We start from the raw sequence: 65,888 nt of genomic DNA, 5'->3' as shown, positions 1-65,888 counted from the left end.
AGCGCCCGCGGCGGGGGCGCGCTCGCCGGGCCGCATATTTGCGAGCGGGCGAGCGAGCGGGGGCAGCGTTTTCCCCTCTCCCGTGCCGTGCCGGAGCGGCGGCTCCTGCCGCGGGGCGGTGGGCGCCCTGCCCGCGAGCCCCTGGCTGTGGCCGGGGGCATCTCTGGTCTCAGAGGTGACAGCGCTGCGGCAGCGCGCGCTTTGCGTGAGCGCTTGCTTAACAAATACATAAATAAATAAGATTACTAAGCGTAAGGCGTGCAACTTCCTCACTCCTACCGACTGCCCTGCTCAGGCTGAAACTACCCATTTGTTACACGAAATGAGACCAAGCATTTCCATTTACTCCGTGTGTGTGTGTGTGTGAATCTACCTTCCTGTAGAGGTTCTGAATGGAGTTAAATCCCAATGGATACATGGGAAGTCTGAAACAGTAAAGCAAAGATTTGCTGAGAAGAGGCTAGTAATTAAAGCATTCAACTGGCAGCAGAACAAGATTCTTATCCGTGCTTCAAAGACTACTTACTGAATGTTAACTACAGCCTTACTAAAGAGGGAGGTTGCTGAAAACTGCTGGGTTTTAATGGGGTTTCAGGATCCCAATTTTGAATGTAAATAGCACTTTCAGTCTCTGCCTCCCACAGTCTGAGCAATTAGAAGTTGTGAAGTTCAGCACAAAATCAACTCCATTAGCATTCGAGCACTTCTGAAAACCCCGCTGCAATATGCCTGAATACCAGTTAATTCCCCGGGGAAAAAACAGTTCATTCTACCAGCCAAACTCACATTATACAAGCAAATTTGGGGGCAAGGATGTTCTACTCCAGTGCAAGCTTGTGAGTTGGTTCTTTCTAGATGACCTAAGAAAATCATAATGCTTGACTTAATGCTTCTGCTTAGTCTGGCAAGTCTAATACTGATACACCCTAACATCATTCCCAATGTTTTATAAATGCATCCAGGAGCTTCCAAACCAAGTTTCAAACCAAGGTCAAGATTTAAACATTAAGCCCATTATCCATTTATCCTTCCAGAATCCTAAAGCACGGTTCACATTCAGGCCTGTTTATTAACATCCTTTTTGAACATTGCCTTTCTGCCTTGTAATCTAACAGCTCACACACTGGCCCCATTTCACCTCTTATCTCCACCCCAACCCCACTCCCTTTCAGAGTTGTAGGAGTGGCAACGAAGGCTGACCTAGAAAAAAAAACTCTTAAATACAGTAGTTTAAAATATTAGAAAGATTCAGGTCTGGTAAACAAGAATGAACCTGATCCCTTTTTAAGCTTGTAAATGATATTTTAAAGTATACAAATGCTCAATGAATTAACAGTTTATACTAGAATGAATTTCCTATATATCCTTAGATACTGTGATTGATTAGCACCTTGAAGATAGCTTGGAGAGCTCTATCAAGAAAATCCTAGGTCCTTCTATAAAGGACATCCTTTGTCTTCCAGTGGATTCTTGTGATTTGCCCATTTAACTGAGCTAGTAGTAGAGATGCAGATTTTTTTTTCTCTTTTGGTCTTCAAAACAGATGCCAGACTTTCAAATAAAGCAAAAGTCTCCTCACTAAAGGAGGCCTTCAGCATGTTTAAACTGGTGTAATAAAAGCATTTTCCCTCTGAGCATAACACAGCATAACTATCTGCTGTACTGAATCTTGACCAGAATTACACTTACCTGCATTTTGACCACAAGATGAGATTTCTTTTTTTAAGATGTGGGAGAAGGAGGCAGAAAGTGAAAATAAGCTTCAAGCTCTGCCTCAGTTACGTTTTCATATTTATGTTTGCCTTTATTGACTGTCCAGAAAATTTATGGTATATACAAAATCATTTTAAACCATGTCATCTTTTGTTTTTCCCCTTTTCTCAGTGTGTCCACCTAAGCCACACAAATAGCAGCATCAGGCAAAACTTTATGCTGTTCTGCTCTTTGTTAGAAATAAAGCAGTATAATTTTTCATCATATTCTAATAGAACTTTCAACTGTAGTCTATCTACAGCTTATAGTTCTTCAACAGACCACAGAATGGCAGCTCTCCATTATGATGCCAATGCAAAATAAATAATTAAAAACCAATATTTCAAGGAGGAAATTACATTCTACTAATTTTGATGCAACTCAGCTGTGATGTAAGCAACAACACTTTTCTAGCGCTTGTCAATATTTTTGGACTGCTTTGAGTTTTGAAAATCTGCTGACAGGATTGAAAATTGGAAAGATTTTATTATCTGATGATTTCATTTTCCCTTGAGTTTCTATGTTGCTGTCATGAAAAAAATACTTGGTAATGTTTTCCAAGTGGATGAAGATTAAACTGAAGCTTAGAAATTAAGTCTAAGCAGAAGTTGCAAGACTTCTGCTATGTCTCTGAAATATATCAGGGTCAATTACAAGAAGGCCATCAACTTGGAATATACTAAGTTTTGCCTTCCAGATCAGATATATGATCACAAAAAACTTTCAAAATAACACTTTTCCCCCCCAATAGCTGTCATTGGCATGATTACTTTTAATATTTTCAATTCATAAGAGTAAACAGGTAAGTCTGTGTTTAATTGAAGATGGAATATTATTATCTAGACTGTAGAGGAACTGATCCTTCAAATAATTAGCTGTGAATCTACCTCAGACTTCCACACTCCTCCTGTGTGGTTCTAGCTTAAAAATGAGGTACATATTTCACCCAGTCAGCATAAGACAAGGAGGGCTGAAAAACCTCAGACAAAAGATAGGGCTATAGTGAAGAATGAATACAGGGTTTGAGAAAACTAGGTACAATGTTTGCATTTGCTATTATCTGTTTATGTGACCTTGGGATTCACTTCAGCCAGTTATTCTGTGCTTCCTAACTCATGTTTTTTGTTTGTTTTTATGTCTCACTCAACACCTATGTACCTTTTTACAGAGACCTATAAGCCACTTCAACATGTACCACTTTTTTGATATAGCTGTATAACAGCCAATCTGATTTTCAAGAAGAATGATAAAATAGTTTCCTCTATAATATGATGAGTTTGGGTATTTAGTTTATGACTTTATAAACTACTTAATGTTCTCCTTCACAGTTATGACAACATGACCATTGTGGATTTTGCCATTTTATTTCTTTTAATAGCTGTATAGCTGACTCTGTTGTATTAAAACAACCAACAGACCGATTATGTAGTCCCTTTAAGCTGTTTTGATATCGATATAATTCCTTTGAACCATTGGCTCAAAGTTGGTGTAACATGGTGATACGCTGTCTACTGCTTACTTTTGCAAAATACATTGTTTTTTCCTTCCTTTAGGAATATAGGTGATCGAAGAAAGTTTAGGGAGAGTGAATTTTCTGGCCTATATATTGCATTTGCACTCAGCTGTACTTTCAAAATCCTCTGAAGTCTAGAAGTTATTCAAATGTACTAGAATACTATTTTTTTTCTGGGGATAATAGCACAGATATACATCAATAGTAACATTTGTTCTCAAATCAATGCTAATACAGTGGTGATAGATGAGTCATAAATATTGAACTTGACCTCACATGTGCTCAAAGATGGCAATTCAAAATATATTCCTGTGCTAATGTGTGGTTTCTGGAAGTTAAGGAAATTCTATCAATTGTCTTTCACCAAAGACTGTACAGTACTTACCAGGACTAATCCCCTCTTTATCCTGACTCGGAACCAGCATTCAAACCAGTTAATCTCTCACTTTCAAAATATCTATGTATATTTCAGTTTGCAGAAAATCTGAAAAAAAAAATCTGATTATAAAATATCATTGTTTTATTTGCATTTATTGCTTGTGGGAAAGTAAAACTATCCTATGCACAAGACTCATCTGAGTTCACAAGCCTAAAAATGAAAACAGTCAATTTATTCTAGAGGGGAAAGAGGTTGAGTTCACTTCAGAAGAAAGGCATTCAACCACAAAAAATGCAAATTTAAAAAATAACTGTCATCAACCTCTTGCTGGTCTAGCTATTGCTGTGGGTTTCACTAGAAAACATCTTTCACTAGGAGAGACGGGGCCAGCTTCAATACTTCATTCTCAGTGCCTGCTTTCAGTGTGGGAGCTCATCCCTGCACTTTTGTTTCTCATTTATATATAAAAGCTTTCTAATTGCTACTGAATACACATGCAGCCACACAATACATACGCAGCAAAGCATATAGAGCAATTCCTTTTCCTTCTTCGCTATTGCCGTTATTTAGGGGACCCTCTTACTGTGGCATAAACCCCTGTTACCTTTCAGAAATCTAATGGAGTATTCTTAAACTTTTTAAAAATAAATCCCTCTGAGGAACTTTTCTGCACACCAAAGTGCTAACTTTTTCCTGTATTAAACTTCTACACATTTGATTGAATTGTACTGAACCCCACATAATTAAGGGTTTATCTACATAACACTGTCTTGCTTATATTTTACAGAAACCACATAAGATACATTAAAAGACAGTTTTAAAGGTCATTATCTAAAACACTTCCCACTTTCAACTTACTTGTTGCTTGAGCAAATTTGGCATGAAAAGTAAGAAAACACAATAGATCCCACAACGTGTAATTTTTAGAGAAAAATTTTGCAAATTACAGCCACAGCTAAAAATGTATAAACTTCAATATAATTACTCATTTTTCCTAGTGTCTAGTGACAGATAATTTCTGTTTTCTCTTTTCTTTCCTGCTTTCTCCTACTTCCTCCCCAAACTTACTTCATGATAATTGAATTACATCCCGGTTTCTGATTCTATTAAAGGTTGGAGACTTACCTATATAAATAACACTTGAACAGATAACTCATAATGAAGATACTCTATGAGACCATGAATTCTTGTGAAGGTACTAGATTAGATTAGAAGGTTGAAAAGTATCTGATCTTTGAACATCCTTTTTGCCATACGGTTTCTTTAGCTTTTCAGGTTACTTTTTGAAATACCATATTGAAAAAGAGCCTCAAATGTAAAATGTTCAAAGAAAAGTTTAAAGTCATCAAGCCACGAGGGAAGTAATACTCACGGCAAGCTGCAAGGGTTGAGCTGGCAGCAGACAGTGGACAGTGATGACTTTTTTGCTCCTTTTGCTTGATCGTTTTACTGTGAAGTGTGTTAAATAAAACAGTAAACCTCAGTTACTTTAGGTAAACACAGACAGCATCACTCTTCTGCCTACAGTTTTGAATTACTTTACAATTTAAGAAATACCAATCATCTAAAAGTCTCAGCAGGTAAAAATCTTACTATGATCAAATACTCAGCTTACAAACTTGGGTGAAATTGGTGGCAGCACACCTTTCTACCTCCAGACAGTTCTCAGTATTTTTTTACCTGCTTACACTCAGAAAATTTAAGTCATCCTTCAAGGATTGCTTTTTTCTAAGCGTATCTCTTAGGGGCAATAAAATTTCATTATTAAACTACATTATTGAGGACAGCAGCATAGCTGAGTCTAGAATACCATCATTAGGAAAAGAATTGCCAGTTAAGTGAAAACAAAATCCTTAAATGTTGTTTTTCTACAGCCTCTCCCATTCCAAAACTTAATTAAGATTGCAATAAAGTAAGTGTCACTTCAGTATTGGATAGAAAAGGCTACAGCTTTTCTTAAAGATTTAAACACTGTTAAATTAAAACATCAGGCATGTTTAATAACTTCAAAATACTACTGCTTATCACATCAAAAGGCATTTTTCTTTCAAGAATTAGTTTTTCCTAAAGACTGTAATTAGGTTATTACATAATCTTGTAAAATCAAACAAAGCAGCTGATAGGCTACAGAAATTTATGATCTTCTACAGGTAATCAGTTAATTTAAATTCTGACCACAGATTACTGTGTAATCTTGTCCTTTCCTTTCATGATAATTGGAAAGCCAATGTCACGCACAGGCTTCATTCAAGATAATTCAGGACTGTACACTGAAAGATAAAATGTATCTAAAACCAAAAACTTGACTACTTAATGCATACCAGTATGGAATTTGAATTACATACTCAGTACAACTACTGCAGTACAAAACTTACACCTAGCTTATGAATGGTCATGTCCTGGAGGTCTTGGCAGTTCTTGAATAAAGAACAAAATTAAAAGGAAACCAATTTTAAAATAAAGATAGTTCCACTTTAAATTAATGCATTAAAGCCTTTCATTGCCATTCTGCAGTGTGTTAAATTCTAAATGATCATGAAAAGATATGATGAGAACTGATTAGTGCATTTCAGTGTACAGCTAGGGAAAGACCACTTTTTCTTCACATCTGTCATCAAAACTCACTTATCTTGTGCCTGAAAGGAATTGTTAATTGCAATAGAAGCATCAGTAAAAGGTGGTTTGTATTTCTTTCACAAAAGGAAGATATATGCAATGCATATAACGCTTCTAGCTGTGTTATGACTATCCCCTGTAAAAGAATGTGAATATTGTGTATTGTGTATGAGTTTGGGAGTTATATATTGTTATTTTTAACTCCTTCTGTACTCTTGTTAGAAAGGTGGGGTCCACAGTGAAGTTTAGCCCAGGCTCAAGCTTTCTTCCTTTCTCTAGTTCATGCACACTGCTCCATAGGTAAAATAGCTTAACATCACGTTCTGTGAGAAATACCCTTTCTAACCATACCATTATTCATTCCAATGGGATTATGGCTTTCTTCAAAACATCTAGCAGTAGTCACTATAATATGTAACACCCACACGAACAAATATCAAAACTCTTATAGCACTTTTCTTTGTTGGCCTTCTTGTGTTATTATTACATTTTCTCACCTGGGCCTTACAATAAAAGAGATAAGGGGGAAAAAAGCATATTTTCAAATATACACTGATCAATAAACTCAGCAAAATGCTTTTATTATCAGAAACTGAACTTTGTATTATACACAGAGTACAAAGAGAGAATTTATTGTGTCTGCATCATATAGCTTAATCTCTCTTCTTAGCAGAGCAAAGTCCACTTCCTGTGTTATTGACTATGCCAGGGTGTTAAGGTATTCTGAAAAGAACATGCACATTTTCCACATGCTAATAAGTGCACTTAACTGTATACTTTGATCCTTATTTTTATAGTGGCTCCAAGGCCACTATGCACAATGGACATCAAAACTTTCCTTTCTAAGGACTTGTAAATAGTCAGAGAATGTAGTTAAAACTGAAAATAATGCATTAAATGAACTGTTTAAATACAAAAGTAAACATGGAGTCTGCATTCTGGCTTATTTTATCACTTTCATGCTAATCTAGTTTTACTCCAGAGCAGGATCACTCTTCAAAATGGCAAAACATAATGGAGATCTAAGCTCTGAGAATGAGTGCACTGCCCTTCTGTCATTAGTTTTTATACAAAAAAAATGATAACCCAGGAATGGGAAATATATCCTTTAAAAAGGTAGTTCTAAATGTCACAATTGTTCCTGCACTTTTATATTTCACACATAAATGCTTCATAATTATTTTAATTTTTTTCACAAAGAAAATTCAAAGCAACTGGTTTGCAAGATGCCCACACATCTCCTTCCTTGTGAATCTGTTATTGTAACACTAAATAGCTGGTGTCTACATATAACGGTAAACATGATAATTGTCTCTTCACCTTACCCTTAAGAGTAGAGACTGACTCTCTTTCCAGTAAAGGCTACATTATATGCAGGGATTTTGAGTCTGTGGATGTACAGTGGCCAATTCTATGAGGTTCTTCCGATATAAAAATATTCCCCAAATATCCAAAAACAGGTTTTCTTTGTGTTTTGCAGTAAAAAATGCAAGATCAAACAATAATTTCACCATAAAAGTTGACTTTATGAAAAGAGTAATGCTACCTACTTTTAAGTCTGCTTATTGTGGCCTTCTCCACATCCTCTTCCTGGATTGTGTGCCATATGTAAAATCAACTCAGATCACTGGTCTGTGATGAATTTAACTTTTAAAAACTAATGGTTTAATGTAATCGGCTTAAGGTGATTGTGAAACTATTTTAACAGCATTAATATATGCTATATGCATATATAGCATTAACTATACGCAAATATAGCATTAACTATATGCATTAATAATGTGTATAGCTATTAAATTGCATGTTAATACCCTTGGTCCTAGATTTGCAGTGAAAACATCTTTTTTTTTTGTATATGTGAAAATGTATGTCACACTCTCTTATTTTCTCCATAATACTTGGTAATACATATTAGTAAAGGTACTCTTATATTTGCAGGGAATATACACTGACATTTCTGTAATATTTCCAAGTGAGACATATTTACAATTTTCTTTATCCTACATGTTTTCTGACTATGTTTTACTCATTTCAGCAACATTTTATTTTACTATCCATAGATATTTCCAGCATGGTTTAGCTAATCCTTTACATGTACCTACCCTGAGGCTGGTCAGGACCATAAAGGCCTTTGGGTGCACACTGGCCCCTCACCTCTACTACCAAGTTGGATGTCTTCAGTAAGAGCTTGGGTTGAGTAGTAAATGTCTGCTTGTTCCCAAAGACTTTATAGCTGCCTTGTCTAATACCTGCCAGTATAATGGTAAAATGCATAAAGTTATGCACTAAACATCATGAAAAATCTTTAATTTCTTTCATGCTTTTTATCTCTTCAAGTAAGGAGAAATTAAAGAGCTAGTAACAGTAAAATATCACAAAGATCAAGCAAAAATATTGTGACTAAAATTAGCATTATGGAGGAAGCCTGTTTTTGTTTATCTGAAAACATGTTTGTAATACACAAATAGCTGAATTTAAAGGCAGTCAAATATCATCAATTTAACAATATAATCTTTTTACTATTGCTGAATAGTAAAAAAAAACCTGAGTCAACTTTGAATGATCACTGCTTCATTTTCTTCCACTAGATCTAATGCATAATAATCATGTGTTTAAAATTCAAATACCTCTCCCAATAGCAGTTCTTTAATTTCCTTGCATAGTTAACCGTTTCAGTAAAAACCTAGCTTACCTGTTCCTGTAAAATTCCTTTACAGACAACAGTATTATTACAGACTACTTGGTACTACATAATTTCACAAAAATCATTATTCCATATGTCCTTCAAGTTTGCAGAAAAGACCAATACAAATTTTCATCTTGAAAGCTGGCTATTGTTTCTGCAACCACATATAAAAAATCAGAATGTTTCTTTTTTCTCAATTAAATGCATTTAGATAAATGTATTTTCTAAATAACAAATCTCTTTCTGGAGATGGTCATACTGGAGTATGTACAGATCATTTACACAGATATGTATTAATGCAAGAAGTTAGATATATAATTATTTGGTTCATCAAAAAGGTTTGCCTATGACAAAGAACATCAGTATGAATCAATATCTATCATACATTTAAAAATGCACATGAAAGTATTGCATTAATAACTTCTAATAAGCTCCACTGCACTCAATGAATCGCATATCTTATCTTATATCGCATATCTTATAACAAGTCCATGTATATTTCACACACAATGTTGTTTTTTGAAAATCAGATATTCTTTTGCCTTTATGCAAACTAAAGTCTTTTTTCATAAGTCAACTTTGCAAATAAATTTGCAATTGATTTAGATAATCTGGACAGGAATGGTCTAAGCAAATCATTAAACTGAACAAGATGCAGAGCTGATGAATCTGTCCACAGCATGATTAGTGAGTATAGTGTTACACAAACTTCTCAGTTTACACCAACTGAAAAGGTGCTGTACATACATGATTACATAGAGTAACTTTTTACTCTATGTAACTCCATACTAAATACATAATAATGCATTTTTTGCCTCCTTTTTTTTGTATTTTCTTTGCACATCACCCAAAATTTGGGTGGGAAGATAAGCTTTTTCACCACTTCTACACAAAACTGTATGTTAACCTTCAGAGTTCCTTTTTTATTAGGAGTAATTCAGAAATATTATACAGGTCTCTAGTGCTGGATAATCAGAGATTGTAAATATGTTAAAGATTCACAAGTTTTTTGTTAGCTGTGCAGTACACTTTCAGTATGATAAGCAAATTAGGAGAAGTCAAAAAGAACTTTCCTTTGAACAATTAGAGCTGGTGTCAGCTCATACATTTGATTAAATACACTTTATAGCCTTCATTGCTATTTTTAACATTTATATAGTGCTTTGCATTTTCAAAGAACTCTGCTGACATGGCCTTATTAGCCCTCATAATGCTTATGGGAGATTTCAGCGGCCCCATTCTAACTGCTATTTAGAGATGCATTAATTATATTTATAATGAGTGATAAAAAGGAATGTTTATTAGGAAAGCCACTGTACAGATTTCTGTGTCGTACATTGCTTAAAGCACAAAGTGTTTTTGGTATATGTTATACTTCAGATAGAGCTCAGGCCTGAACTCTGCTAATGAGGATTTTGAGCTTGTCCTTTCCCAGCGCAGCTAAATGCCAAGCAGTAGCTGCAGAGAACTTAAGTGTTGCTCCACCACCGTTTTATTTTGCCATCCTGGTGGCGTCATCCCTATGAACAATAGGCAGGAAATTCTTGGTGCTGCAGTGTAAATTAAGTGAAATTAAAAATTAAATTAGCACCTTTGCTGTTCTTTATTTCCTTATTATTTAAACACGCCTAAGAAAGCACTGCAAGTACATTTGTTACTAGTAAAATGTGACTATTTTCACAAAATAAACCTTGAGATTTGTCAATTCTCGTATCACTGAGGTCTATATGAATTCAAACATGCCATGTGGTGTGTGGGCAGCTTGCACCTGGCCTGCCTGCTTAAGCTTTCTAAATAGCAAAGGAAATAAAGTTGTTAGAATATCATGTAAGGGACCCTACAGTACTTAATGTTATCTTGTAAAGAAAAACAACAATTGGCTTGCTTCTTCCTCGTTAGTTATTATGTCATTATGAATTCATTATTGGACTTGATTTCAGAGACCCTGATCATTTGCAGGCGCTTGTGTAGTAATGAATTGCTCAGAACTTCTGAGAGTTAAGTCACTGTTACATATGTAAGTTACATAAGCTTCCTATTTAAGTTCCTAAATATGCAGTGTACATGGGCATTTCTTGGCAATCCTTTTCTTTAGTTACAGGACAGCCACTCCTTTTTGTCACCTAGTAACTTTTTAATAGTCAACATCAACTCAGAGTTTCTGAGCTAGAGCTTGATTTTTCACTGTGTATGGAATACAATACTTTTGTATTCCTTATTTAAGCCACAGACAATAAACAGTGCAGCCTGAAACAAATAAAACATCTTGTGGAAGTGTTTTGAGTAGAAGGAAAAATTTTATAGTATATTTTTAAAACAAAATGGAAGTAATTGGATGTAATTTCATTCCTGCTGAAGGCAAATCAGGTCAGCTCATGGAAAAGATCTGGAATACAAATTTACTCGTGAGAGACATGCTTCTGAAAAGCGATCTGGATAATGAGGGTATCCTGGAGTGTGTGCTTAAACTGATCTCACTAACAAAAGAGCTGAGCAGATCTCTCAGCCAGCAGTTGGAGAATATTGTAGAAGGTCTTCAAGACATTTGCCACTTACTGAGAGCTCTTCAAGACAAACACAGGAAATTGACTTCAAGGCAAGGTAAGTATGGAGGGACTTAGTTATAAAGAAAATGTGGTGGATGTATCAGATGCTAAATTCTACCTTTTAATGATGCTATGAAACTTTACTTTTCTTTTGTAGTATTTCAATATTTGGTAGTTCTTTAGAATATATTTCAACAATTGTATCACTGTGGAACTATGATTTTGATTCTACCTTTTAATTGATATAATATATATATATACACACATAGTAGTCTTCTAACATAATGAATTAAACTGCTTTTAAAGTTTTGTTATGCATATTGCAGTCCATAGGCATCTAAAGTAGCTTAGATAGTTAAAACCAGAAGCCATTCAGACAGTTTAAATAATAACAAAAGTAGGAAGAAGCCAGCTGCCTCTGGTTTCACTTTGAGCTGCCAAGGGACCTTGCCCACCTCACTCAGCCCCACTCAACCATCCAAATATATATACATGTCCAAAATACAATTACTGTAGAATTTACCTTAGCATACAGGCAAATATATGAAATTTAATTATCATTTTTCTTCCAAAAATCTTCCTTCCAAAAACCTTCCTCTCTCTCTTCCCTAATCTAGTCATTAGCAAAGTAGCTTAAAGACACTTACATATGGACTGCACTGTAGTCCTCAGACTGTGCTATCACACATCAGAAAAGCATGGAAGGCAAAGTGTTCAGAAAGGGCTTTTCTGGTGTTGTTTTGTTTCTAAGCACAAGGGGACATTTATTCCAAGGTTAACACTGTGACAGAATGGAAAACGTGTCTTCATGTAACATTTTTAAGTAGTCTAAAGTTACAAGCAGAGACTTTGTTTGACTTCAAGCACTTCAGTATCAGAAATACTCACACTGTAGGCAAATTCCATTTTTCCAAATGAGGCTAGAATATTATCTAGAAATTTGAATTTAGGAACCTTTAAAGAGCTGTAGGAAATGTTTTCTTATTATTAGAGAACTCAAAGTAGGGAACTCAAAGAGTAATTTTGGCATTTTGCACTGATGCACATTCATGTAATTCTAATGAGGCCAGGGAAGATTTGCATTAGTGAGACGGGGAAGTGTTCTCCCAACTTCTTATGCAAGGCAAGCTGCACAGGCTATGTCACTTCCAGTCTTTTTGTTTCATTTCTCAGCCTTGTTAAACCACTTGGAAGTTCTTCTTCACTCTTGTAAAACTGCCTTGGAAACTATTCTTTTCCATGCAAAATCAGTGAAAAAAATATATTAAAAATTGTTTGCTTTTCAAATGTAGTCAAAATAAAATAACAAGTGGTTTGGGAGCTTAAGGAAAAAAGATTGCAAAGTAATATTTTTTGAATGATTTCAACAACAAAACTATTTTATCCTGAAACGTAGTCTATGCAGCTGCAAATAGAGGTGAAAGTGAAAGGTCTATCTAAATCATGTAACACCATATCAAAAACAACAACTAACTTTCATAGGATTTCATCTGTAAAGAAAGTCTTACAGGATTTCATGCAGCACCCAGAAATAAGCAAGAAATTCTCCCAGAGAACTGTAATATATCTAACTAATGAAGACACATTCCCAATTATAAAGAGATTGACAGCATAAAGTGTGGAGACAGGAGAAATTAATACATACTAAATTTCTGGAGATAAAATTTCTGGAAAGATTTCTGAGAGAAGGTGCAAGATAACACATAAAGGGATCATAAAACAAATACTTACTTTAAAGATAAAATAGTATTTGTATGGCAAAGAATCTGGCTTTTTAGGCATGCTTCTTCATTCCTGTTTCATATTGAGCCTATGTATAAAAGCTTCACCAGAGAATCTCATATTAGAAACTTACAGAACTAAGTTTTAGAAAATATAGGTAGTTAAGCTTTAGTTTTCAAGCTGTTCCCAAGTTGACCAGATTATTATTTACCAACTTCCTATTTTAGATTGATTATTATTAAGCTTTTATCTAGTGTCTGATCATTGTAATGGGCTTAGGATTATTAGAATGATTAGGTCTGCCTTAGCAGCCAAGTCGTACTTGTCAGGATGTGGTTACGTAGAAAATTCCTCAGACTGACTGAAAATAAATGCACAAATATTAAATGAAAGCCTGCACATGTATTAGGTTTCAGATGCATTGCATGGCACTAGGGAGTTAGGTGTAATTCTGTTTGCATGCTTACAGAAGGTTTCACATTTTTGTTAACTTTCAAAGCAAAATTCAATTGATTACATACTTTTTTTTTCCCCCTTCAGAGTGCAATGAAATTATAGATTGTTTGCTGAAAGTGAAGGATTATTTGATAAATACAGTCTCATACCTTCAAGAGACAGAGAATAAACTTAATGCTGCTAACTACAAACATGATGATAAATCTCAGATCCAGACAGCTGAGAGTGCTTCAGGAGAAATGCACGTTTGCTATTCTGAAGTAGAAGGAAAAGAGTCTGCGCAAATATCTTCTAGTCTAAGTCAGCCATCCCAAATAGCTCCTTCCCAGAGCTGGAACAGTAATCAAATCCAGACAAGTGAAACCAAAGCTGTGGAAAAAGAAACAGTTGCATCATTAACTGCAAATGTATCTGCTCAAGAAAAGTATATTAGCAGAGAAACTCCAGTGAAAAAGGAAAATGAAAAAACTTATGGAAGTGGCTCTTCTACTAAAATGTTTCCAGAACTGTTTTTTCAAGATGTTCTTAGGGGCAATGGAGAAGACATTCTGTCTGGAACATTAGAAGATACTCATAGCACTGTCATGAATCTTTCTGAGCAGGAAGAGATGGCAATAGACAACAAATCTTTAAAAAATGTGGAGAATGAAGAATGTGGACTGACAGAGGAAATGAGTGACAGTAAAATGGAGAAAAAATATGAGATTTGTAAGAATAATCCAAATAACTTTACATCTTTGGCACAAGTATGTGATCTAACTACTACAAATCCTTCTATGAATGATTCAGAAGACTTTGAAAACTCTAGGCACTGGACGAACAAAGTGTAAGCACATAATCTTCTCTATAGGAATGTATGTAACAGAAATTTCCTATTAGTATACACATAAATAATCATGGGCTCACAAACTCAACATATATGTATCAGGAAGGTTCTGCTTAAGCAAAAAATAGCAGTTCACAATTTAAGCATACACATCCAATATCTTCCATTTGGCCACAAGTAAACTGGAACTTCCTATTTGAGTGCATACATTTTTTATGCCACAAAGAGACTGAGATACAGACAAGAAAGAAAATAATTTCAAAATTGTTGGAAACCAGTAGAAAAGGACCCCTGCTATGCAATTTTCTAATAATTTCCCAGTTGCTCTGAAAAAAGGTCAACAGAAAAGTTTTGATGACATACCTCTTTGTTCATAAATATAGGTTACTATCGCTGATCTATGTTGTAAAGAAATTATATCAAAATAGCAAAGCATTTAATTAAAGTACAAGATAAATCACTGCTACCACCCCAGAATGCCAAGAATAATATTTTATGCTCTTTTTCTCCAGATTTCTTGTGGAAGGGAATGATGAGAATCAACACGAAGTAGTTTGTTATATTAAAGCTCCTGCAATTGTTCTGGAGAATCTGATGTGCAAGATAGTCAATGACACCAGTTCCTTGGTGGTGGATGATTCTGAGGAGCTGGTCAGCAATGTCATCAGTATTGAATGCTTTGACTGTGAAAAAACAATTCCTTTCCCTATCAACATTGCGATACCATTTGCTTCATACTTCAGAGGAAATTATCGGGACATTTTGGTGAAAGTGACTGATGTGAACTTTCAGTCAACTTATTTGACTCCTATTGCTCTGGAGGGATACCAAGGAAACCATAAGGTCAGTCATTTATTAATTCCACTTCACCAATAAAGCCTGTTTAAAGTGATCATTACTAGGTCATTTTACACATTATACGGTGTTAACATGAACTACTTCCTCCTACCACTTCCTTAAGAATTATTTGAGATCTAGTATTTAACAAGGTCTGTTTTTCATTAACAGTGATAAGGGAAATACTTGACTCCACAATACTCATGATAGAGTAGTAGTTTGTGATTTTTGCATATATGTGTAATACGTTGTATGTAATACACAACTGCAAGGTCCTGCACTTCAGGAGGAATAACCTCAGACACCAGTACAGGCTGGGGACTGACCTTATGCAGAGCAGCCCCACAGAGAGGCACCTGGGCATCATGGTGGATGACAAGTTGACCATGAGGCAGCAGTGTGCCCTGCTCATCAGGATCAGTGATCTGATCAGGGATCTCATCAGTGCATGAGAGAGGGGGGGAGGAGGATGGGACCAGCCTCTTTTCAGTGGTAGCCACTGACAGAACTAGAGGAAATGACCACAAACTGAAGCACCAAAAGTTCCTCAGGAAATTAAGGAAAAATGTCTTAACAGTGAGGGTGACAGAGCCCTGGAACAGATTGCCAAGAGAGGTTGTGGAGTCTCCTTCTCCAGAGATCTTCCAAACCTGCTTGGGCGCAATCTTGTGCCACATGCTTTGTGTGACCCTGTGTGTGCAGGGAGGTTTGACTAGATGACATATACAGGTCCCTTCCAACATTAAGGATTCTATGATTCTACGTGTAACATTATTTGGTAAATGCAGGAAAACTGTATGGCAAATTATTTTGCACTTACATTACAGAGAAGTAACATAATTCTGTGTGTATGAGTCCATATTCCATCTGAAAGAAACGCCAGATAGTAATTGTGAGGTTTTATTTTGATATATGCTTATTTGTTTTTTGACTACACAATTAATCAAACTGGGGCAGATTAATCACTCATCATTAAGTCATTTCATTGTACATTAGAATATTAATAACATTACATGGTGACTAGAGTAATATCAGATAACTGGGTATCCAAGTGGCAATAATATTTCTCTTATTTTCATTTCGTAATCTGCATTATAATTAACATTTCACTCTCAAAATGCTAACCCACTACTGAATACAGCTTCCTTTCCCTCCAACGTACACATTTTCTTTTTACAGGGAATCTTTGCAGAAGTGAAAATTTACCAACTAGGTATTTTTTCCGTACTGTCATGCTTAAAGAAAGAAATATTTACCATCCCAAAGGCTGGTCTCTCCCAAAAGCTGAGCATGGATCCTAGAATCTCTTTCTATTACCGTCCTGAAACATTCAGTTCTCCAGCAGTCATGCATCTAAAGGTAGGCCTGAAATACACAATATTTGTTCCACAACTCTGTGTTATCTGATTATTTTCAAAAACAAGATGACGAAGTGTGTTAACGTCTTAAAGGTCAACCTCTTTCACTATTCAGTCACTATGAAGATTATGCAGCTCCACAACTTGTATTCACAACAAACAGTTTCCTGAGAGTTTTGTTAAAACCATAGTGTCCTCAGTAGTCATCATATCTTCAGCTTACCCTTCTTTGATATGTTTCAGAAAATGAAACTGTACCCAACAATGACATAAGCTCCAATGTCAATTGTTTGGCCAACTATTTTAAATCACCGGAACAAATTTTCTCATCTGATCTTCATTCTTAGCTGACAGCGCAATGAAGGATTTTATCACTGTTTAACTTTAAGCTGTAAATAATCTCAAAACATGCACCAGTTATATTGTCTTTCTCCCCTCCTTCATAAAAATGTTGATTCTGAGGTACTGATATGCATTTCAGAAGCTAAAAATAACAGTCAAAAATATAGACTTAAACTTTTATTTAAAAAAAAATCAATTTCTGAGGGAGGGTGAAGAACGTGCAGAACAATTAAAACACTGAAACATTTATTCATGCTGGTATGTTGCTAGGGATGGTCCCAGGGGAAACCTAAATTTTCTGTGATAGTCAATTTCAAAAAATAAATCAATTTGTTTAAAAAAAAAAAAAAGGCATATAGAAGAAGTTTTATTCATTTGTGGACTTACTGTACAATTGTATTCTCTACTTAGGTTCAGCCAATTGAGCCATCAGTAGTTTCCACATTGAAAGCAAAACATGATATATACCATTCAGTAGTGTCCAGTAGTGCACTGGTTTATGTCCAGCATCCTTCAGGCCAAGCATTTAACAAGGCGGTTACTGTTACTCTGCCCTGTCCTCCAAATCCAGAGAAAAAGAGACGAGGAGATGAGGCAGAACATGCAAGAGCCGTTAGTGCTACAGTCAAGAGTGTTACTACAATGTACCATCCTCGGTAAGCACACTCTAAAAATTAATTGTGATCAAAACAGCAAAATAAATTAATTTTAGTGGTTGCTGATTGTGTTTTTTGTATTTTAAAGTGCACACTTTCCTTAATGTAGTCTGCTATGTTAGAAGCATTAGAAATATTGGAGCAAATCCCCACAATCTCAAGCAAGCTATCCCAGGAAAATCTATATAACGTGTTGATTTATAAAAACTGAAGATGCTAACCACAGTATTTCTAACTGGATTCAGGACTATAAACACTTTATATATATATAGAGAGAGAGAGAGGAAAGGAATACCCAGCTGTTTTTACATACTTAAAATTGATCTTTGCCATTTATATTTAAACAGAATAGTATTTTATTCTACAAGTAATCTACAACATTACAAGCTACCATGGCAAAATTAAGGTTCTTAATGCAGAATGGCTATTATGTTTTCGTATGATCTTTCATGGATAAACAATACTTTCTTAAGACAACAAATGTACTGCTTCTTACACAGTTTATAAAATTAGAATTTGTAACGTATTATACAAACACAGAGCACAGATAATAGCTATGCCTCATTGCTGTCTTTACAGCATCCAGTGTGTGGTTTGGCTACCTCACACTTTGAATTTCCTGATATATTTCTCCACTTTGCATTGGCTATGTGAGTGAAAATTTCTGAAACATAATGATTTAGACTACGTCAGTTTTGGTGTACACAATCTGAGGCATTTGGCAGAGGGACAGGTGTTTTCAAATTACATGCTAAAAAAATTCTAAAAATTCGACTTTTCAGTATGTGTCTGAAGCTAAGCACTGAAAAATGGGTACACCTACAAAAACTCTAAAATTCACTTGTTACCTGTCAATTTATTAAAATTGATCAAACACACCCAGAACATGGGTGAAACTTTTCAGTGGTAAAACGGCCAAGGCCATTCAATAAATATCAATACCAATATATTTTGACAGCCAACAAAACAAGTATATTGTTCCCATCCCATACAGGGAAAACAAACAAACAAACAAACAGTCTAAAGGTACCACTTTGCTGCTGGCCTTCCATGGCCTTCTAATTCTGCTACCATGGGCAACTGCAGGTTTAGAAAGATGTTAGTTTTCTTGGTGGGGACTAGTTTGGGACAAGAGTCAGCACTTAAGTACTGCTACTTGAAATCTTTAAAGAATTAGCTTATTCCTATTATAACAAACATTATCTTTTTCAAAATTCCTCTACATGCCAAGATTATAAAAATCTCCAATAAGCAAGGTACAGATGGAGAAGGGAGTCAACGTTCAGGCTTTCCATTTCTGAAAAACTTCTTAGTTCATATTTTAAGGAGCTCAAACACACATTGTTTTTTTAAACTAGACATCTGTCTTCATCACAGATTCACATTTTGGAAGGCTGCCATGTTTCTATGTGGGAGATTAAATCTCTTTTGCTGTACCAGAAGCATTTCACCGTGTGGTAGTACTCTAATGGTATCTATCAGCACCTAATACCAGTCTAAAAGGCATTTTAGGTCTTCTACCAAAGCACATCCATAAAAGACTGTGTCTTGACTGCTTATTTTGATACAAATCCCATACAGAAAAGATGCCAACATTTTTCTACATTTGCAAATAGTGAGAGAGTACACTTGAAAAATCCTTAGGCCTTCATTCCTGTCTCGAGTGTTTTCTTTCCTGGAGTACACATAAGCCATGGCTTTCAGAAGAAATTGTTATTCAGATCTATAGTTTAAACAAGAAGAGGAGAGGATATGTATGTGGGAACACATCTGTGTGCTTCTGAAAGAAAATCTTTCAAGTTTCATTCACTAGAGAAAGCTAGCCAGAGCATGTCATGTCATGGTTTCTTGATTCTGAATATGATATCAATGTAATCATCTGATTTCAAGAGAAGCTGCTGTTATTTCCTCTGTTGAAAGCGGTAATGGGTAACAGCTATGTCTTACCTTCTAATCTATGCTGTTTTGCAATATATGCTTCAGGAAGAAAAGTTTTTTTTCTCCATTTCACATACCTACCTCTATAAAATCTCTAACATTTGATGTCTCAAAAGCAAACCATAATCAGATTAAGATACATTCATTTGGAAAGTTAATTCCAGATTTAGATTTTCTCAAGATGGAGAAAACATCTGGTTATCAGTAGAAAATAGAAGGAAAAACAGACGTACAAATACAAGCACTGCTCTTCCTGCAGGATCACTTTAAATTTTCTATGCAATCTTTTGGCTTTCCAGAGCTCTGACTGCCTCTCTGAGAAAGAATGGGGAGAACCTCAGTGAAACTTTGAAATTATTAGGCCGCAGGAAAAAAGATGAGGAATGGATTGTGTTTGATGATGTAATTATCCAGAATGCACGGAATGGACTTGTATCATTTGAATTAAATGAGCATTTAGAAAGGTAATGTATGAATAATTTAATAAAATTATATTGCTAAAATATTTAACTTCAAATGTACTGATTAAGGGGAATTAGTAGAGTTAAGAAATCATTCACTGAGAATGCTTAACTTACTAGCATCTCTTTCTTCCAGTTTGAAATACTTAGATTTGTTACTAATGATTTAGATAATCATTTTGATTTGTTACTCATAATTACACAAAATATAAATCTCTGTAAATAACATTCCATCTCTAGATCACAGACAACATATCCAACAACTGAGACTAGAAATGCAGAGTTTCATATATAATCTTTACAGGGTGATTTAGATTTCTAATTGCATGACTTTTCTTTCAAGATTTCCTTTAATAAATATTCTCTTAATTTAATTTAAAATTCATATATATTGGAATTCATATATATAGAAAGAGCCAACTCATTCTACGTTATAGAAGCAAGCAAATTATCATATTTCATGTGATGAAAACAAGGTGATGGAACAAAAATGAAAAGAAGATGTTCAAGGCTGTGCCCTCTATTATTTCACTTGATAAATTGTTAGCAGTTGATAAAATGTTTTAACATATAGATATCTGTTTTCTCTTTTTAATACAGCTTTGTTGTCATTCGCATTTCTTTCCATTTGGAAACCACATGTCTTCTCCTCTTTGCTCAGGCTTTGGAAGAAGCCATCTGTAGCACAATGGCTAATGTGGTACTGTATCAGAACAGAGAAAATCCATACAAAATAGTAGTTGTGCTATCTGCAACAAAAGAATTGTCCTGGGAACTTCAAAATCTCCATGAGGAGGGTTACTTTGGTCCCCCAGAACCAACAAAGCCATTTCCACTAAGAGAAGGAGAGCAGATTCATTTTAGATTTAGTGGTAATATATTCGCTTCAGGTAATGTAATTATTTATGCTCTTAAATGAACATTACCATTTACCTGATCTGTTCTCTGAGCTGTTCTGAAACAGGATATGCGACCATCAATACATTGTGATTACTTACACAACATTCAGTTATTTCAATGTTTTAATTCTCGTAGATAATAGACATTTGAATCCCACAGAAAACAGCTCTATTTTAACTGTAAAATAAAACATACTAGATTTAAAAAAAAAAAAAATCTGAAGAAACTGCTCTAGCTGACTAAGCTTTGAGGACAAAGGTTGGACTAGACATTCTTCAGCGGTCCCTGCTACCCTGAACTATTCTGTGATACTGTGAAACTGGATCCCTTGAAACCAAGGGGTGTTTATGTTCTATTTCAAAAGGCCAGGATTCCCTCAGTCACTTTTCAATTTATAGAGCATGTGACAGGGATTAAAGAGATTTCAAACAAAAAGAAACTTTGTGCTATTTTATCAGTGTAAATTCAGTTACAGCAAGTAAGGTTTAACACTGAAATCCATGGCAAAATAGGGCTTTTGTGAGTTCTACTCAGGTGGAGGTGATAAAAGAGAATTCTTACATATCTTTAGCAGTCAGGAAATTCCATTCACTAAGTGTCACCATTCAGTTATTGTTTATCTGAAAAAGAGATAATAAGCCTCAAGTAAATGCCTCCCCAAAATTATTTTGGGGGGCTTTTGAAATCACCTACCAAAATGTATTGGCCCCCAGCTCTCACTTCCCTCTGCCCAAAGATTTTCACATCTCATATAAACTCTTCCAGTGGGAACTCCAGTTAGACTTGAGAGCACTTTAATGTGCAAAAAGAAGTCATTCTAGAAGACAAGAAGACAGTTTTAGAGATAGATATCAGTCCTCACTAACCAGAAATCACATACTCCTAATTTCATTTTCAACACACTTTTCTTTCTTTTCCATCTGTGGTATATATTTATTATCTTCTTCCATGTTTCTTACTTTTGGAACTGCAGCACAGCCTTCACTCTCCTTGCTCCCTATGCTTAACATTAACTTAGGGTTTATGAGAGCTTGCTGTGACATTAGGCTACTGAAGTAGCCTGGCAAGCTCCAAATATTTAAGTACTAACAACAAGGAAGAACAACAACCTATTATGTAACTGGTTCTATTCGATTCATATTAACTAATCATTTTAGAAGCTACAAAATAAAAACACAGTGTAAGAAATGCTTCTTTTTGTATGAACTGCAGAGAATGGAAAAGATTTTGGAAAAACCTACAGGCTTATTTTTCATTCACAAAGAAAGCCCAGGTTGGAGCTCCAAATCAAAGAAGTGGATGAATTTGGTAATTACAGCTCACCTCATTACAAAGGAACAGCAGTGTTTTACAAAATTACCAGAGAGAGGATAGCCAAGGAATGGGAACAGGCCCTGCCATATGACTATCAACACCAGTCTCCACTGTGCAAATTAGCACTAACATTACCAAAGGTGGGTTTCTTGGGTTTTCTCTCCTTTCCCTTTTCCCTTGCCACGTACCCATTAAACCAAAAGGGAGTGTATTCTTTTTTGCACACCAGATACACACAGAGGTGTGTGACGGAGCACCCTCGATCTATCAGCAATGTACAAACACCCTTAACATTTCTCTTGGTGAGTGGAGGGGAGCCACATCCAAGTACCAGCCACAGACAAGAGATGCACTCAGCAAGCAGAAACACTTCACCCATCTGCTCCCCTAGCATGCAGAGGTATCAAGAAATCAGTGCAAGTTTCAGTAAATATTTCTTGTATCCTTGTTTGGCAGTACAGAATGGCAAATTGTAAGAGCAGTAAATACTTGGTTCCTCCTTTCTTCCTCCTATACTGACAACTGTATCACCAATGACTTTTCATTTAATCTTACAGTAAAACAGCCCTGTGTGCAGTTGACTGCTGCTCTGGTGAAAGCTATTCCTACAAAAATTAACCTTTAATAGCCTTAATTCATTCCTTGAATTAAACTTGATTATAATTTTTTCCAAGGGCCTATGTAAGACCCAAAATGATGTCACTACACTATTGATATCAAATCTGTATAAAATTTAGTCTCCATGTATGTGCAGTAACACCTGCTTTAGGTCCCTTGTGAGGTGTAGTGACGTTCCTTTCTTTTTGTAATTTACTTTTAAGTTGTCACTTTTTGGACTTTTAAATGTTGGACTTTTGTTGGACTTTTAAATTTGTGACTACTTGCTACTAACTTTAAGACCAGATATGCTCTTTCCCAGTGCGGGTGAGAACTTGAAGTCTGGTCAGACTGCACGTAAGCATATATATGTGAGTGATACAGTCATAACCCGCCAGCTTATTTACATAAATGGAAGGAAGCAGAGGAACAGTGCAACATGATCATTGCTGCTAAGCTTTAACTATTTACCGAAAAGAAATCAAACCACAAGAACAGCAATAACCTTTGGGGATATTTTCTCTTCATCTATTTGTGAGCAGTGGCTTTACTTCCAGCTGAACCAGTTGAGCACAGCAAAGCCAAGACGGACACACAAAGATAGTCTTAGTAAAGACATTTAAAGTAGTAACCACCCATGAGGGATTCTGGTTTCTGTGACAAGTCCTGGGAAGATGCTGAAAATAAAGTAGAAGGGAGGATCTTCTGAGAAGAGCACCCTCTAGTAGTTTTCTGGGACTGCAAGCTGGCACGCTTCAGAGTGAAGTCCATCACAAACTGGCGTTCCTGGCCAGCAGGAAGAAGGCAGGGCTGTAAATTGCTTTGTCAACCAGTTCCGTTTCTCTTGGGTGTCTCCGAGATGCGGGGGGAGACCTATGGGGAAGGGCCAAAGGAGATGGGAGAATTGTGATGCAGGATTTGCCACTCATCAAAAGTGCTAGGATCACACACAGCTTTTAACACTATTTCTATACAATACTTTGGCTTTTAAACTCCAGAATGGGAAAACATATATTTATTTTGTGAGTAAGAGTGAAAATGACCAAATTTATCCTGTTTCATTTATTTGTACTCATGAAACACAGAGATTATAATTCCTGTACAGAGCTTGAATGTTGTTGAGTAAATAACTGTAAATAGCTGAATTTACTATTATAATTCCACATTGATCAAATTAATAGAAATAATATAAGTAGAAATATTCTTTTATGGCTTATTTGATGATTGAAAGACTTGGAAAAATGTGGTGTTTTTTCCTCAGGGGAAGACTAGGTTATTAGTGCAGTCCCATAGCAATTCATGGTATCATATTCATTCAGCGCCTTTGAATAGTCAAGTGTAAATTGTGCTGACACTACAAAATTATTCAGACTACTCTCTGAAAAGAATCACTTGAGAATATTATTATACCAAGTGACTACAAAATGAAATAGTTAATGTAGATGTCAATATATGTTTTGTTGGGATGTAGGGCCATACCTACATCATTAGACTCTGATTTATCTAATATAATCATTAGACTGATTTATCTAATATTATCTATTACTACTCAGAAGAGAAATCTTTGATCATTATATTCTTTGAAAACTTGCAATAAGCACGCAGCAGCAATCTTAAAAGTGAACAGAATGTTCAAATATTATTAGAGGGGACAAAAAAACACAATTACGAGAAATGTCTATGAAGCATCCACATCAGCTGCACTCCATCACAGAACTCGAGAGGATTTGGTGGAAGAAAAAAAGAAAGACGTTCAGAAGCAAGGAATAAGTCCATGTAGAAACTCAATAAATTGATGAAGACTCTTCAAACAGTTTTTCTGGAAACATATATATTATATACACTTACAACTGATATGGAAAGCACGAATAAAGAATGATTTTTATCTCCTTTCACATGATACACGAGTATACAACATTGTTATATTAGTGGGTGGCAAGTGTAAACAATACTATAAAAGAATTTAGTTTTTACATACCAAAATTAATCAAAAGATTAACTCACTTCCCCAAATTACTGGGGAAGCTAAAGCTATTTGAGCTGTAAAAAGAATTGATTGAAGCAGAGACAGACCATGAATTAAAAGTAATGATCCAGTTGCAATTGAATGCTAGGGCAAGGAAATTCTGATTACCTACCATATCCTGTTACTTGCTCTAAAACTATTAACAGTGAAGACAACACTGACAGTAAAACTGACGCAAACACTGTGTCCTGTGCTTACTATCCATGGTCTGATCATGTATCTTATTTAATTAGATATATAGATCTCCATATTTTGCTGGGCTTCCAAATGAATGAAAGAAATCAACAGAAGTAGCTAAAAAATGAACGAGTAAACACAAGGAGAAATTTAAGATACTACTTATACAAGAAAACTTTCACCAACCATTTGTCATATGCAACTACTATTTACCACTTCAGTGAAGCAGAAGTCCCCTGTTAATACTCATATAAGCTGAGGATGTCACTGTAATTAGTCATACACTGATGCTATTTTATACTGCTGAAGCACAGAGAACTATCTTACATTTGTGTTTGTAGACTAAAATTTTTCTATCAATAAGATATTTGCATTGCTTTGTTAATGTGTTTAACTCCTGCTTAACTTTGGTGCTCCTAGGGCATTAAGAATAGATATTGCTGTGACGATGACAGATACACACCAGCCCTGGTGCTTCCATTTTGCTAGTTTCTATCACCCATATACCACTGTAGTACAGCAAGGAAGCTGCCACACATCTCACAAGCACATTAAAACATAACGCACACTGTTCATAGTGTATGATTTGGAGCACTGCTCTTACTTCGATACTACTACTTTGATGCTTACGGGATGCCAGTTGTTGCAGTAAGGCCCTCCCTTAACATGAGTTAATTGAATCTTTAAGGGGTAGCATTGCTGAATGACTTCTCACTTGCTCCCAACATGTAATTGCCTTTGGAGGTTTGAGAACAAAATCCCTTAATAGCAGCACACATAGGACCAAAAAAGACTGTTTACATTTCTACTATCTTTCTGTTTTCATAAATATTTTAGATTCAGTTTAAACATGCTAATGAATTCATTTTAATACCTAAGATGAAAGAAACTCCTCCATGCTGCCAGAGGCAATAGATATTCTCTCAAAATGAAAGTATTTTTTGAGGCGGGGGATGTTTTCCTTTTCATACATAAGAAAAATAGAAGCATCTAGAGTGCCCAGTTTCACTTGTGAGAAAGACAAATGCAGTCTAAGACAATTGACTCATAACCACTTTGACTATATATTTACTGCCATTTTCTGTAAAATTCACATCTAAATCTCCCTTGGATTGTGAAGATAAGACAGTTACTCTATACATTCATTATGAGACATGTTTCTACATACGTTCTCACTTTAACCACTATCTTACAAATACATTTCTGATAGTGGTCGGAACAGTGGTGGCTTACTTTGTATGAAACCTTTCACATCACTTTTTAATTTAAACAGGTTGCAGCTGCAAAGAGGTAACACTAATAATTTCTGTTCATGAAGCTGTTATTTCCTTAGTATTTAAAAACATTGATTGGACAAAACTTGTTATTTTGAACACAGGGAAAATCCAGTGGATCAGCTTCTGATGTTTAAGCATATGAGGAACACTTCTATCAATTTCAAAATGGTATATGGATGTAAAACTAGTCTAGAGAGTTCAAAAAGCTTATTTCTCCTTTTTTTCCCCATCTGTCCTGTTTGATATTCTAGTAGAATGCGGTCATGTCTGAGAGATCTATTTAAGAAAGCACTTGAGCTTTTCAGAAAACACTGATGGAAATTACAGAGCTTTGCAAAAAAAAATTATAATGCATAGAAGCATTATCAAATTACTAATCTGCTGAAGTTTTATGTCTAATGACTGTCTGACAGAAAAATAGCATGTGATCTTCTGCATTAGAAAGGCAGTTTCTTACCTAATTGAAGGGCCTTTTAGACTAGAAAACTACTTTGTTCCAGTGTTTTACTTACACTGTCAACCAGAAAAATGAAACCACATACCAGAGCAACTGAACTGTAGGTGAATTTAGCTCTTCACCACAGATATTTAAACATTTCATGTGTTAGATCTAATATACAACTATTACATTATTTCTAGACAGTACTCATTTTCCATTCTTATCTTTTAGAACTATTTTAACACTAAGCAGTGTAAAGTAGATCAGATTAAAGTCAATCCATGGGTAATTGAGTTCATCTACAGAAACTTTGAAGATCTCATAAAGAGCTCTGAGGTGCCAAATTCTCACTAATGAATAAGTTTAAAAATAAATACATAATTAAACAAAGAACAAGAAAGCACTCCAGAATTTTGGAAGAAAAGCAATGCCCTCTTTTGGAAAAGCCTTTTATTCCCTTTATTTTGAGGCTTGTAAAAGTATTTAAGAAAAGCTCAGCCTGGTCTATGGCTCAGTATACCCAAAGGGAAAAGTCAAATCATGGTATTAATTTGGAAATAGAGAGAGGAAGCTCAACATGTGAATTTGGAGCAAATCTCATAGGAAACTTGCGCATATACAACCAGCTAGCACAGCTGAAACGGTGACAGGATTTAACATAGGCACTGAAAGAGGGCAACTCAAGCTCTGAACCAAAAAAGAGCTAAACTTCACTTGAGACAAATTAATCTCTTCCTGTGCCCAGTGCTTAGGTAAATGCTTCTTGTTCTGCATGGAGTAGAAAGCAAAAAGAGGAATCTTGTGAGTCCTACTTCTCAGTCACAGAGAAAAAGAGCCATTTATTTTTTCCCTCAGAGGAAGACAGAAGAAAAACTGCAATTCCTAATGAAATTGTGTTTTGAGCAATGACTTTTAGTGATCTAAAATTAGAAGTTGAGACATGTAAAATGAGTAACTACAGCTACAAACACAGTATGATTTATATATGTTTATAGATATGCACTATTAACACTGTCCTTGAAACCATACTGTACACTATACTGTCTTACAGTATAGTTAGTACACAGGCCCAGGCTCAATGCAAAATTTAAAATCAGAATCTGTTTTGTGTATGAAGCTTCCATATAGATTTTCTATACATTTGTTTTCTATACAGCAATCACAGCATAATGCTACTGAACAAATATTTATAAAAAGGCATAAATCAATCCTTGTAATAGGATGCAATAAACATTCGGTTGGTCCAAACAGATGCAGTTTCATTATTTTAATAGCTAGATATTGATTCATACCAGGTTAGGATGTGGACTAGTTTCCAATAATGACACAAGGTCTCTATGTAGTTAGGCTACTGATTTACTGCGATCCTCCATCCCTGCCTCATTCTGTCCATTCTCTTCCTCAACATATTGTCTTTGGTAGCCAGAAAAGTCGATCAAGCGGCCAAAAAGCACAAAAAGAATATCTTCTGATTCATCAGGTAAGAAGACTTATCTAATGTATTAACATTAGTATAAATAACAGTTGTAATAGCTTTTTTTTTTAATGCTAGGAGCTATTTTATTCTAATTGACATTTTAAAATGCCATATTCAGAAAAAAAAGTAGCTAAGATATTAAAAGACATTCAAAGCCAGAAACAATCTGGTTACCAGGAAACAAAAGCTCTTGTAAGATAACATTGTGGTGGGGTGTTAGAACAGTATATTACATTTTGCATAATAAGATTCAATTTTTACTGCAAACTTATTGATGTATCAATTACAGGAAAAGCATGAGCTTTATTTTATTGCCAGCTTTCTCCATAAAGTCCCAGAAATTATAGCTCATTGCTTAAGTTGCTATCGACTAACACTACCTCTTGTCTCAGTACAATCACCAAAAATTACATTAAATATAAGAAGTGATGATGTTTCATATCTACTTCCACTGCAGTCAAAAACAAACCACATCTAGTTCACCCACTCAGCCTCAAGATTTAGAAAGCTCTCCAAATGAAAGATTTACACAGCAGAAAGCTTATGATTCTATTTTACAATTTTTTTGCCCAGCAGAGGCCCTATGGGACAACTTGCTATACTGGCTTGCAGAAGAGCTTGCAGAAGACAACACTCCACTGCTCGCTTTGCACTTACCTGTTCGGAGGAGTACACTTCAGCTTGTCAGGCTGAAGTGCCCGGATAATTTAACACACCAGATCTACGAGCTTCTTTGCTGCTGGAACAAGTCCCTTCCAAGATCAGCTAATAAACAGCAGCTCCTGTCTCGCTATTTGCGGAGGAGTGGCCGGAGGGATCTCTCAGAGGAACTGTGCTTCAGGTGGGAAAACAAGCCCTTCCCTGGGCACAATCCCTGACAACTAATAGCCCCGTTCCTCCTTGTTTCCTGCAGATCTGTGAGAATATTTCCATGATATCTCTTGATGGACTGTTTCTTTTATTTGTAACTCTGCAACCTTTGCACTTGAGGCAAATTTACAAGTAATTTACTTGCTTGCTACAAGTGGACATTTCGTCTATGGAAAAGCAGCTGTACTGAAAACATATGTATGAAGAACTAGAGGCTGGTTTGAAGAGTCTTCCAAGGATTCTAATTATTTGCACATATCATGCTCAATTGACAGAGAGCTATTAGTTTATATTTTAGAAACTAAGAATTATTCACTATATTTCATCAAAATCATAAGAATCACTCCCTGATTTATTGATTATTGTATTTCCACTAAAAATCCCTACCTTCTGAAGAGAATGTAACGGATCATTATAATACAGATAGAGAGAATTTTATTTTACTTTCAGGTTTTTGATAATTAATCCTGACTTCTGTACTTTCAGTGAATGTTTTTATTCTTGTGAACATCCTGACAGATTTTAGTGTTATCACAATGAACATCTACAGCACTTCTAGAAATTACCAAATTTGGTGCTTCACTATTATCTATCCTACTTTTTATTTCAGATTAAAATCAAGTTTGGAAAATGGAGTATTTTTTCCTGTATGCTTAAAAAAATAAATCTTTCTTTGTAATGTTATTGATTATATTGAGCTCTTGAATTGAAGCAACAGATAATAAGACAGGTGGACTTGCACCACTCATTAGCATGAGTTTTAATCTACTACCTTGTTTGCCTTCAAAATGCTAATTAAGATTAATTTTTAAAATTCATAATAATAATAGGGTTGAATTTTTGTAACTATGTTTTCACTTACTTAGTATTGCAATCCAACTTACGTAACACACCACAAGTTCCTCCTAAAGCTTCACTCTGACATTTTTCTTAAGGACAGAAAATGGCCGGCAAGTCCCAGTGAATCATCGTTCGGGGAGATGATGGCTGTTTGGTATTTACGCATGCAAATATCAGCTTGTGCTTACACAGCTGGTCACCTCTGTGCAGTTTTCCTAATGCTCCAGCTATATTCATGTAGCTATAGCTGTTTCATCAAGTTTAGGCCACTTGTGCATCCTTATAATTTTATTAATTTAATTATTCTCTTGGATTCAAAGCAGCAATTCTTTGCCTCTTTCAGCCCTCACCACCGCTCTAATCGTATTTTAGATTTTGATAATCTAAACTTTAATAACATTTAGATTATTTAGAATTTCTAAATATCTTGCTGACAAATCTTGTGATCTATATTTTAGATCTGCAGTTTTTATTTTCAGGGATCATAATTGCAAAATCACTATTCTATATGAGAAAATCACATTGCAGTGGAAAAGATTAAAAGGAACACTATTCATATAATGTTTAATCTACTCGGTAATGTCTCATCCTTTAGGATTTTCATTTTTAACTGTACAACCGAGTACATGAAGAATTTCACCCCTTTATTGTAACATTATCATTCCTTCAAGGATGCTAATACAAATAATACCGGAAATAGTGCAACAAGCAACAATTCATTTTGCCATCTAAATTAAATCCTAATACTACTTCTAGCAGTCTGCCACAAGATGTCCTCTGCAGCTAACAAAAATCCAACACCTGCATTTCACTTGCTGGAAAATACCTGAATAAAACTTCATTTAAAACTAAAACTAATCTGTAAAGGCCCAGACACACCACTGCTATTCCTTCCCCATCTTCATTCACGTACTGACAGAACTGACTATGGAGAAGTGTGACCTTCTGCTGGGCACCACAAGGGTTGAGGTGCAAAGAGGAGCACAGTGAGCTCCCAGGCAGAAACTTGACAAAATGATACTAAATTTGCCCGTGCAAGAAGCTCCTTCCTCTCATCTGCACACGCAATGGGCTGGGTGGTGGGCTTTTCCTCTCATCTTGGCCTAGGCAGCCTAACCTCACACTTGCTGTTTCAGCTCCTGGAAGAGCTGAAACTGTTCTGAGCGCACACTCTCTCAGTTCACAAAAACATCACACACCTCCCAAGAGGCTTTTACGATTACAAACAAGTCTTTACCTTAAGTTGCGGCTCCTTTTTAACCAAAATGCTTCCAATATTATATATAGAATAAACACAAGACCTGCAAACCAAGCATGTTTATGCCTGTCCACTTTTCTCATTTGTTTTGCTGTTGTCCCCAGACACAGCCTCCTTTCCTGGGCCTCCCAGCAAGGTAAGAAGGAGGGAACATGGGGGGTTTGCTCTCATGTGAGGCCACATAAACATGGCTTTTCTAGTCAGATTCACTTTTTATTGCAATTTTTGCATGAGACAAAACACATTTCAGACCTGCAATGTCACTATTCTATTGCATAGAAGACTATATTAAAGTATAGCAGCAATTAAACCCCAATATGTAGTCCTTTACAAGTGAAGTGTATTAAAGAATATTAGAATTAAACTTGCAGAACCTGAATAGACTTTATAGAGAAGGGAGGAGCACTTAGGATGGTAATAGACATAGATCCCCAGCGTAACAGAAGGAAGAATGTCTCATTGACTGCAAACAGCAAATCCAAGTCACAGGCTGGCATGACTAAACTACTGCTGTGGAAATCCCATTTCTCATCTAGCATCAAATCTGTCATTTATTTTTTATTCAATCACATACTGTCTTGTAAAGGAAAGATCCTCTCGGTGAGGTCCAGGCTTACTGAACTGAAACCAAAATGCAGTAAGAGGAGGCAGTCTGTAAAGGCAAAACTGACTCTGCTCTGGGGTTATATCAACTGCGACACAATTTGCAGGACGGACAGCAAAATGTGAGCTTCGTTTTTTAGAACCAACGTAGCTTCTACCCGTAAGAAAAGGTGATGCTGCAGTTCTCTGCTACACAGCAAAGACATCGGAACAGGAAAGGAGCTTAGTTAGAAAGCAACTTTCTTACTCATAAAGAAACCACCTACGCAGTTATAATTTGACTGACTGAAGACAGAAGCTTATTATTTAAATACTGACCAGTTAGGCAGAAAAGGAAAGAAGGAAGGAAGGTGTGTTCCTTTTACTACATGTCGGATGGGTTGAAACTGCATCCGAGACCACTGAAGCACAGTTGTAACGGAGATTTTGCATATTCAGCATTTAAAACAACTTCTTTTCTAGTGAAACAGCACTCAAAAAACCATCCAGTCCACCAAAATATTCAACTCACTTTCTTGAACTGCCTGTATCATTACAAGGTTATAAGTCTGAACTGGTAAGCATTGCTTCAGTACTCCTACTATTTTACTAACACTCTAGATTAATAACAGATTGTTTACAGAATCACAGAATATTTAAGGTTGGAAGGGACCTCTAGAGATCATCTAGTCCAACCTTCCTGCTCAAGCAGGCACACCTACAGCATGTGGCACAGGGTGGCATCCAGGCGGGTTTTGAAGACCTCCAGAGTAGGAGACTCCACAACCTCCCTGGGCAGCCTGTACCACTGCTCTGTCACCCTAACAGTAAAGAAGTTGCTCCTCACCTGGAGACGGAACTTCTTATGCTTCAGCTTGTGGCCATTACCCCTCGTCCTGTCGCTGGCCACCAGTGAAAACAGCTTGTCCCCTTCCTCCCTGCATTCTCCCTTCTTGAGCTTATACATATTAATCATATCCCCTCTGAGCCTTCTCTTCTCCAGAGAAAACAGGCCCAGCTCACTCAGCCTCTCTTCGTACGAGAGATGTTCCGTTCCCCTAATCATCCTGGTTGCCCTTCTCTGGACCCTCTCGAGAAGCTCCACATCCCTCTTATACTGGGGAGCCCAGAACTGCACACAGTACAATTTACAATTACAGTACAGTTTACAATTTGGCAATTTGAATAGCTATTATTAATATAGCCTGATATGAAACTGAATCTCTTGTATGCTATTAGAAGTTGACCAAAGACAGTTAGCACAGCAAAGCAAAAAGCATAACGGAATGGTCAAAACTTGAAAAGCAGAGTCCATGTTTGTTCCTTTCTCCCCTTTCTTCTATATAATTTCTCCTAAATATAAGAAAAAGAATTCTATAATACAGTAAGCAACTATAAGACCTTGTCGGTATCTAAGTGAAAGTCTAAGTGAAATACTGCCCTTAATCATTAATGTAACCCTGTTCTTTTAGTCTTTCAGACAACTGCCATTTGCTCTGAACTCCCTATTATATAAATTCATTATGTTATAAAGGCGGAAGATTTTCTGAAGGAATATACAGGGGACTTACCACTACAGCTGATTTACTCGATTGTTCATATCTTTGTTCTTATCAAGACCTTTTTCTCTGTAGATTTTCCTAAAGAAAAAGTAGTGGTTATCCAACTTGTTAAAATGTCCTGAAGTTCACACAAAAGGCATAAACTTTATCATCATAACCCTTTGTTTATGCGTATAGTTTTGATAGGATTACTTCCCAAAACATTATCACATATTATCTTAACTTTGGCCTTTAATCAGACCATTGCTACTTCAGAATAATTAAATATCAGAATTAGAAACAGTTTAATAGAGCTGGAAGGATTCTAATTAGATTAGTTACTATATTTCAGAATTACAATGCAAGTGACATCTTAACCAGCAGATGTCACAGAAGAGCTTCTGGAAAAATACTGTTCCTGGTATTTCCAAATCTCAAATCAATACAAAAAACCAAGTCACTAAAGTAAGATAATGGAAGATTTTCGGAAATATTGTGTATTCTTCATTTGTCTCCTCATATTGATGGTTAATCTTTTACGAGATGTTTGAGATGAAGTGATACAAACCATGCAAAATGCAAATATTGCACAATTAAAACTAGAAATGCTTTCCTTACAAGTTTTACTAGTAATACTTCAGTAAGAGCCATGCCCATGCAGGCAGAACGAAAAAAAAGTTGAAGAAGCATAAAATCAAATGTCTAGAAGCATTTTGCATTATATTGTTTCCAGAAGGGTAGAAGTGATTCTGTACTGCAGAAATTCATTACGATAACAGAAAAAAATTACTTCCTGATATTTACTTCCAAACATTTAAACAATCAGACCTATTGAACTAACAGAATAATAACTAATGCAAATGGCCAACTTATGTTTTGCAACTTTTTCTTTGTGAGTTTCGATGAAAGGTCTTTCCTCATATAAATAAAAGATGCTACCAAAAAAGTATTTTCTGAGAACATCTGTCAAGCATGAATATTAATGCATTCATTAACAGATTAAAAATTAAAAGTAAAATCCAGATGGTCAAGAATACTTCAGCTGATGTCTGTGTTTAGACACTCAGAAACACCTAAAAGTTTTTGATTTATGTCATTCTGCATGTGAAAAGCGTTCTGACTGCTATCTTTTTTTAACATGTATGGAAATCGTCCAGAAAGTACTAGTACTAATGGCCTTGCCAAGGACTGGGGAGGTGCACACACTGACCAGGACAGTTCAGAACCAAACAAGCAGGGACACAAGGTGAAACTCAGCATGCAAAGTTAGAAACACTACGGTGCATTTATTGAATCCAGTCTGTTGAACTCTTTTTCCCCTTAGACTTTGCTTGGAAGCCTGTCCAAGACACTTGTGTAAACACTGTATAAGCACTGGGAGTTTTAGTAAAGAGCTTCACATTTTATTCATCACTGCCCTGCCAAATGTAAATACAATCATGAGATGTACTGAAGAGCTCCTTCCAGTAGGGACAGCAAGCCGTCAGTGCCCGGTTAGATGATGCATATTCCAGATGATGCTGGAGTATTACGCATAGCTCTGCTCATGTTCCAAAAGCAGGAATTCAAAGTGCTGGATCTCCTTGCTGATCCCTTCTGCAGAGAAGGAATGCTTAAATGAACACAAAAATAAAGAGAAAGCACTTCGAAAGGAAACTAGAAAAGCTTGTCTAGTCAGAAAAAAAGAAAGCCTGGACAATTTCCCACATTGTAAGTACAAGGAGCTACAGAGGTGTGATGAACACTGCTAGTTCCAGAACATGCACAAAATACAGTTTGGAAATCAGAAGTGCTTTGCTAAACCACAGAGCCTTCCGGCAGGATTAATAGGGAAATTACCTAATGCATTTTAAAACAAGAATTTTTAAAGTTCATGAGTCACAGAGTCTTCAATAACAGAGAGCTGAATTCCCTAATAAAGGAACTTCCTGTCCATTTTGGTGTTCCTAGATTATACAGACAAATATAGACCAAATCCGGACAACAATTATCACACTTTTTATCACTTGCTCAATGCACGTCATCCTGCAGGTGGGCTCATGCCGTTCCTTCCCACATTACACTCTGCACAGACCTCCCTCTGCGATGAAACTCGTAAGCTATTAATAGCACCAGTTCATGTCTGAAGAGCTATAAAATTAATTTGATTTATGGTTTCATGCCTGACAACAAACTGCTGTCAGGGCTTTGTCTCTTTTCTTTTTCAATGACTGGTAACCATGGCTACACCATATAATAAAGTTAAGTGAGCCACAGCGCAGTAGTACAGGCTATGCTTATTGTAACTGATTTCCTTTTGAAAGTCCAAGAAGATAAAACTAGTAACTCAGGGTGAAATGGAAATTAGCCACTAGTTAAATTTTAAAAATACATGCTTTGTTGAATGGCATAATTTCTTTACTTGAATAATTTATGATAGGCAGTCTGTCCTACTGAAATGTTCATATTAATTTTAATGAGTATGTCAAAGTCATTCGAGCCATTTTACATTTAATAGATTTAGCAGGGATAATATTTTAACCATTTGCTTTTTGTAAAAGACACAAAAATCTGTTTGTCATTATAATAAAAGGTTTTTTTTGCCTTATAGATTAACATCTACAGTTTAATCAAATATTTGTAACATTATGAATCTCTACACTGCATTTTATATCCATGTTAATTTAGCTATTTTTCTCTGCTGAAAAAAAACCAAATAGGTAGTTGGAAAAAAAAAGTAGATTTTTAGTAGTCTGTTCTAGTGAAAAATAAATGCATTTCAGTGACAAGCTGTATTCTGAGGAAATACTATTTGTATATATGTATGTATTTGTATATATGTATGCATTTTTTTGCATATTTTAAACTCAAGGAAACTAAACAGGCATTTTTCCTGTAATCTGAACAGACTGGGTCACATTTGAGATATATATATATATATATATATAAATACACACACATGTATATCTCAGTCAACTGTACATGTACATGTATATCTCAGTCAATTGATCCTCAAATACAGAATCATGTTAATAACCTATTTGTATTTTGGTACATTTCATTCTGATTGTGTATTGAAGCAATTTACTTCACAGGCCTCTAGTTGTTTCTGAATGGCTCATTTTGAGTTAAATGTGCATAATCAATCCTCCAAATGGGAGGATTGATTTCATTTGTGAGAAATTAATTCAAAATCCTGTATCTGAACTATTTTCAGAACTGCAACCTTAACATCCGAGGCCCAGCTTTATAGACTGGATCCACCTCTACCTTGTTCTTCTACTGTTGGTTTTTCTGATTCCTTTTTTTTTTTTTTTTTTTTAAATTCATAATGATAGTTAAAAAAAAAAAAAAGGTGGGGGCGAAGGGATATGAAGATGGCTTGGCCAAATTTTGTTGCCTAAAAACAGTGCAACAAGAGCTCTTTTCAAAAAATGTATTATGTGGAAAATCAGTCTTTTTTTTTGGGGGGGGGGGGGGCTGAAAAAAGTGTAGAAAGATATGATTACTTACAGGAAACAAGCACATTTCTAGATGAATTAGCATGGAAAGTGTCAGTCATGGTCTCCTAATCAATTTGTGCTCCTTCAGTTTTAGCAAGTTCAGTAGCAGCATGGAATAGCCTCAAGCATCACAAGTGGAAGAAACTCCAACTCTTTCACTTTGACAGGATTTCTTGTAGTAGTGGTCCAACATTGTGACAAATGGACAGGCAATCAGAGTCAGCTACTGGAGATGCTTAAGATCACATCCACAGCCACTGAACTTCATGTAGAAAAACCTAAGCAGGAGGGAGTGCTTATGCTATTGGAAGCCACCAGTCCCCCACTGCCACAAGGAGTGTTGTTTTCACAGTAAAGCTTGGATCTCTGTCAGCCTCTGAGTCCACCTCCACAAAACAGAAAGGGTTCTTAATGCAAAATGAATGCTAACTATAAAATTTTGTGTGATTTGAAACAATGTAAATTTATCTTCAGCAGGAATTATACACTTCTAATCACACACACACACACAAAGAAAAAATCATTGAAACCATGCTATTATCCTCTTTTCTCTGCAAAATTTAATTTATGTCTCAGCATGTAGCCTGTATGACAAAAGTGTTCAAGTGAATGATTTCAAATGTGTTTGTAAACCACAGCAGAAGGCTTATTCAGGCATTTTTTACACTTGCAATTATTTTTGTAGTCAGTTAAAGTGCAATTCTGACTTAATTTTTGTGCTCAGAATTGATGCTACTGGGACTTCAAAATCTGTTGCAGATTTCCTTCTTTTACTACATTCAAGACTATAATGGGATTGCAGCCAACCTCATTTCTCTGCAGTGGGCTTTCTCTTTATTAGCTACATCTGTGGAATGCAGTTTAAGTACCCCAGATCTGAAATTTAACTAAACCCTTTAAGGCTTACTCAATGGCCAGAATGATAGCTGAAAGACAATAAAGCAGTTGTGACTCAACTTAAATTAAACTCTAATCACCTGAGAAATTCTAGACTCTGAAATTTAATTTTCCAGTGCACAGAAGCCAGTACTTACAAACATACCACTCTGTTGACTTTGTACATCTAAATTTTATGGTAATGCTGCAAAGCAAGATCTCAATCCTATGGCAACTGAAAGCCTAGACAAACTCAAGAGGTCTTTTCAAGGATGGAATCACATTTGCTTACACTTACATGAAATTGCTTACAAGCTGGAATATAGCCTTTGTAAAGAGTAAATGAGTGTTTTGCTTTCTTTCATTAACTTACAGCACTACCAATAATAAGAATGGCACGTTTTTTAAGACGGAATGATACTCTTTGTTAAGGAGAGAAGGAAAAAAAAACCAGAAACTAATCTGTTAGCCTTGTCACAGTAGGACATGCCAGAGACAAAAGTGAAATAGGACCAAGTTATTCACATGTAAAGAAGAACATCCAGAGTCACATTAGGATAAAATAACCTTGCAGATAGATAGCTTTTGTGCTTCAGGATCTCAAATCACACCATTAAACCCCTAAGTTTAGAAAAATATGTCCCCTCACAGCATGCTACTGAAATTCTTGCACTTTTTTTCCTAAATACAATCTGGTCAGATTGGACCAGAGGGACCTTGAAGCTAGTTTGCATGTCTGACATTACTGTGTTCCGGAAGATTCTAGAGCCCAAAGAGATTAATGCACTCTAAAAACAACTACACTGTAATTTGTAAATCCCCTTCCTTGGCCAGGTAGATACTAATCATTCACTTTCACTATTTCGAGCATAAAAGTAGGATTCTGCCTATGGAATAAAGTGATATCTAGTATCTGCCACACTATCAGGTGTGGTTTTATTGTGGAGGCTGCAGCATTTGTACTGCTCGTTTCTGTCTTATTCTGAAGATTTTGTCCACACTGGTGTACAGAGAAGATTCATTCCCACATCAAATATTTACCCACTCAATTGAGAGAATTTGTATTCAACAAATACTAGAAAAACAGCAGTATATTCTTTTTCACATCAGTATTGTGTAATACTGCATGTGCTTTATAATAGTTGAATAAAGTCTAAAACCTCAATTCTGTCTTCTGGCTTGATTCCTTGTCAGGAGTTATTACCAAATAGAAAATCCTACGGCCACAGAAAGCTGAGCAAGGAGTGCCACCCACTGCAGGGCATTAATGGAAAGCTGGCCAGTCAGTGAGTTTTTATGAAAGATCTGAGGAAAAGAAGTCCCTCAGGAGGAAAGGAGCTACCTAAGAGTGAATAGGTAGACATGGGAAAAATCTCTAAGGTTTCAGGAGTGAACTAAAGGAGCATAAATACAAATGGAATGTGACAGGGAATAAGAAGAGAAAGCAATCAAGGATCAAATTCTATTAAACACTATTGATAATGGAGCAAACCATGTAACAAAGAATACTCTCTAAAAATAGTATAAGACATTAAGCCAGGAAAGGCTATAAGAACAACATCAAATCAAAAAGTGACCTTGGAATATTATGATGGAATTCAATGCACAAGTATCATATTGGGAAAGTGAACTAATGAGAGAGACATTAAGGACGGGGAACAACTAGAACAAGGCATAAAAATTAAATATATATATATATGTGTGTGTGTGTGTGTGTGCACTTGCCATTTTTAAACAGAGACAGGAATTCTTTTGAATTTCCTAACTCACCTAGGGCAAGAAATTCTTTTGCTCTTTTATTCTGAAAGAGTCCAAAAGTCTCATCTTTGGAGAGAAGTGAACAAAACAGTTTAAGTAATAAGTTTCACTGTTCATGCAACAAAAGAGCTTGCTTTACAGAAAATCCCATGAGCAAGTATAAATCTGCCTCTTTCTGATGGAAACAGTGACTTGAGCCTTCTTTTACATACATTATCTTCAACTTCTCTTATTCAAGGCAACCTTAAAAACTACTCCATTTCGTTATATATTGGTGAACGGAGGATAATCTTGTAAGCAAGCTGGCATCTAACACTGCTGTTAAGAGATTACAAGTTTAGTGCCTCTAAAACAAATTCCTCCTTCCTGCAATTTTCTTTTAGAAAATGCAGCAATTTTTTATTGAAAACTGTAATGAAAGGGCTTCTCCAATCTCAGTCCCATCTACATATATCCCTTCTCAAAATGTTGATAATAAGCTATTTCCCATACTATTTAAGAGGTCTAAATTAAAACTTCAGTCCAGAGAACTCATTATCTACTCTTCTGCAGTATAAACACAGACTATTTCCAGTTTGAATACTCCTAATTTTCCAGCACCGTCCCAGATTACCCTTTATGCCAAGATATTTATTTTTGCCTCACAGTTACTGGAAGATATTCTGAGAGCTGCAGCTCAGCTTTTTTTCCCTACGTACTAAGGACAAGTGATACACCTTGGAAACCCTATTGCTACAAATACAGAAGTTTAACACCACTGTTGCTATCCAAATACTTTTCCATCCAGCTTTAATGTTGAAAACTCAGGTGAAGTTTGCAGTGATGTCTGTCACCAACTAACATACGCCTAAGATTTTTTCCTAAATGTGGTCTGCTCTGATTTTCCCTGTAGGTCTATTTCCATTTGTACCCTAATTACCTTTGCCTCTCAGGGAAAATTCAACCTATTTTATACTCTAGTTGGATTTAATAAGATGCATGAAGCACTATGACTCAGCAGCAGTTCCTGTGCATCTTTGTAGAGAGCTCAAATATTTGGTATGGGAATGAATCCTCTCTGTATACTAATTCTGCCACCCTCTATATACCAATGCTGCACAGGGGATGCTCAAGGTATGTATGAAAGATTCTTCAGGGTTTAATCAATGAAATACAGTTCAGCTTGAACTATTAGATTTTAATAGTCATTACAAGAGTTCGAAAAATATTTTCTTCTTTCATTAACAGGTCATTTTATTTTATGAGTTTTAAGAAGAAAATGAACATGTTCAACCACTATGTAAGTCTTCTCCTATTCAAAACATCCTAGCATATATAGACTTTTCATTTTCACAGATAGGTGTGCCACTGCTAACTCAGAATTTAGAAGGCTTAAGAAAAAAAAAAAAAAAAAAATCACATGGTCTTTTGAAAGTGATTACATGAAAAATAAAATCTTTCCAAAACAACATTTAAGAGACTATAAAGTCAAACAGCTATCAGATAGGGGACTTTTTAATCTAGGACAATATCTTTAAATGATACTTACATCACTGTTCGCCACTGACTTTATCAGCTGAGGACCTAACCCAGAGCTTTTCCTCATTCTCAGCATGCTCTACATTTTGTTTCATATATGTCTTCTGCCTCTGCAACCAAGTACAAGTTTTGCCTTTCCATTTGTGGAACTTATTTTCATAGTTTCCTGTGATATCAAACCACAAAAGGTCAAGAATGCAACTAAACATAAATATGTCATTGTCGGGCCAAAATCTTATTCATTCAACATCGTTAGAGTACTCACGTATATCTCACTTCACCCCAAACTCCTATTAACATGTGTTTCTCAAAAATGCCACCGAATGCAGAATACTAATTCCAGCCTAAAAATATTTAAGATCTCTTACTCAATAAACACAAGTGCAATATAAAATTTTAGTAATTTCTTCTAGGTAAAAATCCAGCAAATTACAGAGCAGTACAAAAAGAACTCATCTTCTTCATTTTAGAAGATCATTGCTAAAACAATCAATCTTTTCTTCCTAAAACGTTGTTCAGAATAAGAAATAATTATTCCTGAAACTGCAGCAAAGTTCCTGATAAGCTAATATTCAGTAAGCTAAACTCAGCTACTCTTCACAAAAATTCAGGGGCCATCAATCTACAGTTTGAATATTAAATGACTTACATTTATTTTGGCCTTTCAGATCTAATAAATCATTTATAAAACCCAATATCACTTGGGAAAATAAACGTATTAGATCTAATCTTCTAATTAGAGCCTCTGAACTTTGCAAAGCCTTTCATTTATCCTATATATGCTGTTATTGCACTGTGTTCAAAGACTTCACACTGTTAACATCATGACTTGACTAATTAAAATTAATGAAGGAAAATGATAAATAAAGCAAAATTGATCATATTATATTAAAATTAAATAATTGAAAAAACAAATTCAAAGGTTTTAAGTTCACTTGAATACAGTATTAGTTCTTCAGTCATGTGAATATCTAATGTACAAATTGGAAAAAAAACAACCCAGTTACTGGGCCAAATTAATCACAGTAATTACACAGAGGACTATCCCAGTGAATATGTACTTTAACTTATGAATTTTTCTTTACTGTTTTATTTATACAAGTCTATAATTTGGCCATTTGAAATGAAAAATGGAGATCTGCTTACAAAAAAAAAAGATATAAATACATATATTCTAGGTACAAAATATCAAAGATCCTTGTTTTCAGTCTTAATCACAGCTGATGAAAGCTGATGTTCACTGAATTGTATTTAGTAAGCAAAATGTACCAGAGTCTTAGCATGTTCTAGACAAATAGAATCATATACTCAAAGTTTGCTATTTCTATTCAAGAAACTGAATGCATGAAAATAGTAAACTATGTATGAAGTGCCATAGGGAAAGTTTAATAAAATTAAATTAAATTCTAAAAAATAATTAAATTAAATTATACAACATAAATAAAATACGGAGAGAGGCAACCAAGGCACACATCTCCCTCCTGCCCCTATCCCCCCACTGCCGGACACACTTTAAAGACAGTCACACAGTTGCATTTTCTGGGAGGTGGATCTGAAAGGCGTATATAAAGGATAAGTTAGAACCATAGCCCTTGCATTAAAGAGTATTCTTTTCTTCTTGCTCAAAGGCTACATAAAATCTAGTCATTGACTCCTTCAGATTATACCATCAATACAGCATGTGAGAATCTGCAAGAATAAAAATAAGGCCTGGAACATGTTCCTGTCTGAGAAAAAAAATGTTTAATGTATTACAGTCTTGTAAAAAGATTTGCATTTTTGAATATAAAAAGTCCCATTTTATGGGAAATATCAACCCAGACTATAGCATGAAAGATTTTGTCTTCTGGTCAAATCTTTCACAAAATAAAACAAGAAATATTAGTATCTGTTCACAATATCATCACATTTTATAGAACAAGATAAACAGGTATTTAAGCATCTATCTAGAATATTTAAAGAAAAAAATGCATTATCTTGGAGAAGATAATCTAAGTGTCATCAGCTAAAGGTCTCATGCTGCTAGTATTAAGAGATTGTTGTAATTATGCAAAGTCTGATATGGGATTCAAATAATAAGCAACTAAAGAAGGAACACATAATTACTGCTAATCAACAAGGGTACACGGAAAATAGATCTGTCAAATTAAGTTGATATCATTTTTTATGAAATTATAAATTCCGTTGATAAAAATCATCAAGGCACATACTAATGGTATTAAAAGCTGAGTACAAATAGATCACAACAGATAGGGATCACTATATCAGCTATTTCTCTTTTATCACACTATACATGTGCAAAGACAGAAATAACCAGTTGGAAGGTTCTGGCTTGAAGTCACAGTTCTTCACCCTGATGAAACAAGCTTAGAAGGAACAAAGAGTAGCAGGAGTGAAGTGATAGTAGCAGCTACAATATGACGAGAGAGAAAGGACATGGAAACTCCAGTTCTAAAATGCCACTTGCATGCCATAATCTGGATCACTTTTGGCAGGTAGAAGGTTTTAGCTGGGAAAGTGGTTCCCTGGACTCAAAGAAAACATCTGAGATTCCTTCGTCAAGCCTTACAGATGAAAGGGAAACAATTCAATCTCTTCCATGCCACTGGGCTATTAAACACCACAGTGTCTGAACAATTCCCTAGCAATCTCTATACAAGGTGCACAAGAGCAGATGACACAAAGCCACCTGGATTCTAGCTGAAACGGTCCTAGCAGAAAGGGAGGCAGTGGCAAGTGCCAAGGACGACAAGTGAGCTGCCTGTTCTGTGGGACAGGTCCTTGGGACTAAGAAACTGGAAACGCACAATTGTAGAGTTCCAAATTCAACAGGAGAAACAGCTGTAGCACTAAGCTGACCCCCAACCTCTGATTCTGGCTAAGCAACAGCTACAAGGAAGAGGCATCAGAATACCACAAATAGCATTATTCAAAGCAGTAAGATACATGAAATGGGTTATAGCAAAAGATTCAGGAAGCTCCATCTGTTTATCTTGAAGGATGGAGATGAGCTGAGTAGCTGCAAGGGTACTTATAGAGCTCTTCAGTTTAAAACGAACACAGATAAATTCAGAGAGAAAAAAAAAGGGAAAAAATGGATCTTTGCAAGTGTGGCTGATTAACCACTGAAACAATCATTGGGAGAACATTGCAAGGGAATATCATAGTGCTTTCTCGGTGTCACATACATCCTGGAAGCTGTGATTTAGTTATATGTCAAATATACATTCTGAAAGCTTACTTACATAGAAAGTCATGAAATCACAGCCTCTCCTGGCTATAAACCTTTGGAAGATATGTCAACCGAAGCAATTTCTTGTTCTATATGCACCTTTAGGTGTATTTTGCAATTTTTTTTAGGGTCAAAAGATAGAACATTGGTTGTGTTTGCAAGTGTAAAAACCATATGTTGCTGGACAGCATTATGCCTCCATTTGAAGAGCGGAGGAAAAGGTGTCTTCTTTTTTAACAGCTTAAAAAGATGGCAGTTTTAAAGGTCGATGCAGTGAATCTAACCAGGCTAGAACCAGGTTCACTTTCTATTCAGTTTTCTAGTGCCAGTCTCCTAGTTTATGAAATTCATAAGCAAGGCTTTGAAAAACTGTTTTTGAGGTTTATGTTCTGTGAGTCACCTATGTGTTTACTTAGCGGTTTAAGAAAACATTTCAAATTAAACAGGTAAGAACATGGTCTCCATCAGTGCCTAAATTTGTGGACTGTGACATCAGGGGCTCTAATGATTCTTCGAATATATTTTCAATATTTTTTCCTACATTTTCAATACTTTTTTTTTTGCAATCACCAATAGTTTTAAAATAAGTTATCCTTCATTGGCTTTAACAGGGAGTAAAAATTCCTGACAGTTTCAAGGCTCATTTTCACAAAGAATTCAAGTCCTTTGGATTCTAAGTTTAATTGACATTTACCTCTGAAAAGCAAGCATATTACAGGAAACAGGACTGGAAAGAACCTTCTGAAAGTGTTAACTGCATTTCTTGCTCAAAAGTACTCCGGAAAAAAATGACACAAATCAGCAAAAAAGATTCACCACTCTACACCCACATCTGTTTTTGGAGGAACTGGAGAGCTGAAAATTGGGCAAGAGTCCACTTCTTCAAGGACAAAAGCATCTGTTTTCTTTTGTAAAGACAGCTTTAAAATTCCATAACCACTGTTTCACTTGCAAACAAGTAAACAAAAAAATTTGATTCTGTGTATGATTAGATATTATTTCCCTTTTTTATTTAACCATGAGCTTAATCCCTGGAACATATCAGAGCTAACAATTTATTTCATTCTGTAATGACACATTCCAGACATTCCTCCTCCTGTGGGAGATGTCCTTGAGGATGTCCACAAGCTGTAGCCACAAACACAATCTGGATCTATTTTTCAAGGAGAAGGAAGCTAACACACTCTTTTATAAAAACACTTAGGTCTTTCTTAAAGTATTATGAGTTATTATCTTTCTATTACAAAGTTTTAAAAACACAGGACTAAAGAATGTGGAGAGTGGAAGACAACATTGAAAAATGGCCATACAAAGGCAGGATTTGAGGAATTTTCCAGACACAGGAACACTTCAGAAAAGACTTCAACAAGCATAGGGAATACTCCAGGATATGAACCCATTGCAAGGCTGAAGTTGATCCATGAGCTGATAAAAACAGCTTCCTTCTACTACAATATCATTTCAGAACCGTGATGAAAGATAAAGACGGGTTGAGGAGCCCTCGGTCACTGAGATTTTGGTGTCCACACCTTTAAAGGCTCTTCTAGAAAATGACTGTCATTCCCCTCTCCTTCAAACACACACTTTCAACTGTCCAACTGTCATGGAGAAGCACATGCAGATGGGGTCTCACCAGGCTGCGCCCGTGAGGGGATTAAGAAAAGCAAGGAGAAGAGCCAGCCACCAGCATCGGGCAAGATCACAGTGCCAAGGCACATCTGGGGTCAAGTCAAGACAGTGGGTCACGGTCCACATCAACAAGGTGTCACACAAGGTACATTGCCAGACACATTCTAACACTGCAGCAACATAGCTCAGAACAGAACTTTCAGATTAAAAGCATCTCCCAAGCAAAGTGAGAGTGAGCCGCAGCTGAGCCGCCTTAGCCCAGATGCCTTGGGGCTTCTTCAAGGCATCTGCTTTGCAAGGCATCTTGCAAAGGCCCCAGCTGCACCATTACCACGTTGGTCCTCAGGACAGGCAGCCAAACCCTCAGGAAGGTGGTGAGGGGGGAACAGCGCTCGGGGCCTGACACCGATTTCCTGAAGTGACCCATGACTCAGTGTAAGTGTTTTCTGGGGTTTGAAAAAGATGCAACCAACTCCACCATCATTTTACTATCTTTACCTTATACAACTTTCTCAAGTAAAAAAATGCATGGGAATTACAGTCTGTAGCTTTACCTGTCTATTTTTTTAAAATTTTTTCTACCTCCTGTTTTTTAAAAACTTCTAGTTTTAAAATACTTCTAGTTCTAGTATTTTTCTGAGGTCTTAAAATGGTTAAAAGAAGCTGAAAATTCAGGGCTACATATAGGAGGCTGGCTTCATTTTTCAGCTGTCATTTGCCTGTCATCATCACAGGCCTTAATTTAGAAACTGTTTCTATTAACAAGCAGGACTGAATACCAGAAGTAATGCTGAATAGTTATAGATGGGACTGTTGCTACTGCATATCACTAAGGTTATCCAACCCTCCTCATCATAACAGCTAATTTTCTCAGTTGCCAAACTTCAAAATTGAGCTGATATTTTGCTCATTAGATTTTTGCCAGACAGTATTATTCAAATGTATTCTACTGTTTTCTGGCCAAATTATCTCTTTTTTTTCCTGCTGCAAAAATAATTCTCATTTTGAAGAATTTAGAGAATGAAGCGAGTTCTGATGAACTTTCCTTTGGCAGTGGGGAACTCAGATTTTACAGAGATCCATTTGCAACACATACACACAGAAAAAAACAAATTTCAGTTCCAGCAGAAACCATAATGTGGCATGAAATTTAATATGGTAGAAAACATGCAGGAAGTGAATCAGAAAGTGAAGAGCATTGATTAACCAGCACCTAGAATCAATGGTCAAAGCAGACAAAGGAGCAGGCCCAAACCACACAGTTTAGCTGGATGTGATGCGAGGCATATATGGCCTCTTGTTGCCATGTGGTTCTTAATGAATACAAAGAAATCATATTAAGGTCTAAAGAATGGAAATGCAAACACTGATGCAGTGAGACAAATTGTCAAATGAGTTTTGGGGAAGGTCTAAAAACTTTCTGTTTCAAGATCTGATCAGGATAAAGAGTTAGAAGCAGATACAATAAAAACATATAATCTGTACTGTAACTGTAGGAAACCTTGAACCTTAAGTGAGTTCACAGGCACAGGGCTCTACACTGCATAAATTTATTGCACCAAGCAGGGGTCAATGAACACTGGCAACAAACTTACCAAGCCTCCTTCATTCTTAATGGGAGATGTAGTTATGAGCCTCAAGAAAGGAATTCTGGTACAATTTAAGATTTCATGTTACTTCTCCGACAGGATCTCACCACTAGATTCCAGCTTTCCTAGCAATGAAGTGAAAGCTTTGTTTCAGCTTTAGACATAGGAGATCTCCCAAGTAGGGAATTAGCAGGGAAACAAGCAACCAAACAAAACCCTCATTTGTTAAGATGTTCTTGTGGCAATTGTGCTCTATCTGCCTCTCATAGAATCATAGAATCTTTATAGTTGGAAAAGACCTTTAAAATCATCAAGTCTCACAAAATGCTAGACAGTTTATTTAGTCTAAACCTTTCTGACTTGTGTTTTGCTCTGCCTGAATAACATCCCTAGTTATGTTTGCAGGATTGCTGAAAAAACATAACTTCACCTGAAGTCAAAGAAATTTCCATTTTGGACATAAATAGAACAGTGTACTCCAAAAAAAAAAAAAAAAATACATCTTGGATATCCCAAATCTTGCATTCTTTCACTGAATAGGTTTGGCATTAATCTCTTTGTGTTTGGGATCCACATCTGCAAATTACCTTGTGCCTTTACTATTCCATGCAATCACTTAAGAAATATACATTTAGTAGCAGCAGGCAGAGAGGAAAGAAAATTCACAGAAAAAGCAGCTAAGAGCAGCTCTGTTCAAGGCAGATGTTGAATAATACATGATAAATAAAGAATGCAATCATGGGCTGAAAAATGAGTAAGTTTAGCTATAGAATAGCTGCTTGTTAAAAATGACTGAACTATGAATACGTATATTGCAAAAGCAGCCTGCATTAATCTAATTTAGAACATGAAAGTAATGCAAATTTTCAGTGTTGATTTATGCTAAGGTTTTAAACTGAAACTTGCTAATTTGGGGAGATCTTTACTATGTAACTTCCTCTTCTAAGAATTTAATAGAAATGATATTTGAAAAAGAGGGGGTACATTTACAGTTTTATTCTAGGCACTGTAATTATTTTAATTAAGTTAATACACTGGAGGAAGGCGCAGAGGAAACGGGGTTTTGATCTCATTTCTGTCTCTGTTGACAGAGAAGCGCAGTTGTTGACAGCTCCACTGACTTGGGCACAAGCAGTCCAGAACTGCTTAGAGCAGCAGGTCTCGCTGTCAAGCCAGTTTAATGCCAAAAAGGGAAATATAACCATTAGGGAATTAAGAGGAAATAAAAGATTAACATTCAGAGAAGGTACTGCCAAGTACCAGTTGATTCTTGCATGGTTTAGCTGGATATTATTACTGATTTATACCTGGTTTTGATTCACAGTACTCTTACCCTCCCCTCACAGACACCCTAGAGGGTGCAAATTAGGCTGCCTACAAAAGTGTATTTGCCAAGACTCAAAGAAAAAAAGTTGATATTCATTCTTTAAAAACTGTATTAAAAAGAAAAGAAGAAACGCTTTGAACAGCACATTGAAGAAGAACTTTTATAGAAGTGTGAACACAGTTTTATATAGCAGCCAAAAACTCCTTCCACAAGAGCAGAAGTACAAAGAAACAGAAAGTGCCTTGAAGCAAAAGGAGAAGTCAAGGACATTAGGACATTTAATACTAACTTTGCAATGCTCTTTTCTGTCAGATTTCTAGCTATGCTCCTTTACACTGGTTGGAAACCATGAAGATGAGCCCCAGACTGATCTACCAGTATCCTGATCTTCAATCTTGCACATACATCATCTGCCTAAATTACACAAATAGATGGAAAATTTTTCCCAGGAGCACATATAAACATTATATTTAAAGATTATTTCTAATTCTAATCTTGTAGCAAAACCACACATAACCACACATGTCTAAGAGTCTAAACAACTATCTGCTATGCTTTCTGAGCAAATAGTACACAGCAGCTGGGAATCATCTGGGAGGCATGATTCACAGTTCATAAACTTAAACAGGAGGTCAGCCCATAGGGAAAAATAGAAAGTGTGCTTTTCCAGATAAACTTTTCAGAAATTAGAGTGAAAAGAGTTTGTTTTCCTAGACCCAAAATGCCCTGACCAGACACGATATATTATTAAAGAAAATTATCAGTTTAAGCTGGAATTTCTACCTATCTTTATTCATGAAGAGAAAATAGAGTTTGACAGACTTTTTTTTAAAAGACTGTCAAGGCTGCATTTATTATCTGGACTAGAAGATGACTGGCTATGTTGTCTAGTAAGCCTGTTACTCTGAAACAAAAGGTAACTAGTTTGCTATGATTTGCTTGAAAATCTTGAAAAACAGCACAGATCAGCTACTTCTTCTACAGGCTTAGTCAGTTTGGTTATTTTCTTGTTTGTCTGCAGCTTGAATTCAAAGTCTTCCCCCTTCTACCCTCCCACATTTGTTTTTTTTTTAAAGAGGACATGCCCCACCTCTGATGTATTTCTTACCAAGGTGGGTTCTTTTGTCTCCATTCCTCTGACAGCATTTAAACCACTTCAACATTTCTCTAAGTACTCTTAAGTTTCATCAGGCCAGGTCTACTAAGAAATACCTATCTTTAATTAGATTTTCCCTGACACTGCTGAATACTTCACCTGTTAGAAATATCTAAGTCTTGTTTTTCACAGCTCCATCACCACAGCAGTCACTCCATGATTAATCAGTGCACTGAGCCACTTCCAGCTGCGGTGCTTAGCTGGGAGGTTCTCATGGCAAGTCTTCTCCTCACCCATCTGCTACTGCACCATCCTCAGCTTTGTAACTCTGTACCCATTTTCTCAGCTGTGTTATTCCTGTCTCCTCCAGTTCATTCTGTCAGCACTGTTCTGTTAGCAGTCATTGCCATTAATACATTCCTCCTGATTTTGTTCTGAAGGCACCAGTCAAAATGTTAAATAAGATCATCAAGATCTGATAGTAGCGACTGCTCTTGTGAGGGTGACAAAACAGGGTAAGAAGCGCAATTCCCATAAATTTTAGTCTGATTTGTGCTTTTGCTTTGTGTGTGTGTTTTTGTGGGCTAGGCTTTGCTGTTATCCACAGCATATCCACAGCATTCAGTTCCATGCCTGCCAGCTGCACAGCTAGCCAGGCTTCACAAGACAGTCACTGAATCAGACAGTTGTGTCCTTTAAGTCTATACAAAAGGTGCCTTGTGGCCTGGATCATGACAGTAGCGCATCACTATTTAGTTACTGACCTTTAAAGAGGTCAAGATCTGCTGCTGCTTTGCTCCTCCGCTCCCATGGCAGCAGCCACTAGGGGTTCTTGTAAATTATGCCATTTACTCACTTTCTTTGTTGTATTGGATTAGCCAAGTCTTTCTGAAATGGAGTAGGAGTTCATATAAGCCAAGGTCAGCAGCAGATATGCAGACTATTATTTCTGTGGATGTGCTGGTTTTCCTGTAATGGCATGGCTGGATTTTTGTTGTTGTTTGAAACGTGTATTTGAGACACTAAGACTCAAGAGACACTAACTCCGTTGACTGCAGCAACGATACGAAAACGATGAGCCTTGAACCTTACCACCTATCTGTGATTTTACCACTTTAAAATGAAGCTGATCCTCCTCCTTCACCTCCTGTTTTACGAGGAATCTAGCTTATTGTTTGTGTCCTACACAGCTCTTGCCAGTTCTGATGCTCCTCAGGGTACCAGTAATAGCACTCTGGCACTGGGTTTGTACAGCCTCTATTTCTTTTAAAATAAAGCAGAGAAATCTTTTAGTGTCTTGGCAAGATGTAATTCACCTTGAGTCTTGGCAGTTCTCACACTGCCTTTACATATGACCTCTGGGAGAGTTTTTTCTCTAATCACTCAGTTTTTCTAGTCCTTCTAGCTTATCAGCTTATTTGTTTGAAGCTTCACAGATGGTCATTCATCACCTTGGACCCCAATTGCACCAGTTGTCCCCACTCTGCCTCTGCTTGAGAAGCTGACTCATCATCTTTCGAGTCTTAGAGCTTCTTTAACTAGTTGACTCTACTAATGGCATGCCTTCATTAATCAATACTTGCCTTCTAAAAATGAGAACTCCAGGTAACAAGTATGTGAATAAATATATATATTATGCATTTAAATCCTGCATGTCAGCCACTCCACAGCAACTACCTGTACATTTCCTTTCACATGCCTAATCCCTCAGTGAAAGTCTGTCACTTTCACACACTATAATTCATGTATGTGCCACATATTTAAACATCATCTTTCAATTACCCTACCATTGTAATTAAACTGAATCAACTCATAATCAGTTTGTTTCTACTGAGGAACAAACAATTCTGTGATATTCTCCCCTCACTGGATATTCAAAACAGTGGAGTCTGCTAGAACAGACTCCTGCTATACAGCACTGTTCCTCCTATTCTACAGTGCTACAACCAAAAAAAAAATGTTGAAAATATTTCTCATATAAAGCTGGGCGGCTTTACTTTTTGTTTCTTTGAATCTTGAATGCTATTAATATGAAATATAATGACCGTCTTTTAAAAGGTAAACATTACTAGCCATAACTGTGATTTAACCATAATGTTATTCTCTTTGCATATGTAGTAATGGCAGTTTAAAACACCCTCTCAGGGCTAATGAATAGTACAGCAATAATTTTTATTACCACACGGTGGCACCTTTATAACTCGTGGATGAGTAACAAATTTACCGGTAAATTTTATAGGAAATTATTAGCATCATCCCCTACTTGTTCCAGAACTTTCTCCATTATTTTGGCTAATTAATTGCACCAGCTTTTGGAGAGAGGCCCACTGGCATGTGTGCATTTCTGTACGAGGCACCTGGGAGATGGGTGGGCAGCTCATAGGTGGTCTGAAGATCCATCGGCCTTTCAGATATCCATGATCAGCTACTGGAGGGTCCCAGGGCACAACCAATGTATCAGCATCTGGAGTGGGGCTGCCAGCCTCAGGTTTTGCAGGCATCAGCAGCTGGAGACAGCAAGGATCCAGGTGTCAGCTACAGCATGTGTCTTATGCTCAGCTACCAAAATGCTATATACTGTTTACATGCATTTTCCACTACTGGGGCTTTCATTAGCCCCATTAGGAAAAGAATTAGTGTCAGGAAAAGAATTAGCTAATTGGTGCTGTTTATTGTTGCATGAGTACTGTTTTTTTTTTTCTTTTGTCTTTTCTTTTTGTTTGATTTATGTGGCTGCCATTTGTGTGTATATGTGTTCATGTATGTATACACACACTGCATATACATGTGCCTGTTGGGAATACACCCTCAGACTTGCTACTGGCTGGTGCCAGGGCATAGACCTACAGCAGTCTTACCTCTATGAAGCTCCTGGATTTGACAACATCTAAGAACTGTAATACCATGAAAATGCTGCAAATATAAGTCCTAATCTACTGCAGATTAGTGGAAACATTATCAACTCCTTTACCTTTAAGAAACCATACTTGAATTAATAGACAATTTTAGTTTATCTAAAGTCATGGAAGAGTTTGAGTTTTTTTTTTTAAATAAACTTATTAAAATAGGGATACAGTTTAAAAGCTGAAATTTTGCTCAAACCAGCAAGACAACTAAAATTATATCGACTGTAATTGTTGTTAGAAAACTTAAAAAAAAAAGTGAACAGGCAGAACTATTTTCAAGGAAAGTCTTGATCTGTTACTACAACTTTAGTGTTAAGAGAACAATTTAATTGTAAATTCTTTCCTGTGATTTCTCACTCAACAAATGCAAGCAGGAAATGTTTTAAAGAATGTAAAGGTTACTGTTTTCACTTCATATGAGGATACAAGCATAACTTGTTAATTTTCTCACTGCACATCTTGTAAAATTATCAGCTACAGTGTTACTTCTAACATATCATGTATAGGTATAGCATTTCTCATCAGTTTTAATAAGCTGGTGTGATTTTATAATTGCCTTGTAATCACTGATGTGGTAAATACCACTGCTGCAGTGCAGTTCTACCTGGTAGATAAAGTTCAATTACTTGTAAAAACACTTTCCATGAATTCTACTTTTCTAAACCAGAAAGCTTTGTTATTTCCTAAATAATACTTACTATAAAATAATGGTAAATTATTTTCATGTCTTCTTCCTCAGCCTAGATTTTATTTGTAAAAATTTAAAACGTTTACATCTAGGTCTTGCTTCCTCTTTTTGCCACAATTCTCTCATATACATGGATTCAAAAAACATGTCAGAATGATAAAACTGCATGATTCCCCATCATAGAATAGTTACATAGTAACCATCTTAGTAAGAATATTGGCAGTTAATTTTGCACTAGATCAACCTCAACTTGAGGCAGTGAGACAGGAGGAAAATATGATTACTCAGGTCTTTAACCACTTTAACTGCAGATATTTAAGTTCAGGAGTGCAAAACATGCACAGAATAAGTCACATGCAGTAGTTAAATCCTTTAACCCTTACAATTGTACTGGAAGGTTATATATTCTTCAGTAAACCAAGGCAAGGGACAATCTCAAGTGATGAAAGGCAACCAGCAGCATGAAAGATGAGAACTGGTTAAGCTGGTTTCCCTGATCACATTTGTCATCGATGCAATTTAGCAGTTTTGAAAGGACTGCTTCAATGTATTCAATAATAAGCTTCCCTTAATTATTCATGTAACTTGGGTAACACTCCAGGGTGACTGAAATCTATTACATAGATTTCAAGGAGTTATTGTGGTATAAATATAGCCTAGTCTTTCGACCAAATGTTCCCACTGCACCTGTGACATTTCCACATCCTTGTCCACATCTGTGCACCCTGCCATGACTCACATGAGGCCTCTGATGTGAAAATGCTGTTTTTGTTCCTGCTTGCACTATTTCTGAATGACATTATATGAATCTTTCTGTCCAGGCTACTTTACCATTCCAAACTCGGACAATACACAAGGAAAAGCACTGTCAAGAAAAAGTGAAAAAAGCTGCTTATACCTGCAGGTGCTATGCTGGGATGACTCCTCTTCATTGAACACGTACCCATCCTGAAGATGCCCTTCTTTAAGAAGGAATGTGCAGCAGTCCTTCCCACTGTGATGACTCTTCCCAGTTTGCTAGAGGTTGTGAGCCTAGGAAGCAACAGAAAACTTGTAGAACTGCATCACTTCAGCAAAATTAGGTCCAGAATACTCAGACATATGAAGGCAGTGTTAAAACTCCCTGCCATGAACTGATACTACTGCTTTATTCATCTTTGGGTGAAATCCCTGGTGATGATTAAGGTAGTGTGAGCACCCAGTAACGCCACAGTTAGAGGTACTGGTAAGATCATGACTCCAATTACTCTAGGTCTTGACTCAGATTCAAAATGAGTGGTAAACAGTGTTTACTTGCAATGGGGAGTATTCCCTTATTTAAAAAGCAAAATAATGCACCAAAGACAAATACTTAAGGAAACACCCTCCTTTCCTCAGGCTCAACTTAGGCCCAATGACTCTCCCTGCTCCCAGAGGTTGCTCCCCTTGGGTTCCCCACATGCTGCCTCCCTCCTCTCAGAGTGGCAGTGGGTGGTGCAGGAGGTCAAGCCATAGACTCTCTCTCTCTGACAGTGCTCTTGGGGTCTCTGTGCCCTTCCATGGGTCCCTGCAGCATGACAACAGCCACCTCACAACATTACCTCTCATGCCTTAGGTATTTCAAGACAGGATTCTATAAATGATTCTATATAGCAGCAATATGTATCTTCAGTTTAGGAAATCTAGCTAGTGGTTAACTGAGATTTTGAAACAAAGGCATAGTTGCAGCCAAAATAAGAGATGAGAACCTTTCTCAGAGGAAAATGCAGGAGGTTCTCATACCACGGTGTGCTGGACTTCCATATTCTCCCCCTCCTCTGCACAGAGAAGGAGTTCTGGCCCCAGAAAAGAATGGCCAGTTGGGGTAGTTTCTACATTTTATCTCTCCAAAAAAGAATGGGAGAAGTGGTCACAGCTTTGGATCACAGTTTTGCCCTAGAATTTGAATGGGACGGAAAACGTTCTTATGCTCACTGACCCCACAGAAAACCTGGTGTATGGTTTCTACATGACTATGCAGTCAAGTCATCTAGATTTTCCAAGCACTGCCTTCTGAATAAGGAGAAATTTCCTCCTTGTGTAAGATACTGTACCTACCTTCAGTTACGTTTCAGTTACTTTCCATCATTTGAGCTGCACCTGGGAGAATAATGGGTGATGGGAGAAAAAAAAGATGAAAGAAAAAAGAATGGAAATCTATTAAGAATGGATTAGTTTTGACACCTTATCATAAAAAATAAAAAATAAAAAATAAAAAATAAAATAAATAAAAAATGCATAGAAAAGGTAACATCAAATATTGATGTTTTTCCATCAGTTTAACTCAAACAGAACAGTTTAACTCAAAGTATGATACTAAAACAAATTTCCTCTTATCCATTTTTTTCTCATTTATTATGAAACTTTAGATTTCATACTCAAGTTCTACGAAAAATATTTTTAATATGAAATATTATGTAAAAAAATCATCAAAATCATTAACTCACTCAAATATACTGTAATGAAAAGACTGTTTCCTATGGTTTATGCATCACTCTGTAAAGGTTTCTCCTTTAGATTAAATGAAAGCTGAATAAAATCTCCTATTACATCTACTGGAAATCTGCAGACTTTCACAGTTTTGCTCTTGTCACTTTTGCAAGGGCCAGTCCCTTCCTCCCAAATTCTTTCTCTCTGTGATACCTGAGTTCAAACTACTTTCATGTTGTGTTTTTTTTAGACAGGCCTGTATTTTCTAAAATGTAATGCAGGCTAGCAAAGGCTAAGCAAAGAAACGCAGCGTCCAAACTTAAAACAAACTTCCAAACAGCCTCAAGACTTAAAAGTTCTATATTAGTAAAGGAAAAAATCTTAAAATTATATTTGTTGGTAAGAAACCTATTTGTTCTCATGTGCTGGTAACATCAGGTTCTCTTACCTTCAAAGATGTTATATAGAACAATCATAGAATTATAAAGCCTCTAGGCATTAAGGTATCAACCACCTATGAAATTCTCACAGCTTATCTTAGTTTATTAAAATTGGGGAAATTTCAGGTTAAGTGTTAGCTTTAATGGAGTTCAGTGGAGAAGTATAGGAAATACTGATGAAAACCCAAGTCTTCCTGCCATTCTTTGACAGGCTGAAGCTGTTCAAATTAATAATTGCAACTCAGCCTCAGACATAGACACTGTTGACTTGGAAGCGTTGTCAGGCAAGAGAGAATCCTACGTTTATATATGCAATATTTATACATTAAATTTTCCAAGTAACATTTTTATTTTTGTGTTTTACTTTAGAGGATTTAACTATTGTATTCATTGTATTTAACTATTGTATTTGTATTGTAATTGTAATTTAGCTAACTATAAATCTATTTTCTTTTAAAAGAATCGCAGATTTTGGGTTCTTGTTTGTTTCCGTGTAGTTTACTAAGTGTAAATATGGATATTATTGTTCTAGGACTACCTCTGTCAGATTAATTATCTCATCCAGATTAATTATTTTTAATTTCTAATTTCAAACAAAATAAAAGGAAAACATCCCGGAGGAATACTGGGACACAAAACAAGCATCAACTTCAGTTCTTTGCAAGTATAGAAGAAAGAATATTGGTATTTGAACACTGAGGTTTTCTACAGCTTTACATAAAACATGTACGTGTTGAGGGAAAGGGCAGGACATCTCAAAAATGTAAAAGTTTATTATCAAGCAAATGTGTGCTACCAGCGAATGCCTAAAACTCATGCCTGCATCTATATTCCTGTTCAATAGCATAATTGGCAAAAGCCCAAATCATTTCTGCAGGGTGCTGGTTCCCATTTATTCCTTTACTGCACCATCTATACAGAAATCCAATACTATTGTCTTCTCACTCTTCCTTCATTACAAATGCACAGAAATCAGCCATGCTCTTCTGTGTTTCAGATATGAAGGACAGCGTAGTTTTTTTTTTTTCATTGCAATACATACCAATTAAAATGATCTCTTTTGAACCCATTAGTGAATTTAACTGCACTTGTTCTTAAATATTTCTTGAAATAAGGCTATAACATCAATGAATCGGTGTTATCACTGTCAAAGTATAGCAGCATTCATTATGTACAGAACAGTCAGTCACCTTTAGAATGATAAATTCCACCACTGGAATGATAAAATTCTTCCTACCATTCAGGCAAGCAAGTTGTATATTCTTATCCTGCAGATGGTAAAATACGAGAAAGACACTTAAAACTATATTAAAACAACTTGCCACTGCAGCTCCTGGTTACTGTTTTCCTTCAAATACAGAGCTAAATCCTCATCACCTCATAGCTACTAAAATAAAGTTATTTCTTGCAGAAACTATCCAGTAGATACTTCTACAAAAGTGCTATGAATATAAAATATTATCCACCAAACCATAAATATTGTTGATCTGTAGGCTATAAACAATTCCAACTAAACAATGAATTCATCTTTAAGATCTTTCCTTGCTTGTCCATCAAATAGTTTACAGAAGATATTATACACTGGTGAGTGGCTTCATTGGCAGTGCAGAAATAAGTTGTTAAACTTCCATGTAAACATTGCAAACAATGATGAGCTGATTGAAAAATGCATAAATTAGAAAGTCCTGAGAGCATGATTTCATGTCTCTTGTCTTTTCTCAGTAATTATTTATTCTTAAATTGGTATTAATCAGATGACCAGTTTTCTTGAAATTACGAGAAGGTAGCAGGTACTTTCCTTTCAGGCTTCCTGATTCTGATAGAGCAGAGCAGAGCGGGATTCCTAGTTACAGGCAAACTCGGACATCTGAACTTGAGCAAAAAAACAGTTTTACATAACAAATCTGTTGATTCCATTAAATGTAGAAATAATTTTAATGTATACGAACAATAAAGATGATAAAATGAAAATGCTGTTTTTATTCCATAAAAGTCTATGCAAGCAGAACTATACACCTTTAATCCTATATAAACAGCACACACAAAAAAAAAAAATACTAGCTCTAAAAGGAGAGATAATACTTCCACAGTCAGTAAATCCCTTATAGCACTTTAGAGACATCCCAATATTTGTAGTGCAAAAAAATCCCTCTGCAGATAGAATTGTTCTGGTGCATTTAAACCATTTAAGTACTGTGTATGTGTAAGCCAATGTTCTCCAATTTTTCTGATTATATAAGGGAATCAGAATTGTTCAAAATCATTCTGTTATATCTTTTATTGGTCTTATTTAATTTCTTCAATTTATTTCCTTCCTATCCATTTAGGTGGGTTTTACATCAGGAGAGTTACGTTAGCTATTTTCAATTCAGATCTTTTGCTGCAGCTGGAGCGGGATGTCTTCATCGCGCTGATCATAACCCTTTGAGCCCAGCAGTTCAGCCAGCTGTCAATCCATCTCGCTATACATTTAGGCAGCCCAGACTTCATCAGCTTTTTTTAAGAGGATGTTATGGTAGACAGTGTCAAAAACTTTGACAGTGTTAAGATAAACAGCATACATTGGTGGCCCCCCTTTCATCCTGTTGTGACAATTACAGAGTCTCTCTTACGTCCACCCCACTCTGCACCTTTTGCTTGCCTACGCAGTCTACATATGTTTCTTTTAACTCCTAAATTTTAATTCTCATAAGTTGTTCCCCTAAAATGATTTTTCATTTCACTCTAGAAAAAATAATCCTCTTGCATTCTTGCTTCTTATCTGCTCATTCATAATGCATAACAGCAAAAGACTTGTGCCTTTGGGGACTAAAGTAAAACTGTTGTCGTAGGCATAGCCCATTAGAGCTTGGTGGAAGTGCCTTACAAGCTTGATTGAAACCAATTCTCTCTTACATGCTCAATCTGATGCTTCCTTTACAGGTTATTAGAAGACTTTGATCTTCTGTGTGCTCCTACTACATCTAACTTTTAATCAAAACTTTATATACCTTTGTTTTGTCCTGTGATCATTATTCTAGTATGCAATAATTTTAATGTTTACATACTAATTTAATTTGATTAGAAGATGCTCTTGACTATGCCACTTCTTTGACCTATGTATGTGACTTCATCAGTATACTTCATTAGACGAAATGCTCCCTATGTTCAAGGGGCCATACACTTTATTTTCCTGCTACAGGATGGAGATGGCAGATTCATAGATAATTAGATATATAGATGTATTAGTGTAAGTTGACAAATGTACGAATGCTGCTCATATATTACATTATTCTGGAATAAGAATGAACAAGACGCCATCTGACAGAAAAGAAAATAAAAAAGGTCTTCACAAGAACCATGAAAAATTGTTGAAGGGACAGTTTTAGACTAAGATGATCTGGGACAGATGCCAGTGATGAAAACAGTACTATAAATTACACAGTACAAAACCAGACTCCGTGAGTTTTTGAGCTGCCCGAATTTCCTATCTCATATTCAAGAGAGATCAGTCCCTCATACAAATTCAGCTTCTTCTATATATATTTACAATGTAAAATTGATTTTTTGTGCTGTTGCTTCTCTATCAGCAATGGCAAAAGGAACATTTAATCAGTTCAAACACATAAACACAGAGCAATTAATTTGCTGTGTATCCTTTACCTTTGCTCTCCACAGTCACAGCTTCCTAGCAAGATGTTTGATCTCCAGATGATACTTTGAAGTCTTAAGTCCTGAACTGACAGAACCTGTGAAAGTAATAGAAGGCAGTGTTATCATAGCAGAACAAGAGATAATGAAAAATCATCTGAGGTACTACCTAATGGTAATTTATTCTCCTAGAAGTCACAGAAATAAAGTATTTTGTGAAAAAGTAAAATCATGTTTTGGAGCCATAGGATGAAAACAAATAATTTAGAAGTCAATGCTACCCATTAACTAGATAATCACTGTAACCATGTAATGAATATAGGTATTGAATGATCTTACACTTTTAAAATACAAATGATGAGCTCCTTTTGGATAAGTACATGAAGATACAACTAAATTCACTACATTTTCCTCTTTCTTCTTAACATATACTTTGTTTTACAGTTCTGAGCTATTACCTTTCTTCACCCTTTAGTAAAATATCACAGAAGCTTCCAGAAGCAAATAGTGTAGGGAACCCATAAAAGAAACATTGATCTCAGGCTATTGTTTAACATAATAAATATGAACCTTCAATCAGAAATAAAGGTATTATTAAAAAATATTTAACATGTAATGTTCACTTTGCGCATTACTCCAGCGATCTCAAGAACTAAAATACTCTCTATTTCATTTTAGGAAAAAAAAAAAAAAGATGGAAAAACATAAGCATATTATTTCTTCCGGTAAGGTTTAAATCACAAAGACATTCTGGTTTGAGTGTCCAGAGTAATTTTATTTCATAGCTATAGTTTTCTCAGGCTCACCTTAATTTCTAATTTTCATGTTATATATTTTAGGCAAGCATAGCCAGCTTTCCTTAAGCTAGCAAAGGGAAGCAACGTGTGAAATCCACCACCTTCCTACAGCTCCGTAGGCTTTTCCCAGGCAACACATCTGTACTAAAAGATACAGCACCCAGAATCCCTTACAGCTATTTGAAAAGTTCTGCTCTTTATGTGGACATACATATATAATTGGTTACAAAGCAGTGCTACTTTTCCACCTAGAATCTTGAAAACTCTGTGCAGCTTTGCATTTCAGGAGTTTTACTGAATTAATGACAATCATGCATATACTATCACCTGTTCAGCTTAATAAATCAGTGTAGAACTTGTAGAACTGTTAGAAATCCACTCAAACACGTCACCCAATTTGCTAAATCGAAGACATAATTATGCAATGACCAGGAAAGTTAGTTTTCATTGAAAAACTTCCTGACAAATTGCAAAGATAATCTTATCGTTAAAAGTAGTCAGACATCAAGAGAAAGATAACTGGTTGGAAAGAAAAAAATTATAAATACCAGGGCTTAACTTGCTAGCTTTTGTTCTCTTCCTGACCCTATTAAATGAAACAAACAAACACATTTTATATATTTTCTCTTACTTAAAAAGTATCTCAACAGTGGAATTAATTTGTTAGCAAGTATTACAACTTTGTTATTACGTTGTCTATTTTTGTACCGCTGACTGCAGAACAAGTCTTGATAGTGTGATAATTAATATTATTTATATCTACCAGTTCTGAGAGATGAACTGCAGCTTCCACTGTGTGAATGATGCCAGTCTTTGTTAGCAGCTTGTTTCATTTTCAAGCACGCTGTTCTTTGCTTTCTCTATGGTGTTCTAAGTAATTAGAAAGAAGATATTTAAAAAAATGAACTATTAAAAAACAACCTTAAAATAATCATGTTATTACAGATGCTTACAAGGAGGTAGAATTAAGTATCCTTTTACTTCTAGTCAATCATTGCAGCTGTGCTACCAATTTTACATATGTGTACTCTCACAAGAATATATATGAAGAGCTCATTGACATGTCTAAGCGCCAAGATTTATAAGGCTGCATTTGACAAGTAAGCTTAGCATGGTGGCATTTTTTTCACATTAGTCACAGAATAAGCAGTTATAACTGTGCTTTTATAAAACCTGGTTCAGCTATTGTTAGAAGAATACATGCACATGTGTATACAGGCATCTACTCCTGGAGCATTTTTCTCATTTGGTGTATGTGAGTATGTATTAATTACACATCTTTTCTTTTATTTCTTTTTTTTTTTTGTTCCTAGGATAATATCAACCTGTGTGAGGAATCTGGCCTATTCTATTTCAAAACTAATAAATTTAGACTATTCTGCATCATGGCACTGGAACTGAGAACAAATGTGGCACTCTGCCCAGGCTGAGGTAGGATCAGTTGGAATTTAAAGATTACTCAATCAGAACATTTTATTTAAAGTTGATTTATAAATTCACTAATGTAATTTTCTGTGTAGTTTCACATACACCTTTTGACTGTTACAAACACAAGATTTGAACTACTTGGAAAATGCAAGTGCACATTGATTAGTTTCACATTATAGTTAGAATTCCAAGGTAGAAATATGTGAACATAGTTTTTAGTTCCTGTGTTGTGTCTGCATGCGCCTAATGTATGCATCAAGATACTCTTTCCAAGGTTTTCTATGAAATACCTTATTTCTAGCCTTGCAAAAATACACACAAATTGGCCTAACATTTAAAAACAGAAGGAATCAGAGAGTGCAAATGGTGTATTTTAGAATCTATGGTGAATCTAGCCATACTGCTAGACCTCATTCTGATTGTGAGAATTGTAAGGTTTCCCTGTCTGTCTTTCATCATCTTAAAAGCATACAGATCCACTACTTTGCAAGCTCCATATGAGCAGCGATAGTGAATTTTGTCCTCATCCATTACAGTCTTCAACAAAGGAGTAGCAGTTTCACCTCAGGTGTAGAGTTATAGAGCAACCACAAATTTTTGTCCCACAGATTTTTTTCTCTACCCTAATAGCCTAAGGAAGGGCATAAACACAGAGAACTGCAAAATGTGTGGGGAAAACAGAAATCCTTAGAAAAAATCCTTTCACAATTAAAAATTTAAAAGATTTGGGGAAGGAATCTGTTGCCAGATGGGTTGATACAAGGTTGGGAAATTTGAGAGAGACAGACAGTTGGGGTCTAGTGTGACTGACAACTACAGATATTGATTAGAACATATACATGTGTATATACATACACAGAGGCGTATATGTATATATAAACCCTGTGCTTTGGTGCCCTCTCAAGGGCATCCATAGCATTCAGCCAGTCTCATCATTGCTAGCAAAAAAAGCGACCAGGGCATCTGAGAAGTCAGGCTGCTAGATGGTCCTCAACCAAAAATGGAATGAAGCAGGCACACTACCTAGACAACTTGTATTTCAGTAGTGTTTCAGAGGAAAGCATGCAGGTTGACAGAATTCAGTTTGCTGGCAGAAACCTACTTCATCAAAAGCTTTTTGACTAGTTCTAGAGATCCAAATACTATGAATCAGTCTTTTTTTCGGAGAGGGCAGAACTGCAGTTTAAAAAGGTATTACTGGCAAGGCTGGAGCATAGGAAAGGCGGTGGAGAACTGTAGCACGGCAGTGATTTCTTTGCTCAAATTTTTGACTTGTGCCACCTTTTAAAAATGTCAAGTGAGCTAACATGATATCATTACCCAGGTCATGCACTTAGAAAACGAATAGGCCTTCTGACCTGTGAGATTATAAGGCTCGCAATAATTTTATTTAATTCACCAAAGTCTCATCATCTAAAATAGCCATCCTAGAGTATGAACCTTCAGAGAGTAATCTCCATTTGGAGACCGCTGACATGACTCACCCATCAAAGGCATTTCTCTCTTTCCTGTGACTACAGACAGCCTCATTTAGGTATCTAATTTTAGAGTGCTAAAGTTAGGTCAGATAAATCTTACCCTAAAAAGTGGTCATCTAACCATGCAGTTATGAGCTGGATATAAATTCTGCAATTTACAAAAATAGAAGCAATTCTACATGAAAGCCAAAAATCCGATTTACAATTCTACAAGAGTGAAGTACACCTGAAGCTGAAGAATATAGAGAATGATTATTATATCCATCATTAGCCTATGAGAAAAGCATACATATAATACATGCACCAATAATTACATGAGCAAAAGTTGAACGCAGAGGCTTTTCTTCCAGTCATTCTTCAACTACTTTAACAGTTTGTCTTTCTTGAAGAGGGGTGGACAGGAAGGATTTATTCTGCTTCCCATGGATTACATATCTGAGGAAGCTAAGAGAAAAAGGGGGAGTAACAGAATTAAAACTACAGGGAACATTTTCAAAAACAACAGACACCAAAACAAATCACTGCAAATAAAGAACAAATGGCGTTAAACTCAGATGGCATATGTAGGTGCATTTTTTTCCTTTCATGAATATTATCATCTTTACTCTTTGTGCTATTCAGAAAATTCTTACCTCCTATGAACTTACACACATTTCTTAATGTAATTCATTATTGAAAATACATATAGCTAGTTTGATATTTTGCAGGAAGAAAATATTTCCCATTTGCATAGGAAATAAAAACTCTCTGGGACACATATCTGTAAAGCAAATTGCAGTTAAGCATGTGATGGAGCTGCACTTTTGTTTATTCTTCCAAAAGTTTTATACTAATTTGTGTAAGAACAAAATATTTCGCAATTGATTCTCCCCTCAAGAAACTAAAAATGCGTTTATGTTTGCATTAGTAGTGCAATTTTGAATGAACTAACTACCCCCAATTACCATTCTTATACCAATTAATTACCAAACTGATGCTTTAGTTTTCATTGTGGAGTGGCCTTTCAGCAGATAAACTGAATTTCTTTCAGATAAAACTGTATGAGAGGATATGATCTAAGAAGTTACTTGACGGATTTCAGTCATTCAGACTACAGCTTCTTCAAAATAAATGCTTCTAGTGTGGATATCAGACCCTCCTCTGTTTCAACCTGCAAATCTTTTCCTACAGGTGGAACTATTGCTAATATAGAAATAACTGAAGTGAGAAAGGTCAGCTAAACTTACAACCAGATTCTCCAAAAAGCCTCGATTATTATGTGTACCTCTGGAAAAACAAACAAACAAATAAAAACAACAACAAAACCCCACAGATTTCACAAATTTGGAAACTGGGTTTTGAAAATTAACTGGCTCAGCACAGATTACACAGGCATTTTTTCTGGCTGAGCTGAGAATTAACCTACTTCTTTCAACTTCCATAGACAAGAGAGAAGTTGTAGGTGCTACAGAATTGTATCTTTGGTATGCAAAATATTTTGCTGGGGATTAGTATGGTAAATATTTCTGTTCTACAAACAAAAGACAAGACAGATGTGACATGTTCTGCCCCACATACAAGTATGCCCTTCAAGAAATTAGCGACAAAGTCCACTAGGTTTCAGGACATTGTTGCATTTTAATATTTCAAGAGGGGAGCCAGACACAAGTACTGTAATGATCTACTCTTATTTTTCTAACTTCAGAGAAGTCTGGCTACTGTTTAGCCTGAATTAACATAGATCTAAAATGTTAGCTTCTGTCCCAAGTCATCAAGAGCTATGGAAGTGTGAAAAAATGAAAAAAGTATTTCAGCCTGAAAACCTAAGTCAAAGCTCAGACAAAATAGTCCCTCTGGGAATACTTTAGCCTGTGAGAAAGTCACCCTTTTACAAAGTAAATATTTGAATGTACTGTGCTGTATGGTTATGCAGTTATTTGTCAATCATTTTCAATTTCTGAAAACAGCAATATATCAAAACTGCTATACTACAATTAAAAGTTAGTTCTCCTGTTACACCAAAGTTGATGTCATTATGACTTCAACTAAGAGTATATCAAAGATTTGCTGTAAGACTACAAAGAGTATATAGACCTGCAAGTCAGTCAATAAAAAGGTATTTTTACATTTCAATTAAGGCTGAAAACTACATCCAGTGCATAAGTTAATGAAATAGTTTACCTAGAAATAATGACCTATGC

At 36.0% G+C, this 65,888-nt stretch overlaps 2 protein-coding genes across 2 annotated transcripts; both read left to right on the top strand.

The window, feature by feature from the left end:
* The first annotated feature begins 11,330 nt into the window (after positions 1 to 11,330).
* Positions 11,331 to 14,247, top strand: LOC112945828. The gene is made up of 3 exons (XM_026037499.1): positions 11,331 to 11,547; positions 13,755 to 14,178; positions 14,235 to 14,247. The coding sequence occupies exons 1-3, from the start codon at positions 11,361 to 11,363 to the stop codon at positions 14,245 to 14,247; spliced, it is 624 nt and encodes a 207-aa protein (XP_025893284.1). The 5' UTR covers positions 11,331 to 11,360.
* Positions 14,179 to 29,402, top strand: DTHD1 (death domain containing 1). Its single transcript, XM_026037813.1, has 9 exons — positions 14,179 to 14,496; positions 15,009 to 15,339; positions 16,513 to 16,692; positions 17,445 to 17,689; positions 19,927 to 20,091; positions 20,689 to 20,978; positions 22,201 to 22,442; positions 28,241 to 28,298; positions 28,872 to 29,402. The coding sequence occupies exons 1-9, from the start codon at positions 14,255 to 14,257 to the stop codon at positions 29,171 to 29,173; spliced, it is 2,055 nt and encodes a 684-aa protein (XP_025893598.1). The 5' UTR covers positions 14,179 to 14,254; the 3' UTR covers positions 29,174 to 29,402.
* The last annotated feature ends 36,486 nt before the right edge of the window (positions 29,403 to 65,888 follow it).

This window comes from Nothoprocta perdicaria, unplaced genomic scaffold (genome assembly GCF_003342845.1).
Source record: "Nothoprocta perdicaria isolate Ctin4 unplaced genomic scaffold, notPer1 scaffold_2, whole genome shotgun sequence".
NCBI classification, from domain to species: domain Eukaryota; kingdom Metazoa; phylum Chordata; class Aves; order Tinamiformes; family Tinamidae; genus Nothoprocta; species Nothoprocta perdicaria.
Note: the sequence above shows the minus strand (reverse complement) of the source record. Positions and strands in the feature narration are given on the sequence as shown.

Excerpts from the sequence above, each read along its gene's own strand:
- DTHD1 (XM_026037813.1), top strand. The coding sequence starts at position 14,255 with ATGAATCTTTCTGAGCAGGAAGAGATGGCAATAGACAACAAATCTTTA. Across the intron at positions 15,340-16,512 it reads GATACCAAGGAAACCATAAG|GGAATCTTTGCAGAAGTGAA; the intron begins GTCAGTCATTTA and ends TTCTTTTTACAG. Across the intron at positions 16,693-17,444 it reads CAGCAGTCATGCATCTAAAG|GTTCAGCCAATTGAGCCATC; the intron begins GTAGGCCTGAAA and ends TTCTCTACTTAG.
- LOC112945828 (XM_026037499.1), top strand. The coding sequence starts at position 11,361 with ATGCTTCTGAAAAGCGATCTGGATAATGAGGGTATCCTGGAGTGTGTG. Across the intron at positions 11,548-13,754 it reads GAAATTGACTTCAAGGCAAG|AGTGCAATGAAATTATAGAT; the intron begins GTAAGTATGGAG and ends TTCCCCCTTCAG.